A 71,488-nucleotide genomic window follows, 5' to 3' on the forward strand; every position below is an offset into this window, starting at 1 on the left:
GCAAGTACTCAATAAATATATGCTGAAGGAAAGGACAAAAAAACAGTAGCATTAAGAAGGGCTGAGATTTGTGGTGGCAGAAACCACGTGAAGGGGTGAGGTGACCTCACAGAGGTGGAAAGAGGTCAGTAAGCAAGGGAGTACATACGTGGAGTTGAGGGTACAGAAAGGTTGGATTCTAAAGGTGCCAACCAAGGCAGTCACTGTGATGCTTTCTGGCTTTCCACCATGTTCTCTTGGGTTCTCCTCTCTGCTAATTACATCTCTTAGCCAGAGTCAGCCTCAGAAAAACCAAGTGCTACCACATTCAGCTTCTTCCCTCCTGCACCTCCAGCTCCCGGATGATTTGGCCCAGCCCATCAGAATGACGTTCTGCCTTGGTCCTCCCCTTGAGTGCTAATGCTTTCCCTTGTCTTAATCCCTAACCCAGGGTCTGGGGTTCTTGTACCCTGCCTTGCTCTTCCAAATCTTCCTCACTAAAACCAAAGACTCGCTCCACTTTCTTGACAGGTCCCTAAGGTGTTGCCACCAAGATCAGGCTTCCAAAATGATGATGTGGTAATAAAAACAGTAATGACAATATCTAACATTTATTGGACATGTATAATGGTCAGCTCCTGGGCAAAGCTTTTTTACTTTTGTAAAGGGCTCACCATAACCCCATGAACTGAGTGTTATTATTTTGGCATGGACGGTTAGTAGCCTTCCCAACGTTCACTCTCCCATTCACAAAGGTTAAAGACTACACATCACACACTGCCTTGTAGCTAGGAGTGACCAGTGAAATATACACGGAAGTTGCAAGGTGAGCTTCTGAGAAAGCTCTTTAAAGCGGGTAGGGTGCCTTTTATTGCCCTGATCTTTTTCTCTTTAGTCTTGGCTGAAATGTGGCCCATGGCACCTAGAGGGTCCCTTGTAACTATGAAGTGACTTTCGGATGAAGATAGAAGGTGCCTATGCTCCTGATGACTGTGGAGCTGCCCCACCTCTTCAGGCTTCTTTTATAATAGAGGAGATAAACCTCTAACTTTTTAAAGCCGCTGTTATTTGGCTGTTTTATTTCATGCAGCAGAGCGTAATCCTGATTGATTAAATATTTTAATTAAACATTAAAATATAGTGGGGCAGACAAATCTATAGTGCTCCCCAAATATCTCTATGCCCCTCCACATTTCTCAGTCTCCCTTGCAGTTAGGCTGGGACTGTGTCTTATTTTGCACCATGGGCTCTGAGCAGAAATTACATATGTCACTTCTTTACTAAGGCACTTCAGAGCCGGTGTGCCTTCTCCAGCTCTCTCTTCCCTGCTGTAGTAACACTGGAAGCTGCATGATGAGAGGGTAGTGTCACAAGATAGAAGGAAATGGGATCCCTGAGTCCCGCGGTGGAGAAGGGCTCCAGCTAACCTGCCTTTGGGTGGGTGAGAAATTCACTTCTGTTTTGCTAGGCCACTGAGAGTTCAGAGTTGATACATGACCATAGCATAAGTTAACCTATTCTGACTAATATGCCTTATTTTATAAACAAAGAGATTGAGTCTTTCAGCAATTAAGTAACTTGCCTCAATCAAAGGGGCTACTTAGTAACCGAGTCTATCTGACCACAATAGCCAAGCTCTGTGGTCTCCAATTCCCTCCTTAGTTATTGGCCTTATTGGCATTCCTGATTCTGTTGGCCTCCCATTATTTGCTTCCATCCAGGTCATTCTTCTTTCCTGCAGCATCTCTCTCTCTGGCCTGCGTAGACTAGAATGCTGCATGCCCAAATCTTAACCGATGACACTAAGATCATAGAATTATGTCTAATATTGCAATTCTGTGTTGGAATTTATTTAGAATCATGGCTGGGTGAGTTGGCCAATACTGAAAATGGCTGCCTAGCATCTGGCTCCTATTTGGTCTTTGGCTAAAACAAAAGATTCAAAGTTGATTTTCAGCACCGGGTTTGTAGTATTTTCTGTTTTCTTTCCTGAGCACAATGAAGAAAAAGAAAGTGAGATGTGGCCATAATTCTGTATCTGAATCATTTAGCTTGGTAGGTTGGAACAACTTGCTCACAAGAAAAGCTCATGTATTCAGACAGATGTTATGTTTCGGGGGCCCTGATAGATTCTGGGAATACAAGGAGGATTTTACCGCACAGCCCTTATTTAAAGGAGTGCCCAATCTCAGAACCTGCATAAGTAAATAAAATGCAAAATAGTGTGATAAGCCCAGAGAATCAGACTGTGTATCAGACACAGTGGTGACACAAATGAGAGGTTGTCTTTTCTGATTGTCCCCATTCCCATAGGGAGGGGTTTTAGTGCCCCAGCTGGAAGAGTTTTTCAGAGATTGCTGAATGTTGAGTGCTGTGCTAAGCATTTTCTATAAATCAAATTTTGTCTCTCATTTACAACTATTGCATCTATTCCAGGGATGAGTCAACTGTTGCTCAGAAAGAAAGAGAATCGGTCAAGGTCACACATGTAGGATCTTAACCCGGTTCTGGCCAACTCTGGCACTTCCTATTTCCTCCAGCGTACCCAGGTGGTCCCTCTGCGAAGGCCGGTGGGTTTATTCCGACAACATAAGGCTCCATCGTCTTATCCAGTGAGTTTCCTGAGCCCAGCCCTCCACAGTTCCATCTCGGCGTGGGCTTCTGGGAAATTTGGTTCTTCTCAAGGCTTCCCTACCTGCTGAGCCTTATTCTTCATTCTGAAATAAGAGCTGCCCTGTACTGTAAACAGTATCTGGCGCTCACTTCCCGGCCTCCGGCTGGTAGAGCAAGAACATTTCCAGCGCATATGCTTCCCTATTCTGTAAAAAATGTGTTTATACTTGGTCCCCTCTGAAGGAGGACGACGCCCATGCTTTCCTCCCAGCCGAATTTATTGGCTGGGTTTTTTCGAATACACCCTGAGAAGCCGGGAGCGCCGGGTCTGCCCTTTGGCGCCATCTACCGGCACTGCTCCAGCCTCTGACAGAGCCCCAATTAATTGGATGAATCTTGCCACACCATTAGCTGATGTGTGTGTGTGTGTGTGTGTGTGTGTGTGTTTGGTCTTCAAAGACTAGAGGGTGACCAATTAGTAAAGAAAATAGATAGCAAATCTATCATACTTTAAAGAGACAAGAGCCTCCTTTCTCTCACTTTTCCTACCCCACCAGTTGTGACATTCCTTCATCTTCAATTCTTTCTTCCTTTTAAAAATATTTATTTTGTTCTTATATAGAGATCAGGGCATGGGGCACACAGCCACACACCTGAGCAAACAGAGGGGCTGACTGATTTGCTGGCGTAATGAAAAACATTAGTTTTGAGCTCATTACTGTGATTCCACAATGGGCACCAAATCCCACTTAAGACCCACGGAGGAAGTCTTCAAAGGAACACTGTTCCAGGTCTGTGCCTGGCGAGTGAGCTGCCTCTCTGAGTCTTTGCAAAGGACTAACCCACAGTTGGAGACCCAGGCCTGTCAGATCAAAACCAGGCTTGGCCTCCAGACCCTGAAACAAGTTGCAACAGTGAGCCTTACTCATTCATTTTCAAAATACAGCCTGTTCTCTACAAAATGGAGCAAAACCTCTTAGATTGGCTCTAGCTTCTCTATTTGATATATTAAAGGAGAATCTTGACTCTTTCTAGGTTTCTGCCAGTCTGTTTTAAATCCAAATGGTTTGGCTGAGAGTGGTTTTTGGTTATTTTTTCATTTGAAATGGAATTCAAAATAGCAGGGGCATACAGCGCACATATGGATGGGAGAGAAAATTAAAAGGTCCCTGGAGCTCCCCCCATTCACCTTTCACGTTAAGGAAAAGGAAATAGCGTTTCTTGTAAACCTACTGTCTGCTGAAGTAACCCTTGGGGAGAGCCGTTGAAATTCTCAAGATTTCTAAAGATTTGGATTTCTTCAGAGGCAACTTGATGGAATGATCAAGAGCTTGACTTTAGAGCCAAACCCTGCTCCTGACTCGTACAGTCATGAGGACGCAGCCATTTTCTGGGACCAGTCTGGGTCCAGCTTCCTGGTGGGGGAGTAAGCCTGTGATAGCTTGCTGATAGGCCTGTTGTGAGGTTCAAACAGGTAACACAGAAGGCATTTCCCCCCCGGGGTCTGGGCACATCTCAAGAGCTTCACAAAGAGCTAATGTCAGGATAAGTCTCTTGGAGCCAGGAATCAGAGCTTCTGCCCTATGCATGAAATGTGTGACTTTTAGAAAATGCCTGGGTTCTCTTTGCTCACTGTCATCTAACCTCTCAGGTTGTTTGAGACTTGAGGGTCGAGATACTATATTTGGACATGCCGCATTAAACTGCACACCATCTGGATCCACCTGCCCCGTGGCCTCCTCCTCTTCCCATCCCCTCCCTTGATTCCCCTGGAGGGAACCTTACATTCTAACCACACTGGTCTTCTGGCTACTTCTAATGCATGCTTTTGCCCAAGACAGGAATGCTCTCTCCACCCACTCCCATATGCCTGACTAATTCCTTCAGGTCTCCGTTTAAAGGTCACTTCCTTGGAGAGGCCTTCCCTAATGACCAGACTGAGTCAAGCTCCTCCCCACCCTTCCACGGAAGGCTCTGGGAGTGCACCCTTCACAGTATCTGCAGTAATACTACTTGCACATCTTTGCAGCCCTTTGCAAAGTGCTGGGTTTGATAAGTAATTGTGATCATCTTTTCAATAACCTGTTAAATGTCTCTTTTCCTTACCTGACAGTAAGTAGGCAGAAACTCCATCCATTTTTGTCCATGAATAGTTGATGATTGACTGAAGGGCCCTGAGTCCTACCTTACTCCTTGATGTCCCCTCTCCCTGGAACACTATCACCCCATTTTTCTGTCAAACTTCCCCTCATCTCTTTTAAGATACAATTCCAAGTCAGCTTCTCAGTGAAGCCATTGCTCACTCCCTTAGGTGGGATATTGTTTCCAAGGTACATTGTTATTTACCTCTGTTACAGCAATTAATATATTGGATGCCATCAGCTTTTTTTTTTTTTAAGATTAATTAATTTATTTAAGAGAGAGAGAGAGAGTGAGCAAGCATGAGCAGGGGGAGGGGCAGAAGGAGAGAGAGAGAATCCTGAAGCAGACGCCTCACTGAGCACAGAGCCTGACATGCGGCTTAGTCCCAGAACCCTGAGATCATGACCTGAGCTGAAATCAAAAGCCAGCTGCTTAACCACCTAAGCCACCCAGATGCCCCACCATCAGCTTTTGGTAGTAGGATTGATGTCTTACGTAGCTTCTCACTTCCAGTGCTTAGTGGGTGCCTGGCAGAGAGGAGGCATATCATAAACATTGGGTGAGTAAACATGGTAACACTACCTTCTGAGAGAGTAATGATCATTCAATTCCATGTTAGTATCCTAAGGTGGAAAGATTTTGACTATTAATGCCAAGAATTGGTCACCATATTACCTCCTAGAAATGTCTTAAACCACACAGTAGACTCATCAACCTTTCTTGGTGTGTCGTACTTGCAACACTGGATTTATCATTCATTTCTTATGCTAATAGCCAGTTCTAGAAATTTTCAGATATTTTTCATGTAAAGATCTTTGATGTTGGGGCACCTGGGTGGCTCAGTCATTAAGTGTCTGCCTTCAGCTCAGGTCATTATCCCAGGGTCCTGGGATTGAGCCCCGCATCAGGCTCCTTGCTCAGTGGGAAGCCTGCTTCTCCCTCTCCCACTCCCCCTGCTAGTGTTCCCTCTCTGGCTGTCTCTCTCTCTGTCGAATAAATAAATATAATCTTTTTTTATAAAAAAGATCTTTGATGTGTTGTGAGGAGAAAAAAAGAATATTTCATTGTACTGGATTCTCCTTCTTAGAATTCAATCATGATGACAGTCTACTTCATTTTTTTTCTGAATTTTACTACTTCAACAGTTGAATTGTGGAAATACTAGTGTAGATATTGATACTGATACAGTTCGGCGAGCAGGAGAGTAGAGAAAAATACAGACCAGAATAGATTAGTGGGCTTCCTGACATTTCAGTCTTGCCTGGAGTATATTTGACTCTATTTCAATTGGCCTGGATGAATAAATCTTTTACAATAAACATCACAAAAGCAACTAATAATAGTAAGTAACTATTTTTTTACAGAGTATTTTTACATGTTATATTGTTTAATACAATCCTCTTGAACATTTTCCATCCAGAGAAATATGTTTTGATCATTTATACCTGGAGCCCCCAACTTGTTATAAGAGATTGAAGAATGGATCATGAATCTTGACCCAGCTTTTGAAGGAGCCTAGATGCCTCTCTACCCTGGCCTGTAAAATTTGATAATAGTAACAATAATCACAAAATAGATGGAACAGCATCTACTCCTTTGTAGGTCCTGACATTGCTTTGATGATCTTCTCTTCCCCCTCTCTCTTCTCTGGCCGTGTGGTTTGATGGGACTCCCAAACCCTAGTATTGAAGGTTGACCTATACACGAAGCCAATCGGTGTGCCACGTGCCATCCCTCAGTCATGGTGATTGGTTCAGGGATAGATATGAGACCCAATCAGATCAATAAGACACCATCCTGGGAGGAGGGGAGGAGCTGCTGTCTCCATCTTACTTATTCTTATGAACAGAGAGTGGGGTCTGCGGGATACTATCATATGGAGCCTGAGCATGAAACTAACACTTCCCATAGCAAGCTGAGTGATGGAGAGAAATCAAAGCCTGATGATTCCATTTGAGCCCTGCCTACAGCCAGGTCTAGGCTACTTCTACTGATGGCTTTTCAATGATTTATTCCAATAAAATTGCTTTTTATTTAAATTGAATTTTCTGTCACTTGCAACCATAGAATTCTAACCGATACGTTTCTGATTTGCCAGCACTAAGCTAAGCCCTTGTACCTATATTAGCTTCTTTAATCTTTAATGTTCTAATTGGTATTAGGGTTCATGAAGGTCTCAGTCACTGTACTGTTCCCGGACATGGCAGGAGAATGGCAATGTGTTCCTTCTCAGGGGTCCACATGTCGTCAAGATGCCATCCATTTCTCTCTCTCCCCTCCCCAGCACTCCTAACCTATTCGTTTTTCTCTCCTCCCCCTCTCCTTCATTCCCTTCCCCAAACTTGAGTTCAAGTCTCCAGGGAGGTAAACATTAGCCCCTTGACCCAGCAAGCTCTGGGAGTCTGGACTTAGTCATCTTGCTGCCCAAGCCAGGGGGCTGACTGAGATGAACCCTGCGTAGCCCTTCCGGCTGCTTTGCTCTGGGAGTTATGGCCCTTCTCTGGGTGCCAGAGATTGCTTCTTCCTTTTCTGGCCCAGAGCCATCCTCAGAGGTTTCTTGGACAGCACCCAGGGCGACCCAGGCTGATAGGCACCCTGCCTAGATAAGGCATGTCATTGCCTGGGCATTTGTGTGCAGATGGCTCTGTTTGAAATCCTGCCTCTCTCTGACTTCACTTCCTGAATGTGCTGACAGGCCTCTGAGCCAAGTCAAACAGGTTCCCAATGCCGTGCCTGCAGAGCATTCCCCTCTGAGTGCAGCTGGGGAAACAAAACTTTTCTCCAGCCTGTAGAGAGGACCTGCCAGCCCTTATATGACCAAGAAGCAGGCCCTGTGAGACCTTGTTGAATCTTAGTGGGAAATGTTTGCATTTCAGCGAGGGTGGTTTGTGTGTGCACGCATGCACACTGGCTTGGGGCATGGGGTGGGGGATTCCTGATTCTTTCTTCTTAAATGAACAAGTCTGCAGTGAAAAATGACTAATTCTTGCTTATCTGCTCCATACAAGGGCTTTACATATATGATCCTCCTGAAAACCTTCTGAGGGAGCCATGGCTGGCCTCATTTTTACAAAGGAAGGGATTGAGGCTTAGCAAAATTAAGGTACTTGCCCCATGCTCCCCCAAGTACAACTGCAGAGCCCAGATTTAACCTCTAGACACTTGGTTCCAAAATCCATGTGCCTCCTCTAATTTGTAATACCTTGATTCTTCACGGAGTCAGAAGGATAGGGAGGAAGAGTGGAAAGGGAGAGGCTCTGGTGTCTTCCCAGACCTGTGAAGTGTAGAATGACAACAGGGTCTGTGGCAGGAAAGTTGTGAGGCTCAACTGAGATATAAATTCATGTGGCAGTACTACTCAGGAATAAGGACATATGTGTACAGTGCAAGCTCTTTGGTGTCAGAAAGACCTGGACTCAACTTGGGCTTCTACCAGCCACTTATTCCATGAGCCCAAACAAGACCTGAACCTCCATTTTCTCATGTATAAAATACAGCCTTATCATTTACTTGTGAGACCCAGCACAGTGCCTGCTTCATAGTAGAAACTTGGTAAATAGGATCTATTATGAATATTATACAGGTGTTTTTATTATACTTGTGAAAGATACGGTTGGTTTCTACTGGAGTTGGGAAAGGCTAGGTAATGCTACAGAAATAAGCAGCTCTTAAATCTCTGTGTCCTAAAACAATAAAGGTTAAATGTCTCCTGTAGATATGCTGGACCTGGGAAGGGACTCTGATCTACATCATCATTATTTAAAGACCCAGGCTAACGGACACTCCATCTCTATGTTTCCATAGTTGCCAAAGCTGGGAAAAGGAAGCATATTGAATCTCACTTGCTCTTAGGCTTCCACCTGGATGTGACAGATGTCACCCCTGTTCACATTTCATTGGCTGACACAAGTCCATGTCTTCTTACCCACCTTCAAGGAGGTAGGAGATGGGAAAGTACTGCCCTACCTTGTACCCAAGAGCAGAGCTGGAAATACTTGGCTTAGAGCATGCTCACTAGCATCCACCAACCCAAAAGCCATCCTCCCTCTCACTTCTTTCTTGCTATCAGAGCCCTGACTTTTTACTTATTTAAAAAATAACTTTCTATGTTCACTTTCCTATGTGCTTAGAAAGAGGTGATCCCAAAGGGCGAAGCATGACTGTCGGCCAATTATGGAGGTCTCATTCCCTGTTTGGGTATATGTATGGGACCAACTCCTGACCAACAGGACCCGAGGGGAAGTCAACTGGGGTGGAGGTGGGGAGCTTCTAGAAGAGGTTTCTCTTGCTAATAAAAAGAGAAAAATTAAAGTAAAAATCCTTGCATTGCATTTACCTATGATGGCAGGAACTGCCAAAGCTATCTTGAGGCCACACGAGGAAGTTCCTTGACATACTAAGAATGGTGACGTGGAAAGATAGGAAGCCCCAGACCCATGATGATGTCAATGAACGAGGTCACTGAGCCCTGGACTTGGTTCATGTCTGGACTTCTTTAAATTGTGTCTTCTGTTACTGGCCTCTGTAAGCATCCTAACTGTTAGTGTGGTCAATTATATAACAGCCCAGGTTCCTGCCCACCTTTTTCCAGGACTTGGGATAAGGCCAGGGAAAATTCCTCCCACAGAGCATGAACCTAGATGAATCAACGCTCTGGAAGAGATTAGCTAGCAGCAGAAGCTGACGGACTGACAGTCCTGAGGAGATCTGGGAAATACACAAATTCTGTACAGGTAGCCAGTGAGTAGCAGTAACCCAAGAAAGCAGTAACATAGTGATCTGGGGATCCAATTTTCTGAAGCAACAAAGAGGCAACGATCAGGCACTGTTTTTCAGTGGCTATACACGGGAGAAGTCTGTATGGCAAGAAAGTGTCAGGGCTTCTTGGTACTAAGTATTCTGGTCTGTCCGGAGAGGAGGAGTTTGCAGCAGGGCAAGGAAAGTACACTACTCACTGCTGGGGCAGGGATGACATATCCCAGGAGACTATCTAATTACCTTTGCTCAGATGGTGTGCACATCAAAGAACCTTCTGATGACTACTTCAGTTCCTTGGGGTCCTTGATGTGGAATCGGGGATGTGCCCTGGGTAAGGAACCCAGGATCACCAGGGCGTCTGGTTCCTGGAACAACATAGGAGAAGAATTGGGTTCTTGAAGCCTAATTGTGGCCCCACCAGCCAGTGGATGAGGAACCTTGACAAAACTCTTAAGACTCACTGGGAGCATCAGTTGCTGTGTCTGTGAGACATAGCCAGGGGAGTGGTGCCAATGGAAGGAGACAGAAGAGAGAAGAGCACTTTGGAAATGGCGGGAGAGTGAACAGGTGAGGACAAATTGCATTGCTCATCATGCTTTCTTTGCTCACTCCACTCCAGGAAAGCAGGCCATCTCTCAACCCCTAGGGTGCCCAGAACTCTTTCCCAAGCTTTCCCTCATGTGGCCCTTGCAGCTGCTGCCCCTTCTCTTCTGCTCTTCACCTGATGAACTCAAGTCATGGAGGAAGTCTCCTTTCAGGTGTTTTTTGCAGAAAGGCCTTTTTTCCCCCTTGGCCCTATTTAGATGGTTTTTCTCTTTCATAGTGCCCAGTTTTTCTTCACTGTCCTCGTGTAGGTGTAGAATCATACATTAATCTGTGTGTTTTCTATTTGCTGTGTCTCTTACCAGAATAAAAACTCCACGAGGGAGACATCCTGTGGATTTCACTCTCCATTGCCTTCTGAGTGCCTAGCACAAAATAGGAATTCAATGTTGCTTGAGGAATCAAATGAGTGTCATATGGATGCGAGGTGTTATTATTCAATTCCCCCCCAATATAAGTAAAAACATTGGTCTCTTCACTTGCATCGAAAGGTTTGTATAGTTTGGGTCAATTAGTCCCACTGAGCTTAGTCAATTCTGGGGGAATGACATAAAATGAGGTTTGGGTCCTGCAGTGGTGAGGTCACAAGCCTTTTCCTTTTACATCTGTTTATTTGAGCATCCTGACACGGAGCAGGTGGACTCTGCACCATAAGATGACTTTCCTTCAGATGTCAAGTTGACACAGGAAAACTGAAGTTCAGGACAAGGAGCCGAGGTGAAGCGTGAACTTGCTGATATCCCTCCTTAGGCCCAGCTTGCCAGGGAGTTGCGCAGGAAGAAATGTGGGAGATGGGGCTCAGCCTAAGCAATCTGCTCCCCATTTCTCCCCCAACTCCAGGACAGCTTTAAAGACCACAGGCGTTCCAAATTAAACTAAATCCTGCCTTTGGTATTACTCTTCTTACCTGGCGTCGTCCCCACCAGTCCATCACCCAAACTGTTACCAGCACGAATCTCTCTCAAGTTGAGAGAGTCCATTTCCCTGCTCTGTGTCCTTGTACATTTCCCTATCACCTGCAGGATAACTACCAAACTCTTAGCATGGGACAGATACTACTTCACAACCTGACACCTAAACTTTCCTGCTTCATCTCCTTTCATTTCTCTTCTCATATCTTTGTTCCCAGCCTCTCCAAGCAGCTTACCAATCTCTGAATGCACCACATTCTCCTATGCCACCATGCCCTCACATAAAGTTCCTCTTTCAACTTTCCCTTCCTGGTGAGTCCCACCGGCTCAGCTCACATGTCACCTCTCCCATGAAGTCTCTCCTGATAATGGTCCCTCCTCCCCAGACCTGGCACCTCTTTGTGCTTTATCTCTATACTCCTCCCCACTAGACTGTGAGTCCCTTGAGAATAGGGATTGTGTCTTGCTCATCACTGAATCCCCATGCTTAGCATAGGGCCTCAATGAGACCCAGGCCCATGGTCATGCCCTTCTCTGGGATGTCAGAAGTCCAAAACCAAATAAATGGGGCCAGCTTCCAGAGTTAGGAAGGAGTAATTTCACTTTCTGGGGCCATCCAATATTCTAACCTTTTCACATCTTCCATGACCTTCTACTTGACCCATATGGAAGACCCATGGAGGCAAGGGTAGGGCAGAGTAAAAGGCATTGTCTTTTTTGGTTAGTTCCACCAATGCACATCCTCTCTAACAATAAAAGGACATGGGGAATAGTTACTTTAGCACGATCCTTATCTCTATCCAGCAGATACTGAGCACTAACTTCTAGACCCCTGAGATACATTAACTTTATAAACAGAAAGTCCTCTCTGCGATTACCAATGAAGTAGTTGTTTTTAATACAGCCACATCTGGAACTATTTTTTATGCTTGCCTAATGGTCACACATTATCCTTGCCCATCCCCACCTCCAAGCCTAATGTTTCAGGGAGACCCAATTTATATAAGGAGATACCCACTTGCATTAGCATAGTGGGGAAGGGACACTGTGTGGTTGGAAGAATGTGCTGACAGCTTAGTTATTTTAAGAACATTCATTGTGAAAATCGGGCTTTAGAACACTCATTGAAAATTGGCTGGACTTGAATTTTCTTGAGGTCCTCAATCCATCTGGACTTGTATACCTGGAAATGGATGAGGTATATTTCACTAGAAGAAATTAAGACCTGGAATTATTTTGGAGGAGGGTTTTAGTTCAATTGCTTGCTCAGTCATCACACATTTATTTTATAAACATCTACTAGTGCCAGGCACTGTACTAGGAATCTGGGGTCCATAGATGGGTAGGATAGGGCTCTAGCCAAGAGTCACAGAGGTTCACAATGATAATACTTTGATAAGTGCTATCATAGAAGTTTTGATAAAATGTTATGAATGCTCAATGGCAATGTTCATTCCACCTGAAGATAAGAGTTAGCGAGGAAGGCTTCATAGAGAAGATGCTATGTATGCCACGCCTTGAAGAATGGGTAGGATTCATCCGCTGGACCAGAAGAAAAGGAATTCCAGGTAGATGGATGAGCATAGGCAGAGGCATAGAAGGGTAAAAAGGCATGAGATTCGGATTCACACAATGGTAAATTTCTCATAATGAGTGTGTAGCCATTAAGTTTAGGAATTATTAAGCATTTGAGTCATGGAACTCTGTGAAAACCAAATAAAAGCTAATGATTTCTTTCCCCAGGGGAGCGTGTATGTGCCCGTGTGTGCACGCACATACACATACATAAATTTTGTAGGCTTTTTCATTGAGTTCATGAACCCTCTGCCCCAGTGGACACAAAGGGTTAAGATTCTATGTGTGAAATATACATATATAAGACAAATTAGAAGCGAATTAATGGTTTTATGTGCCCCTAGCTTCATCTTCTCCAACTATTAGTGTTACCCAAATAACTCATTGAATGAGAAAATAAAATTAACTTGTGTGTGTCTACAAAATTAGCTGATTTTGTGTCCAAAGGTCATTGATTAATTGCCTCTACCACAGTGATTTTTCTATCCCTTTGGTTAGAAAGGTTAGAATTTCAGGGATATACATTTAGAATGTTACTCGAAACAAACAAGTGTGGGGATAGGCCCGAGTTTCAGGTTTTTTTTTTTGTTTTTTTTTTACTTAAACTTGGAGTCTAAATAAAGCTGGGGAGTGGTGTGGCTTTTCTGTTGTCTGGGCTTAGTCTACCTTTGCAGGTAATTAATTCCCCAGCCTGCTTATTTTTTCTAGTTGGCTCTTGTTTAGCTTCCATAGAGCCCCACCCCAAAGTGCTTTATTGTCCCTCTGCTGACTATTCCTACATATGGTCAAAATCAACTCACCTTCAGGGTTGCTGACATCGGCAAATTCACTGTTTGGCAAACCCTGCTCTGTTCCCAGTAACCCTTTGTTAAAGAAGTGTTATTACGACGGAGTGGATCTGATAGCTAACAACTCTGTCCAATCTCTTGCACTCCTAGATACACTCCCCTAAAGAGAAACTCTTTGTGTCTTTGGATTTACAGCCACAGGCAGGATATTAGCACTCACAGACCTGTTGGGTACTAGAGCACTGTTAATGAGCAAACAGCCCTGCCTCAATTAGTGGTTTGTGAAAATATTCCTGGATATCAAATTGCTTTTGCTGTTTGATAATCATACTGGCTCTTGGGATGAAAAGCAACCAAGCAAAAATTGTTCCCTTGTTGCATACAGCCTTGTTGATCTTCCAAGTTGTATCTGCAGACAGAATTTAAGTTTGCCATTTCCCCAGAGCTAAGGTTTGATTTACACATGTGATCATTGTGTTGGTGTTCATGGTTTCTCATATCTCTTCCATGGCATATAGATTACCATCTTTTAAGGCTATTTCTGTAATAATAACTTAAACAAGGTTGATTATTTTAGAAACAAATTAAGAAATAAACTACAAGAATCCCAAATGGTAAACTGCTATTGTGGTAATTTGTCTAAGTATAGGTGTTTATTTCAGAGAGAGAGAGAAAGAGAGAGAAGAGGGGAGTATTAATGAAAACTAGGAGAATGTTTCATCCAGATTGCAAATTCTGTGTTGACTCTTCCTAAATTCTTTGCTTCTTAATTACCCAGTAACTTCAGATGGCAGTAATGCTAACCCCAGCAACTGAAAAGCTTCAGTGTAGAGCTTGGGAAGAAAAAAAGTAGTAAAGGGAAAGGAATTCAAGATCTGTTATTGGTATTTGAATACGTTTATTGTGACAAGAATGCTGTTATAAGTATTCATAAGCAAAGACCATCTTTTTTATCTAGGGATTGTTAAAGATTCCAAATTGGAAGGATACATCTTTTGTAAAAATCTGCCACCATTCCTGATTTGAGAATAAGCAACTACTCTTAAATTTCTCCTAACATCATAAATGGTCACAGCACATGCCACTTGGTATAATCCAGACTTTAAATATTAGTTTGAGTTTTCAGGGCACTGTCTGTCCCTCTCCACCACAGCCTCCCTTCCCTCAGCCTTCTGAAGGGCCACACTATCCTTTGTATGCAACTCTATATAGATTGTTGGGGGAGGAAAGAGGATTAAGTTGACAAGAGCATCAGCTACAGTTATTCTCAGTCCAGTAAAGAGTAGTTTTGCTTGATAGTAAGAAGCACTGAGAGTGATTTTAGTTGACTCTTCACTCTTTCAACTTCACCTAAATAGGTAATTCATAGATAATGCAGAAAAGAGGTTGTGGGAGGGGTATTTTTCCAATATTTTATTGTATTTTCTTAAATATCCTTTCTGGAATTTTCAGGAACAAAACATAAAAAAATTATATACTTTATTACAAATGGTAAACTCAGAGTGCTCCAAATCTCTTATTTACAAACAACACTGGGCAGGACACCCAAACAAACAAACATGAAATAACTTACAAAGGCATGAAGCTGTTTATTGACAGTAATCAGCTTTCATCAAATTAAAAAATATATATATGTACATACACAGTTAAGGAAGGCAGGCCAGAAAGAGTTCATCTGCAGGCTCAGCCTCGCTCTCACAAACCTCCCTCCCGCCTCCCCTCCCCCAACCCCCCCCCTTTGTGTTCTTAAGGAGTACTACAGAAGCAATCTACAGTCTCTATTGCAGTTTGTAACCCCTCCCCCTCCCCCCTTTAATACTGAATGAGATCGAATGTTAGGTCCATGCAGTTCTTGGTCAATGTTAAAGAAAAGTCTAACGTTCTGTTCGCGCGGGGACAGCCCGTCCGCAAAGCGGGGCAGCCCGCAGGCAGCCGCTCCCTGGCCCGATGCCAAGGGAGGGCGCGCCAAGTCCTTCCCACTCGTGCACACTGGGGGCGCCGTCAGGACGCCGCCCAGTCCAACTTGGATACCCTTGGCTTTAGTCCTTGGACACTTCTTTTCTCTCTCTCTCTCTCTCTCTCTCGCAACTTGTCAAGTTCTCAAGTCTGTCTCTCTGTGTGATTTTTTTTTTCTCTGCTGCCCCTCAGCCCCCGACAGTCTCTCCTCAAAACGTTTGCAACTGCTGCGTTAGCATGAGTTGGCACCCACTGTTAACGTGGTTCATGACTTTCTGTTTAAGCTGTGCCACCTGTTCCCTGAGCATGTTGGCCGTGGACGCCAGCTCCGAGTTCTGCGCTTTCAAGGTTTTCACTTTTTCCTCCAGCCGGGCGATCCTCTCCAGCTTCCTTTTCCGGCACTTGGAGGCAGCTATGCGGTTCCTCATGCGCTTCCTCTCGGCCTTGATCCTCTCCTGCGACTCCATGTCGATGGGGGACAGGGGCGGCGTTTCCCCGGGCATCTCGGGCACCGTCTGCGGCTCCTCCTTCAAGGCCTGCAGCCGCGGGTGCTGCACGGGGAGCTGCTGGGGCAGGTGGTGCGGCGGCTGCGGGGGCTGCTGCTGCGGCTGCTGGGGCTGCGCGGGAAAGGCCAGGCCGGCCGCGCCGTACGAGGGCGCCCCGCCGCCGCTGCTCAGCGCGCCCGGGTTGAAGTTGCTGAGGTTGGCGTAGACCGGCGGCTCGCTGTGCAGGCTGGCGCTGAAGCCGCCGCCGCCGCTGCCGCCCGCCGCGGAAGCTACGGCCGGAGCCACCATGCCCGCCCCGCTGACCGGCTGCGCCGCCGACGTGACGCTGGGCAGCGTGTTCTGGCTGTGCAGTTCGGCCAGGGCGCGCACGAAACCCTCGGCGAAGCCCTCCTGCTCGTCTGTCACGTTCTTGGGGCACAGGAACTGCGTCGGGGTCGGCGTGGTGGTGATGTGCCCGTTGCTGGACTGGATTATCAGGCGCTCCAGCTCGGGCGAGGCCAGCTTGAGCAGCCCCACGTCGGGCGAGGTGAGGAGGTCCGAGTTCTTGGCCCGGAGGTGCGGCTTCAGGCTGCCCACCGGGTCGGCCAGGTTCAGGGTCATGCTCTGTTTCAGGATCTTGGGGTTACTGTAGCCGTAGGCGCCGCTCTCGGACTGGAGGAACGAGGCGTTGAGGGCATCGTCGTAGAAGGTCGTTTCCATCTTTGCAGTCATAGAACAGTCCGTCACTTCACGTGGGGTTAGTTTGGGCTGCGCGCAGAAGTTTCGGGGCCGCAACAGCGCGCTGGCGAGCGGGGGACACCCGCGCCTCCCGGGGCCCTGGGCAGGGAAAGTTTCTCGAGGGGCGCGCGCACCCGCCGGCTGTCCTCCCCCCGGCGCCCCGCTCACCAGCTCGCTCCCCCGGCGCTCAGGGTTTCAGGTGCCGCCCGCACTCTTACTTGTCAGCTTGCGCGCGCTGCCCGGTTTTGAAAAGTCGCGGTCACTCACGGAGCGCTCTCCCGCGCAGCGGTTCCTGGGAGCCCGCGGACGAACACGCTTCCCGGCGACAGCGGCCTTCCCGGCGGCGGCAGTCAGCGCCGATCCCGCTGTGGCCGGCCGGCGGCGGTTGTCCGCCGCCCCGACTCCGACGACTGTCCCCTCCTCCGCTGCGAGGGGGAGGGGGCGCCGGGCAGCCGCGGCTCGCGCTCGCCCAAGTTCAGCAACCCGTGCGAGAGAAGCTGAGCGCACGTCCCTCCTCGGTCTCCTCTCTCCGCCGCCTTCTTGTCTTCGCCGCCGCCGCCACAGCTTCAGGCGCAGCAAAGCTTTGCAAAAGTTCGCTCCGGGACCCGGGCCACTTGTCCCCTGTCCTCCTGGCCAGGAAAGTTCTTAGCCGCTGCAGCCGCTCTCCGGACTTCCCCGGACGGACTGTCGCCGCTCTCCGCGCTGTCAGCAGCTCCCGGGCAGCGGGGCTCTCCTGCTGGGGGCGGCTGGAGAAGGGGTTCTCCGGACGCTCCCCCAAACACCAGCCCGGGAGCCACAGGCGCTAGCTCTGGGCAGTTGGTGAGAAAATGGAAGAGAAAATAAGATTTGCAGCTCGGACTCCACTGCCGTCTTGCCTGCCTGTGTCTGTCTGTCTCCCTGAATCCGCGCACCTCCACTCCTGCCTCGCTGCTTCAGCCACACTCAGTGCAACTCTGAGCCCTTATGCAGCCCGAGCTCAACACTTATCTGCTACCAGTCAACCCCTAAAAATAGCCCATGATGTCACCCCAAGGCCTTCCCATTGGCTCGCGTCGCTCTCAAGGGGGCGGGCCCGCCCGTCGCCATGGAGACCCCACCCTAGAAGATTCTTCTCTGGACCCGCGGAGGCTCACGGGATGAGGTAATGCTCCGCTGCCCTCCTACAGTTGGGCCCTTCTTTCTCCTCCTCTCCCCCTCCCCCTCCCGCGCGATTCGCGCCGGGCTCTTTCCCCTCCCCTCCCCGGCGCGTCTTTCCCGGCCCGCCCGGTGCATTGTGGGCTGACGTCTTGGGGTTTGACTGTCTAGTGACCGTGGCTACCGCGAGTCGGGCGAACGCGGGCTCTCGGAGCCTCTGACCCAGGCGGGCTTAAGTCCAGGGCTCGGGCGGGAATGCAGGGGATGCAGGCACCCGGAAGGCTCGGAAACCGGGCCAGGTGTCTGGGGCCGAGAGCGTGGGATGGGTGGTATTTCCCCACTTGGGGTGCTCGATGTCATCCACGGACACTTCGCTGCCTTACGGGGCTGGAGGCAGATCGCCCGGGTCTGTGCCCCCCCCCGCACTTCCGGGGGGCGGGAGCACCGCCCTTAAGGTGGCTCTGTTAAGTCCCCTGTGGGGGCGAGTGAAAGTGGGCTTAAGTTTAGGGGCGGTCTCGCGAGAGCTGGACCCCCACGTTGAGGACGCTGCGAAGTTTGTCTCCTGGTCAAGTTCACGAGCGATCGTCCGCGCTGCTGTCTGGCTGCGCCTAAAAGCCAAGTGATTTGCATTGCTTGAAACTGGGTGCTTAGCTAAGTCGGCGTTGCATCCCCACTGCACCCTTCAGACCATGGGAAAAAGCGTGCGAGTGTTCACAGTTTTGCCTCGACGGGGAAGTTTTTCTATAGGGGATAGAATTGGGCAACTCAACTTCCAGTTGTGAATGAGCGTTTAGGGAATCCGAAACTTGGGGAACCCCGGTGATCGTGTGCTACCCGCCCCCGCACAACATGCAACCGCACTTCACATACACACGCACCCCCCCCCCCCAACACACACACCCCACACACCTCCCGTCCTGATTTGTTTACAGGAAAACAAGTCCGAGAGCGTCGGATACTCTGAAAAAAGTCATGCAGCGAGTCGGGTAGAACCAGGATTTAAAAGGTGGGCCCATATCCCGGGTAGCCTCTAGGAAGCGCTAGACACATGTAAGTGATTCCTTTTCTGCGGTTGTTATTTTATCCTCCCCTTACCCCGCACCCCTTAGGGACAAAAGTTATGGCGGAAAGAATACCGAAGTGGGGAATCGTGGGTTCTCTCGTGGCCCGCGCTGCCACGGTATGAAGTGAACAAATCACTGAACTTCTTTGAGTTCCTTCAGGTCTGCAAGTGGGGCCGGTGAGACCCTCCTCACTGGGTGGGCCGAGTTCGTGTAGCATCGTCGCCTCCAGGGCCAGGGGCTGGTCGCCTAACAGCCCCCTTCTCTACCTTCCCTCGGAGTTTCCCAGAGCCTCGATGGAATGACAGGATATGAGTGTGACTTGGCAGGACCAGGTGTCCTTACCCCTGTGAAGAGCAGTGAGGGGAGGAAGGTGAGGGAGGAAAGGTCAGAAGTCAGCACTTTCCCGGGCCTCCTGTTGAGGACTGGGGTTTGAAAGTCGGACCTGCAGCAATTTGTGTTCTTAGATTCTAATTCTGGCTTTTCAGCTTCTGAACTTAGGGGAATTCAGCCTTGGGTTTATAGCCCAGAGCTTTAAGGTATTTGTGGCTTTGAAGAGTTCAGATTCAATGGCCCAACGGCAGCTGGTGTCAGAAATCTTGACAACTTTTCTTCACCCCACGCACTCACCTCTCTTTCCCTCCAGTAGCAGAGGAAAATTGAGTGGCTCCTGTGAGCCAGGCACTGAGCTGCGGTGGGGGGGGGATACAGTGATGACAAGATCCAGTTACTTTCCTCGAGGAGGGAACATTCTCTATTCTGTTGCCCTGAATCATTTTCTTTTGTAATCAGTGAGCTGACGTTCTTAATAATTTTTTATGTTAATGGTAATAAAAATAAATTTCATGTATTAAACACCTACCACCAGCCAGGCATTCATCTGAGCCATTTAAATATGCTGTTTCTCCCCACAACCATCTCGAGCTGCGTGTGTTATTATTTGGATTTAATATATGAGGAACTAGGCTCAGAGAGGTTAAGAATCTTGCTCAGGTCACACAGACAGCTGGAAATTGACTTCAGGTCTTTGTTACGTTCCCTTGTATCTGCTCTGCTCTGGAAGACTTTATCTTGTAAACTATTAGATGTCTGTAGGGAAATGGCACTTGGATAGTGGGGTAGAACAAATTACCATGCCTGATCTTCTGGAACTCCTTTCAGAACCTTCTTTCAGAGCTCCTGTATTTAGAAACTTCAAGACTTAGGACTTTGTGTGTTTCTAAGGGTTCTGTGTGTTTCTCTCTGCCTTATGTGGTTTAGTAGGCTTATTTTCTCCTTATGTTGAGAAATAGCATATTTTATCCAAAAAATAGCAGATCTGTTCATGTTAACACCCCTGCTTGGAAGCTTTCATGGCTTCCACTTATGACCAGGAGAGAGTTCGGAAACCTTTGCCCGAGAGAACCTTTCATACTCCCACTCCTGCTCTCCTGCCTCCTCTCTCACTTCCAGGATCAGTCAGGAAAGGCTGGGCTATGCTGCTCTAACAAACAAGCTGGACATCTCAGTGGCTTACCCCAGGGAAGTTTATTTCCTGCTCATGCTACAATGCCCCCGCTCAGGGTCTGCAGGGGAGTTTTGCTCACCGTGGACACTTGAGGACTTGGGCTGAAGAAGGCTTCGTCTTGACACGTGCTTCTAATTACTATCTTGGCTGGAGGAGAGAAGGCAGCAAATCATTCACTGGCTCTCCAAGCATCCACCTGGAAGTGACACACTGCACTTCTGCTCAGGTATCATTGGCCAAAGCAAGTCATGTGACAACACCTAATTTTAAATCTCTGTAATCCTGCCGAGTATCTTGAAGGGAGAGAGCCAGGACTATTTGGAGAACAACACTAATGACTCTAGCAGTCTCCTTTCTGTTCACCAAATGTTTGGCTTACTATCTTCCCACAGGCAGAATTTCCTCATTCTTTCCTCAGGGGGGACAGTCCTAAAGATTCATCTAGTCACAGTGTGTCAAGCTCACTTTCCAGGTTCTGGGAGATTCGTAGTAGACCCTGTATCAGCTCCAGATGTGCCTTTTTTTCTAAATGTGAGATGTCTCTCCTGTGCACCCTCAAGATGTAAAGTGGGACAGAGACAGGCTAGCTGTAGTGGGCACACCGTTTAGAAAGTGAAGGAATGGGAAGCCACAGTAGATGCCAGTCCACTGAGCAGACAGGTTGAGGACCACCCCCCACCATTCAAAACCCCGATTGGACCCTGATTCTACCCCCTTTGTGCAGCTGCCCTATCCATTGCTTTCCATGACCTCTGGCTTTGCTCTCTGAGAAAGTCTTCCTTTTTTATATTTGAAGAGGGCATGAGGAAATATGTTTTAAAATAAGCTTTTATAAAAATTGGGGGAGGTGCAGAGTGATATTAAGTCTTGAATATGGTCTCCTTTAATCCCAGGCTGATGTGCTTTTGGCTGGACAACTCTCACAAAAATGTAGGCTTCTTATCTGTTTGATTCCAGGCGTTCCATGAGCTCATAGCCACAGCCAACTCTTTCCCAGACATACTTCCATGTTTTGCTGTATTTCTTTGCTTTCTTGTTCTCTTGCCTGCTGGTATCACTCTCTCTCTCATTCATTGTCCCTCCCTTCTCCTCTCTCTCCTGACTTGGTTTTGTGTGCTGTGGGTTTTCTGGGCTGTGGTGGGAGAGTGATACTTCTCCTCCCTTTTCCAAAGCCATTCTGTCCAATTGCAAGCATATGCTGGGTAATATCTTAATGTATCCAGAAGTTATAACAATAGGTTTGAGGCCATACCCTTGACTTGATACATACTTCAAGGTTGATTTTAATTGGCCTTTTTTTTTTTTTTTTTTTTGCTGAAAACCTGTCATAATTTTATATTTTACTGGTTGAGACTGAGAAACAGTAGCCTCTTCTAACCCTACAAATCTCTGAATTTATAGATTGTCCCTACTTTAATTTCTGCTTACAAACTGGGCAAATCTTCTCTGAGCTCATCTCTTTTTTGTAATAAGTTTCCAAATGTATCTAACAGCCATCAACACAGGCTACTAACATTTTGTTTTACAATCTCTTGCTTTTTAGTTCATTGGGTTCCTGATATGCCTTCTGTATTATCACAGGTGATATATTCACCAAATAAATCACCATCTTTTTATCTTCTATAAGTGTTCTTAGTTATTGCCTTCTAAACGAATGTTTACTTTTATTTGTTGTTGTTATATTACTGTGTATCTAGGTTCTTTTTTTTTTTTTAAAGATTTTATTTATTTATTTGACAGAGAGACACAGAGAGAGCAGGAACACAAGCAGGGGGAGTGGGAGAGGGAGAAATAGGCCTCCTGCGGAGCAGGGAGCCCGATGTGGGGCTCGATCCCAGGACCCCGGGATCATGACCTGAGCCGAAGGCAGACGCTCAATGACTGAGCCACCCAGAATTAGGTTCTAATTTTTGTATCAGTCAGGATGGGCTAGGTTTGCCACCATGTTGAACAATTCTAAAATCTCAGTGGCTTGGAGTGCCTGGGTGGCTCAGTCAGTTAAGCCTCCAACCCTTGATTTCACCTCAAGTCATGATCTCAGGGTTGTGAGATCAAGACCCTGTGAGATTGAGCCCCGTGTTGAGCCCGGTGTGAAGCCCCATGTGGAGTCTCATGTTGAGCCCCATGTTGGGCTCCATGGTCAACAGGGAGTCTGCTTCTCTCCCTCTCTCTCTCTCTCCCTCTACCCTTCCCCCTCCCCCGATTTTGTGCACGCTCTCACTCTCTCTCTCTCTCAAATAAATAAATAAAATCTTTAAAATCTCAGTGGCGGGCGCCTGGGTGGCTCAGTTGGTTAAGCAACTGCCTTCGGCTCAGGTCATGATCCCGGAGTCCTGGGATCAAGTCCCACATCGGGCTCCCGGCTCAGCGGGGAGCCTGCTTCTCCCTCTGACCCTATCCCCTCTCATGCTGTTTCTCTCTCTCTCTCTCTCTCAAATAAATAAAATCTTTAAAAATAAAATCTCTGGCTTAAAAAAAAAACTATTTCTTGCTCATACTACATGTTCAAGGTCAGAGGAGCTCTGCTCAATGTACTCATTCAGAGACTGAGTCTGAAGAAGGCTTCCTCTTGATAAATGCTTCCATAATCATCCCAATACCTCAACAGGGGAAAGAAAGCATGATGAATTCACATTGGCAATGAAGGTCCCTCCCAGAAATGACACACATTACTTGCATATCCATTCTATTGGTCAAAAACAAGTCACATGATCCTGTTTTACTTAAAGGTTGCAGGAAAATGCAATCCTACTATGTGTCTGGAAGTCAAGAGCTGGAAATGTGCACCTGTGTATAGCCTAGGTTACACTATGGTAGCAATCCAAAAATCTTACTGGATGACAACCAAAGAATTATTTTTCATTCATACTGCATGCCCATTATGGGTTGGCTGTGTCTCTGTTTCATACAATATCATCATTTCTCTAGGAACCTTTCTGAAACATTGCTGATTGTCATGGCAAGGAGAAAAGAGCATGGTACTTAAAGCTTCGGCTGAGAGCAGTTCGCATTGTCAAGCCTGACATCAGTGGGTCTGGGCAGCAATTGTTTGCGAAGAGTAATTCAGTCTACCATACCCTGAACTACACAGGGTCTCAGCTACCCTAAACATTTTTAATTCTTCTAACGTTTTTCTGTCTTTCCATTTCATTTTATCCTTAATCTAAATGCCACCTGGCAAACTCTGACTTCCCCCTCAAGACCCTGCTAGAATAATTTCTCCCCCTGAAACTTTCTGTTACCCCCTCTCCCGCCCTACACTCAGATAGTTATTTTCTTTGGCTCTCACCATACTGGGTAAACACCTGAAGCAGAGAATGTTTATCATGTAGATGTCTTCTTACATCCCTGACTCCAAATCTAGGAACTGTGTCTAATTCTTTTTTAAAAATATTTTTATTATTATTATTTTTCTAATTCATTTTTATAGCTCTGATGCTTAATGCAGTGCCTGGCACATGGGAGGTTAGAAAGTGTTCAATAAATGCTTGTTGATGAATTTTTAAAAAATAGCCTTTTCTATAGTGGAATTAAGGGGGTATTTTAATAGTCAAATAGTAATAGCACTTTGTTTTAATATGTAAAAATTGGGACATATCAAACTTCCCTGCTGAAACCTCCTTAAGTGCATCCTATTGGATTTGGGATAAAACCCAAATTCTTTACCTTGCCTATAAGATCTCACATTATCTGGGCTATATTACCTCTCCAACTATTTTGTAGCCATACTGGGTGTGACTGTATCAGTCAGGAGAGCCTGGGTTATACTACAGTAAAAAACAAACAAACAAACAAAAATCTTGGTGACTTAAGACAAAAAAAATTATTTCTTATTCCTACTCCATATCCATCAAGGGTTGGCAGGGACTCTGATCACATTGCCTTCTCTGGGACCCAGCCTAATGTAGCACCTACTTTCAGGAACATTACAGATCTCGTGGTAGACAGAAAGCAAACTTTGAAGGGTCTTGGCCAGGCAGTTAAGTACATTTGCCGGAGAATGTACCATGTCACTTCTCACAATCCATTGGTTAAAACTAGTCTCATGCCCACTCTCCCATCAGCCCTACCCCCTGCACCCCCAGCCACAAGGAGACCAGGAAGTGCAATCCTATTTGCCTGGAAGGCAGAGAGCTACACATATTTGGTGACTAGCCCTAATGGCTGTCACACTGGACTTCTTTAGTACCTCAAGCAAGATAAACTATTTCTTGCCTAAGAACCTTCATAATAGCCCTCCCACTTCTTCCCTCTTCTTTGGTCAATTTCTGTTTCCTTTGGATGTTGGCTTTAATAACACTTGAAGAGGCCTTCTTTCATACTGCACCCTTCCCCCATTTAAATTAGATTCCCCTCTTATACTTTCTCATAAATCTGTTTTTTCTTTATAGCAGTTGGGAACTCAGCAATGTAATAAATAACACTCCTTCCTTTCCCTCTTGAGCTCAGAACCAGCTGCAAGTTAGACACAGGAGTCAGATGAATGGAGATCACAGTGTTATTCTGATAAAGGAGAGATTGCAGCGCATGGCAGACACAATGGGTTTCCCAATGCTTTACCTGGAATTAAACTTACCTATTGGTCCCTGGCAAAGGTGGGCACTTGCAAGCCACTTCCAAATAGACAGTGAGTGTGTACATCCTGTGGACAAATTGATTCTGAAAAGACAGAGCAATGGCTGGGGTGGGCATGCTGGGTCTTTCTTCTGACTTCAGCAATCAGATAACCCAAACCTTTCTCATGGGAAGGAAGTAAGGGATGGAGAAAATGGACAAGAAATTACTCTAGCAAATATTGCCTCATGGAAAGCTGAAGCCAGGGACCTAGAGATTTCTTTGTAACAAGAAAATTTACCTAAATTTGTTATTCCATATTTTTTTGTGTAAGTCTCATTTTAAGATCCGTTTTGCCCACCAGAGGCAGGATAGGCATCCTTTAGTCTTCACTGTATCCACAGCATTTAGTATGGTGCTTGGCACATAGAGGGTGCTCATTAAGTCTCTGTTATATGTCAGAGCCCCTATGGAAGTCCTTCTTTTGAATCAGCTCTCCACAAAATTTGTTCTTATGTGCTTGAGATTGGTTTCCAATTTTGGAATGTTTCATTCTCTCCCTCACCCTCCACCTGTTTTTTCTTTTTTTTCCCAGATTGTCAGCTTGGATATATGCATTCACATCACAATTGGAGTAAAGAGGCAGAAATGAAGAAAACTGAAATACAAGTGAGTGAACTGAGTCATTGTAGAGTATGCACAGACTAGGTTTTGATCAAGGAGGAATGTGTAATGGTTGTGCACACCATCATCCTTCTGGTGATTTCTTCTCAGCATTCAGAACTTCCACAAAACTTCTGGGATCATAAAGTGGAAGGTCATCTTCAAGTCCTGCCCCTTTCCCAGTGCAGGAATCCATTTGGCAGCATCTTCACTTACTTATATACTTCTAGTGATACTCGGGGCTGGGCAGTGCTAATTCTGCTGAATGCTGTGATTAGACCTCATTGGGAGCATCGTGGGCATGAAACAGTGGAACGCAATTTTGGCCAATCAGATCTCAGAGAGGGTCAGTCAAATGGTGAGAAGCCCAAAACTATGTCCCATGGAGAAGAGTTGAAGGAATGGGGCATATTTATTTACCCAGGGGGAAGAATAAGTGAAGTCTTCAAGTAGTTGTGCAAATGTCACATGGGAGAGTTGACCTAGTCTGTAGGTTTGTAGGTCAGAATGAGGGTAATGTTTAGAGGTTAGAGAGGAAAACTCAGCAATATTTAAGGAAGAAATTTATGAAGTCACAGTTACTTATCAATGGGATAGTTGCCTTAAAAGTGGAATTGAAGGCCATCCATTCAATACATATTTGTCGTCTACCCTGTGCCAGACACTATGCTGGCTTAGTTTATGACAAATTCCCAGTGAGCTCGTAGTAGCTTGTAGTAATCATCACTTTATTTTCAAAGTTGATAAAAATCATCTTTAAATATTCTCCTTTAGAATTTGGCCAGGGGTTGGTGACCAACATTAGTGGTTTATCAATTCTGGAATTGACCCTTTATTACTCTCAAAATTTGAAAATCTGAGATGATGTTTTCTTATGTCCAGTGTTAGTTAGATGGACATTCTTGCGTGAAGACAAGAGTTTTTGGTATTCATAAACAAGTTACCTGCACTTGGGATCACTTAAGATAACTGTACTCTGATGTATGACAAATATTTGTGGCAGGAAAACTGCAAAGTGTTCACCAACTCCTTTTCCTGCTGTGCACATAGCTACACTACATTTCCTGGCCTCCTTTGTAATTAGGTGTGGCCATGTGGCTGAGTTTTAGCCAATGCAGAGAGGGTGAAGCTAATGTATGCTAGGTACAGGCCTGGCTCCTAAAACCGTCTCTCCCCATCTCCTGGTCAAGTGTAAGGGACATAGAGAAGGACAGAGCCACAGACAGACGGAGCCTGGGTGTCTGAATGACCACATGGAAAATTGCCCACTGACCAGGAGTGTTTGCATTAGAGTTGACCTGAACGGGGAATCAACTGTATTGTGTTGAACCACAGAGATTTGAGAGTATATATGTTAAAGTTGCTAATGTCTTCTTATTCCAACTGGTGCTGCAGGATCCGCTCAGTGAGAGAATAAACAGGGAACTGAAGTTAGGGATTTTGTTCTGCCCTTTCCTGTTTGAAGAGAATTAGTGGAGGAAGCAGAAGTAAAGGACATAGCACTTAATTACATACTGATGCTTCCTGTTGGTAATATTTTCTTCCTGTAGAATTTATAAACTTCTTGAGATGTGTGACCATTTCCTTCATCTTCTTCTATATTTAATCTTTCACTGGATATTTATTGAGAAATGCCAGGTAGCTTGGGGATTTCAGAAGAAATATAGGTAGCACATTTTGTTAGCTGTGTTGTTCATTTATTCAACAAGTTTTGAGCATTTACCATGGGCTGATCACTGCTAAACGTTGGTAAACAAAAGCTACAGTACCTGCCCTTAAGTTGGGGCATAGCAAGGGAAGTAGACAATATGGGGGCAAGACTAGTCGAGTATGATGATGCTATGAGAAAGGGGGGCAGGATGTTCTGGATTCACACAGAAGAGACATCTGACAAAGGTAGTGGCTAGAGAATTGTCCTCTAAGGAGGTGATGAATAAATTGAAACCTAAAGGTTGAGGAAGAGTAGCTAGAAGAGGAGTCAGTGGAGAGAGAAAGAGCATTGTAGGATGAGGGAATGCATGAACAAAGGTCTGACTATGGGGCATGACAATGGGACATGTTTGGAGGGACCAAAAGGTAAACTGGAAAGTAAGAATGGAGAGGATGAGCACGAGAGGAGGAACTTGTAATAAATGTATGCACACACTTAATAAATGCATACAGAAGGCCTTGTACTCTATGTGTATACATTTACCTAGAAGGAAATACGGCTGATTAACCAACAAGATATCAACAATTGTGATATTTGGGTAATTTTCATTTTCCTCCTTCTGTTGCTCTTTTTGTTTTAAAACTTTCTACGATAAACATGTATTACCTGTGTAATAAAAAAATTTAAAAAATAAATGTTTTCTCTTATTAGTTGTAATTGCACCTGCTGTCCCTCACTGGATCCTCACGGTAGTTCTCTGAGCAGATGGAAGTCCAGAGTTGATACCCAGGGAAGCTGAAATTAGCTTTCCTAAGGTCCCGTTCAGTCTACTTTCTCTCCTTTGCACCTGCCTTCCCTGCAGTTTTCTAGGTAGTGATGATGGCTTTTCTTGGAACTGCTCACATGAGTGCCGTGTTGCGTGTTTGTGTGTACGTAGTTTGCAACCTGGTGAAAATGGGTCAACGTTCTTATGATCCTGACCTACCTAAGAGCCTTCCCACATACAGAGGATGTCCTCAACCTACTGGACTACATCATTAGACTTGTTTCTTTCTGTGATACCATCATGTTCTTTGCCTAGTGATTTGGCAGTAGGGGAGAAAGCTATTGATAATTTTTAAAAATGAAGTTAGGGAGGAGATCATTTCCCATTATTCTGTCAACCCACATCTTGATTGATGGGCATGTTGATGCTTGGCCAAACCAGTGGATGATGAATATTTACAATGAACTTCCAAACACTTGAAAGTCTTAAAATACTGTATTAACATTCTCTAAATTATGTTGTGGTAACAAATCACCTCCCAAATCTCAGAGTCTTCGAACAAATGAATTTATTTCATGTGCATGTTACGTCTCCATCATGATTTTAGGCCTTAGCTCTCTCTGAAACTCAGGCTGAAGTGGCAGCCCCCTGTCTGAAATATTGCTGCTGTGTGTCACGGGACGAGAGAGAGGTAACACCATGAGGTAGCTCTTAAAGTTTTGCTCACCTGTCGCTTCCACTCACCTCTGATTGGCCAGAGTGTGTCCCAGGACTTGACAGGGAGGAACAGCAAATATTTTGACAGCTCTCTGAATGTCAGTTTCTTGATCTACAAAATGGAAATAGGTAAAATATATTATGATATATTTGAACCCTGGAATATCATGTAGCTAATTTAAAAAGTGAGTTAAAAAGATGAGTTGACCTAAAGACAAACCCATGATACCACGTTACACGAAGAAAGCAAGTTGCAGAGCAATGTGTATAATATGGTCTCATTTTTGCATACATTAAAAAACCCTTATACCTGAGATACTTGTTTGCATGAGAATATAATAAGAACAGCTAATGTTTAATGAGTGGCTACGTTATATGCCCATCACTGTGCTAAGTGCTTTTTACATGCATTTGCTCATTTAATCTTTGGAGAGTCCAGAGAAAGGAGTAGAAAGTTACCTATCAAATGGTGATTGTCAGCTACTTTCCCTGGGGGTGGGATAAAGAGATGGTACTTTTTAAAAGCATATGATTTCTGTAAATTTTTCCTGGTCACAATAGGTGGATTAATCAGCTTTTGTCATGAAACAAACCACCACAAAATCGGAGTGCTATCTAAGGTTAAGTACTATTTTTCCTGCTTATGGGTCTGCAGGTTAGCTGAGGTGGCTTACACTTCTTAAGGTCCTGGTGGGTGGTCTCTTCTCTCCACCGCACGGGGCTCCCTGGCAGTTTTCAGAGTAGTGATGCTGGTTTCTCCTGGAACTGCTGACTCGAGTGCCATATTGCATGTGTTCATGGGCACCCTGAAGAGATAGGGTTGAGGGTCCAGTGCAGGTCTGCTTGATATGTCTCATTCTGGAACTCATCCTAGAGAGGCAGGATCTACCAGGGATCTGTTCTTCTCATGGCAGGGTTTGGGGCAAATGGAAACGTGGGAAGCTTTTTAAGACCGAGGCTTGGAACTGGTATACTGTCATTTTTGCCCACTTTCTATAGTTGAAGCAAGCCACATGGCCAAGTACAATATCAGTGAAGCTTGGAGGTCATGGAGGATATGGAAGGAGATAGTGAATATTTGCTGTATAGTCATCTACTATAATCCACATTCACTGCTTTGTTAGTTATAAAAATAGCAATAAAGTGAGGAAAAGAGAATACTTAGCCAGCATAGTTTAAATTGTGTTCAATATATTACAAAGTTGCATTAAGCATTTCTTAAAAATACAAACTCCATATTTACAATTATAATGAGCTTAGTGATAGCCACATGGGCATTTAATTAATCAGAGTCCTCATTGCCTGGAAGGGCAGGTAGGCGTTTATACCAGCTTGGCTTATGTGGCTTGTGATGTGACCTTCTAAGCATAATTCAGAGACTTTAATGGCCCTCTATATGCATCCCTGCTAATTGTCTGGCCATCTGTAGCACAAGGAGCTTAAATCATGAAATCAGAGATTCTTAGAGCAGGAAGGGCTCTGGTGCCCATGGTAGGCAGGCGCCTTCTAACTTACATGGACAGCTGCTTTTGCCAATTATAGTTATTCTTGATTGGGTGTGTCTCACATTGCTGGAAAGTGGTTATGGAAATCAAAATTCCTTCATTCAGCCAGTGGGGACAGTGGACCTCCCAGCTGTCACTTACCTGAGTGACACATTAAATTAGTAGCTAAGATAGGATTGAAACCCAGGTGTCTAGAGTGAGCCCAGGGCTTTTCACTTTTCTCTCTGCATAACACAAACATCAAGTGTATGGATCATTTGGGAATAGTCACTAGGCCCTGAAACTTCCATTACTCTCTTTAAAATATATATTGTCTTCTTTCTCTACTGCTTCCTCTGTCTTGCGAGAACCCAAGCACTTCTTAGACCTACTACGTCTGAGTCCTGGGACAAAAACACCAATTGGCACAGACGCTGAAATAAAGAGTGCCATGTTAAATTCCTGAAGACACTGGCCAGGGAATCATGCCTATTTTAATTTCCTTTCTATTCGAGCTAATTTAGACGATATCTGCTGATCTAGCTCATGGGAATCAACTGCATAAAGAAAATGTTTTATTAAGGGCTTTGTAAGGATTAAGAGTTGTGTTCCTCAAGTTTCAGTGATTTACACACTGCTTTCTCCATTTTGCTATGTTCACTTACAGATCTAAAATTAATTTTCTTGGTATTTTTCTTTAAAGAGATTTACTTTCTTAAAACTTAAAGCTATTTTTTATAGGAGATGATATCTTACAATTTTAAGTTGATAACAAATATTACTTGCCAGAAACATTTAGACCACTGTAAAAATAAATACACAGTCATTCAAATAAATAGATTTGTCCTTGTACCACCGAAAGTATTCTCTTATTCTATAGGAGGTAGGCATTCTCCACTGATACAGTGGAAAAGTATGGGCTTTGGAATCAGGAAGACTTGGGTTCAAATCTCAATGCATTCCCTTCCCAGTAGTATGATCTTGGGCAGTTTCCTTAAACTGTTGAACATCAGTTTCTTGTCTATAAAATGGAATGACAACAGCTATCTCACAGCGTGTGTGTGTGTGTGTGTGTGTGTGTGTTCAAAAAGCATCAAATGTCATTCTTGGCTCATAGTAGAAGTTCAAAAAATTTAGCTACCTTCTTTCCCTCATTTTCTCCCCCAAATGGCATTCATGGACCCTATTGTTGGATAAAGGAATGATCTGTGGGCAGAATTAATTGTTCCCTGAATATCTTACTGATCAATTGCTTACCATATCACTAGGAAATGTGCTAAATGTTGTGGGTACAGTGAAAATTGGGTAAATGGACTTGAAGACTTGGATTCAAGTACTGTTTCATCGCCTTTGGATGAGTCACTAAACATCTCTGAGCCTCAGTTCCCTCATCTGAAAATGAGGGTGGTAATTGCCACTTCCCCCTACTTCATAGAACTTGGGTAAGGAATGCCATAGGAGCAGGTAGAAAATGCTACAGGCATTTCTGCTACAACGTGACATGGAAGTTCCTGCAAAGCTTGGTGTTCTGCAGAGTTGTACGTTAAAAAATAATAGGCCTTTTTGCAAAAATAAGGTTGAGGCAGACCACTGAAAACCTGTGCAGTATTGTAACCACAATGCTAAGATAAAACTCTCAGTATCCTAAAAAGACCTGTTAAATTTTGACAGAATAAATAAATAAATACACACACACACACACACACACTATAGCAAATATAGGACTCAACCTTAAAACTGGCAAAGGTTGCTTGATGGAAGGCATAAGGGAGAGAGGAGGCTGCCCAGTTATGGTGGTGAGGGCAGGTGCTTGAAGATGGGGGCACACCATGCAATAAACCCTTTTAAGAAAGGCAAAGTGGGCAAATAGCTCAGCAGGAGGATGGAGGGTGAAAGGGCACTATGCCCAGTCCCCCTAGTTCTGTATGCCTCTGAGGCAATCACATTCCCCTGTGCAGGACAGTCTCTGTTCCCCTGCTGTTCCTCAGTGGAAAAAAAATGCTAACATCCTGGGAAAAATCAGTGTGAAAGAAGGCAGCTCTCATTCCTCTAGTGATCAGTCTTAGCTTGCCTTCAAGTCTCATGTGTCACAGTATCGTGTTGTAGAGCACGGCGGCTGCATATGCTGATGTGGAGGCCGAGGGGTGCAGTTCTCGACCAAGAGCCTGCCCCAGTCCCGGGCTTCATGAGCTGCCCAAGCAGAGACTCCCAGAGGCAGAATACATTCAGAGACTTCCCTCCCTTCCCTGTCTGATTGGTCCACACCGCCCTCCCCTCCTTGGTTGCAGGGCTCTTCTTCCTCACTAGCCTGTGACTCCTGGAGAGAGGGCTCTGTCATATTCACTGATGTGCTCTGAGGGCCCCCATAAGGGCCCTGGAGCAGAATGGTTGCATTAGAGCTGAACCCCCTTTCCTAGGCAGCGAAGGGCCCTGGGCTTTCCTGAGAGCATTGGAACCAGTGGACCCCCCTGAGATGCGGATGCAGGCACTCTTCCAGGACAGGGACACTGTCTCATTCAACTCTATCTCCAGTGGGTCCCAGCCCTACTTTACCTATGCAAGGGCATGAAGGGGCTAGTGGCATATCTTCCTCCTCAGTGCTCCTCCTTCCCTCCTTCCCTCCCTCCCTCCCCCCTTGCTGCTGACTTTTCATTCTTTTGACAAATACTGATTGAGGATCTATCCCATACCACACATTACAAGGTCCTGGGAATGAAGTGGTGGGCAAAAAAGACAAGGAATCTGCCCTCATGGTGCTTCTATGTCACACAAACATCAGAGATGTTTGTCTCTGATGTCTGGCTCTGTCCTTGACACACTATATGCACTTGGTCAAACTCCTCTCTCTGAATCTGTCTCCTCATCTGTAAAATAAGGTTAACAATAGAATCTATTTCAGAGGGTTGTTATGGATGTTAAATGAATGATGAGTACCTAACCCGGGAAGTGCCCAGTAAATGTCAACTGTGATCACTGGTATTATAGTTGCTATATATAGGTAATAAATAAATTAATATGAAATCACAGTAAGCAGCAAGTGTTAGGAGTGAAAAAAGCCAGGTGGGGATTGCCTGTGATCTGGAACTATGTTTTCCCTGCGGTGTAGCTAGCAGGATATTGAATATTACCTGATGGGGGAGTTGGGAGACAGTTGAGCTACTGACCTAGAAGATCTCCAAACACTTCTGGCTTTAAGGAAATAAAATGGAGGATCTTCTTAAAGGGGATGATCTGAAAGGGCCTCTCTAAAGAGGGGCTACAACACAAAGGATATAAATGCTGAGCTTGGGAGAGGAGAGTCGTTTGGGAAGGGCATTCGGGGCAGAGGAAAAGGCAGGGAAGAGCCATCACCAGTGATCAGCTGTTGAGGACTGTTTCTACGGGCTCTGCACTAGGTCAATTCTGTTAAAAGATCTTCCATTTTCCACTGGTCAGTTAAAGTGTCTACTGTATGGGGGGCTCTCAGTTGTGGCTTTTAAGTGCTGGAGATTGGACACTGGAGAGTGGGGGGAGAGGGTCAGAGCAAGAGGGAGAGAAAGAGAACCTCAGGCAGACTCCCTGCTGAGCGGGGAGCCTGACACAGGACTCGATCCCACGACCCTGAGATCATGATCTGAGCTGAAACCAAAGAGTCGGTTGCATAACTGACTGAGCCACCCAGGCAGCCCTGGTATCATCCATATTTTGAAGATTCTAGAACTCCACGTCTTTTCGGGCTATTACTGTGGCTCACTCTATGCTGCCATGTCTGTGGGGAAGTGGTTTCATTTCCCAGGCTACCGTTGAGCAAAATAAAGAAAGGAAATACAATGAACATGCATTTCTAGGTACCACATTCCAAATTCACCCCCAGCGTTCGCTTCGGCAGCACATATACTAAAATTGGAACAATACAGAGGAGATTAGCTTGGCCCCTGCACAAGGATGACATGCAAATTTGTGAAGCGTTCCATATACTAAACAAACAAACAAACAAACAAATAGACTCCCAGTCCCAAAGTTTTAAACCGTACGTGTTACTAGCCACATACAGTTTGGGTAGCCTTGGTCATGTCATCTCATTTGCCTATTCATTCACGAATTCTCATTCAGCAGATACGGATTGAGCAAGAAGTATATGCTAGCATGACAGGCTAGATGGGTCACTTGGGGCCTCAGCTTCTCCACCAATAGCGTGAAGGCCTGGGCCAGATCACTGGTTCTCCACTGTAGTGCTGACTCCCAACCTCCATTTTATTAAACACATTAGAGTGGATTCAAAAAGTTATCCCTTTAATAGCTTCAGCTTACACCCAGGGATACTGAAAAGCTTTCTCTGGTGGGAGAGAAAACTGGATTGACAGCTAGCAGCTGGAAATGTTTATTATTATTACCCCATGAATTGTTTTCTCTGCCTAGACTGTTAGGCTATGTGAGTCTCACCTGTCCAAGACGCCACGGAAAGGGTTGAGAACTGCTGAACTGGGTGTTCTCTGAGGCCCAACTGCCAGATTGCCGCGGTGCTTTTGTTTTACGTAAGTGGTGGTATTGCCGATAATATTAGTGGTAATTATTTATAACATTATCTTAAATGATCAAATCAAGGGGTACTTTCTCTCCCTTTTTATTCTAGGTATCAATATGCTTTACATTCCAAACTCCAATAGTTTCCCTAAAGCCGGTCAGATCAGTGCTGCCTGCTCTGACTTTAGCCAGAGAAGAATGGGGCTGCTCCCGCGCGAGGTATTAGCAATGTTTATGTCCACCCTTTTGCCAGTTCAACACCAGCCCGGTTTGGGGTTTTCCAGGATGATGAGATGATGATGGTAGAGGTAATTATAACCCTGTGAAAATACTATTAGCCCCATATTCTGGATAAGGAGACGAAGACTCAGAGAGGGGACACAGCTTGCCTTCAGACACACGGCTAGGAATTAGCAAAGACAGGATTGACTTCTGGTTCCATCTGACTCCAAGCCTGTCTCTTTCCACTAAACCGTACTACACCACTCCCCGAGTGGACGTTCAAGGTCAGGAGCCCCAGGGGACCAACAGGTCTGTCAAGTTCTGCAGGACCAAGCTGTTTATCATTGCAGAGGACACTCATCACTGCACTAATTACATTAATTGCTGCCCACTCTGGGGCTAGGTGGGTGGCTTAACACTACCTAGCAACATGGTAATGATGCCTGGGCCTGCCTTTCTGCGTGAAAACATCTGACAGCCTTTTTTCCCCCCCCTCTTTTAAACTCCTTCCCATGGTGGCCAGAGATAGTAATTATAGGTTCTACTGGTTGGAAGTTAGTGACTCTGTGCCTTGTAGGGAAAAGGTCAAGACTCTGAACTTTGCCCTCCATCAACATCAGCTGTGTGCTTGACACTTTATTTAAGGGATCTTTATAATCCTCGTGATAGCGCAGAAGGAGGTATTATATTATCCTTGTTTTGTTTATAGGGGAACCCAGTCACCTCTTTGGGATCACATAGCCAGGAAGGGCTGGAAACTGGCTTAGAACTCAGGGCTGTCGGAGGACAAAGTGAGTTTCCACTCATTTCCCTAGACCACAGTACCTCTCAACAGGAGTCTTTTTCCTCCTGATGCTCCAAACTGAATTACCAGAATAGTTGAGTCTGCATTTCCGGAGAAGAAGCAGGGCACTGGGAATCGGTGTTTTTAGGAGCCCTCTATTGCCGAGGGATGAATATTTGACATTTCAACTGTCCAACTACTACCCCTTCCTTGAGCTTCTCAAGGAAATGGTAACAGAATGTTCCAGTTGACTTTTTAAGAAGTAATCTGAAGGGCGCCTGGGTGGCTCAGATGGTTGGGCGTCTGCCTTCGGCTCAGGTCATGATTCCGGGGTCCTGGATCGAGTCCCGCATCGGGCTCCCTGCTGGGTGGGGAGCCTGCTTCTCCCTCTGCCTCTGCCTCTCTCTCTCTCTCTCTGACTCTCATGAATAAATAAATAAAAAACATTTAAAAAAAAAAAGAAGTAATCTGAAGACCGCCTACTTCCTGGGAATAGACAAGATGGCTTTGGCAGTCCATCATGATTGGGCAAATGACTTAACTTCCCCAGAGACCCAGATAACAGAGATTAATTTAGGAAGTAATTGACTTTGGAATGTTGTGTATGCATGCACTTTATGGGTGTGTCCATATCCATATGTGTATGTATACATGTCAATAAATGTGTGTGTGTGCCCGTGTGTGCATGTGTGTTCTTCAAGAGGTCTTAGAGAACTGGTCGGCATAGATGACTTGGTTCTCTTCTTACCTACCACCTATCTGTAAATGAAGTTTAAAAATATATTTTACTAAAGGTCGAAACAATGGCGTTATGTAATGACACAGAGTCGTGGTTAAGATACGAGGAGGTAGACCAGCACTGAATCTTGGCTCTGCCACCTACCAGCTATTGTGACTTGGGCAAGTCACTTAACCTCTCTGGGCATCCGTTTTCTCATTTCTAAAAAATAGAGACAATAACAGTTCTGACCTCATGGGGCTGTTGTAAGTCAGGGGAGTTTTTGAGGGCAGGGACTATGTCGATAATCTTCTCTGCACCCAGCCAGAATGAGGCTTGGAAGGAACAGGCTTTGGACTTAGACAATCTCTCGACTCTGATTCCAGCATTCCCATATTGGCTGTGTGACCTTAGAGAAATTACTTAACTTCTCTGGGCCTCAGATTCCTCATGTGAATAGAGGCTCATGATTCCTACCTCAAACGATCGTTATATGATGAGGTGGGACATATGAAGATCTAGTACAGAGGCTGGCACCTGGGAGGTATCCATTTCCCTTTTGCCGGTCCCAGAGTCTGACATGCAGTAATTAACGACGGAGTTCTTGTTTCTGTGTAAAACAGTCTTTTCTCTCACACTTCATTTGTATTTTCTCCTTTCCACCCTTTTTCTTTCTTCCCCTCACCTTCCTTTCCCTTCCTTTTCTTCGTCCTTTTCAGTCTGCTCCAATCCACTGTGACTCAAGGCCTCCATCCAGGACTCTCCATCCCCCGGAATCTGACAGCAGCCTTCTCCCTGGCCTCCTTGCCTCCAGCCTGCCCTCTGTTGTTTATCCTTCCAGAACCTGCACCAGACCTCCCCCCACCCCTAGTGGCTTCTCATCACACCCAGAGCAGCCCAAGGTCCTCACTGTGGCTAGCAGACCCTGTGTGGACAGTGTCCTGGCAAATTCTCAGACTGGCTTCCTCCTGCCCTATCTCAGCTCCCTCTGCTCCAGCCTCGAAGGTCTCCTGGACATTATTGGAACTTTTCAAGCACATTCTACCTTCGGATCGTTTATACTTGCCGTTCCTTCCCCCTCCAAGTATCCACAGACTTCACTCTCACCTCCTCAGGCCTCTGCTCTCCTGTCACCTTATCAGGAAGGCCCTCCTGGATGACCTGCATAACATGGCACCCCCAGTCTCTCCCAGTCCCCCATTTGATTTTCCTTCTCACTTCTCGGTGAAATAGTATATATTTATGTATTTACTTTTTATTGTCTCTCTCCTCCCCCGCCCCAGTAGAATGTAAGCTTTATAGGAATAGATTGTGTTCCCCCCCTTTTCCTATTTATTTTTATTGAGTGATAGCTGACATACAATGTTATATTAGTATCAGGTGTAGAACCTAGCGAATCCACAGTTACATATATTATGAAATGTTCACCAGGATAAGTGTAGTTGCCATCTGTCACCGTACAATGTTATTACCATATGATTGCTTTCTGCCGACATACGGTTGGTGCTCCGTAAATAGTTGCCGAGCGCATGAAAGCGTGTGACCTCTCTCCGAAGTGCCAGGGACGAGCCCGCGTCGATGCTGCAGGTGACTGCAGGCCTGGGTGGCTCACTGACCAGCATGTATGTTACTCAGACCAAGGCGATGGGCAGCGAGGAGGCGGATTAGGGGCCCACCCCCTTCACACACGCGCCCCCGGGGACCCGTGCGTGCTCTTGCGTCTGTGGCAGTGACATGCCCGCTCTCACGCTTGTGCTTCCTGCCGTCGTTGTGGGGTTGCCTGGAGTTCCCATGGCGGCTTTACAGTATGATTGATTTTGCATATACAGAGGCATACCGATCATAGATAAGGATCACTCAAGGTTTATATTTGGCACCAGCACAACACACGGAAAGTTAGAAGTATGATACCTAACTGTTCCCAGCCTATGAAAGCAAAAACACAAAGTCTGCTAGCTGAACCCCTCTCCTCCACTGGTCTCTCCCCCGCTCTTCCTTCTCCCTGTCCTGATTCTGTTCCTGTCACAAAGCCTAGTAGCTCAGCCAAGGGAAGGACAGCCCTGGGAGCCCAGGGCTCCAGACCCAACACCCACAGTGGGAGCACTGTGAGATCTCAAGCCGGTGGCCCCACCCCCCTGAGCCTCTGTTCCCTCTTCTCGAAGATGGGCCTTGAGAACATACTCAAGAATACGTCTTGAGCGGAAGTTGACCGAATGGGACACCAGTGTGGCGTGGCTGGCGGGCAGTGAGCACCCGCCGATGCTAGTGCTTTCCACGCTGACTGACTGACCTGACCATGGGGTTGGGAGAACCTTGCGTTGGCTTCAGTCAACCTTGAGAATAGGCAACCCAGCTGAAAATGCAGACAAGGCCTTTGGGGCTCAGCACCTCATAAGATCTTTCACGGAGGCCCTACTGTTTGCATGGTGAGGTTTCTGAAGATGCTGGGGCAGCTGGGTGGCTGGGATATCACAGCCATGAGGGGCACAGTTGCGGCTAATCCTGGTTTCCTAGGGCCGCGGGAACAAATGCCACAAGCTTGGTGGCTTCAAACAACAGAAATTTATTTTCACGCAGGTCTGGAGGCCCAAAACCCTGTGCTCCCATGGAAGGCTCGAAGGGAGAAGCCACTCTTTGCCTCCCCTAGCTTATGGCAGCATCACTCCGACCCCTGCCTCCCTCTTCGCGTGGCTGACTTAGGGCCCACCCTAAATCCAAAATGATCTCATTCTGAGATCCTTTATTATGTCTGCAAAGACCCTATCTCCAAATAGGGTCACATTTGCAAGTACCGTGGGTTGGATATATCTTTTTGGAGGACACAATTCAACCCAACCCACTACAGAACCCCTCCCGTGCGCCAACACCCCCCCCCCCGCCCACCCCAGAATTTCAGATTAGGCAAAGGGACAGAGCACGCAGCTGAAAAAGCAGAGTTTCAAGTCAAGAGGGAAACAAACCCTACTGGAAGGTGGGCAGGGAGTTGATTCATTCGTTCTTTGATCCAGAAACACCTGCGGGGCCTCTCTGCTGAGCAGGCGGCTGGGAAGCAGGAATTACAGAGCATAGGCCCTGCCTGCCTTCAAGGAGTTCACGGACTGGTGGCGGCAGACAGAGAAACAGGCGTTTCCAGCTCAGAACGGCAGGGCTGTGCAGGAAGTGGGCCCTGGTGCCGGGAGGCTTAGCAGGTCTGGGTCCCAACTCTGGAGGAGTGGTGGTCAGAGAAGACTCCTGGAGGCAGGATTGTCTCACCTGAGGCCGGAGGGATGAGGCAGTGGGAACCAACCTGCCCAAGGAGGGAAGAGTTCTGGAAAGAAAGGAACAGAGGCAGGAGAGCCTGGCCTCTGTGGGTCCTGCACAAAGTGGGGGGTGGTGGGCTGGAGAGACAGGCAGGGGGCCCCATTATATAGGGTGCTTTTACAAATAAAATTAGAAAAAGCCTTTAGTGGAAGGTGATATTCCAGTAGATTTTAAAATTATATTTGTTTGCTGTGTCTTTTTAAAAGAACTAGATCATGTACACAGAAAAGTGCACAAATCCTGAGTGCAGCTTGGTGAATCAGTGAGTAGCTTCACATGCACCCCACTGAGGTCGCTTGGGTGTCTGGATTGTCAGTGGCAGGGGCCAGGAGATAGAGGAGAGTCTGGGATGGGCCCAGGACTCAGAAGTTCTTTTTTGTCCTGTGGATAAATGACCCCCCATAATAGGAAGAACCTAGGACCTAGAGAAGGCAAACTCAGGTATGAGCCCCATATCTGGTATTTCCTTGCTGTGTGATTCTCAGGCAAGTGACGATGCTTCTTTTAGTCTCAGTTTTACCATCTATAGAATGGGCCAACAGCATCTGCTTCACCAAGACGTTGTGAAGGTTGAAATGAGACAAAGCTGGGGAAAGCATTATGCAAAATAGTTGCCAATAGGATTCTCAAATTCTAACCTGTCTCAGGTCTGGACTGCTTCATTTGACCTTCTTCCTTTTCCATCTGACAGTTTTTCAGATAAAAGAGGAGGAGAGGAGGGAGATAATTTCTCTTTTTGCAGTGCTTTTTAGTTTGGTTCTCATTCCAAAATAATCTACCCCGGATCTGGATCCGGATCCATATCCAGAGTGTCACTCCTATGCCCTTCTTTGTCCCTGCCCTTCCTGCTCACTGCTGGCCCTCCCATCCAAACAGGCTCCATTGAGGCAGAGGAAGGAGGGAGGGAGTTGGGGAAGAGGTTTGAGGCTGAAGATGATTTCGATTCTCCTTTCCCAGCCTCCCTCCGAGGACCTGCTGTCCCCAGCTCTGCACTGGGCATTGGGAATTGGTGGTGGTGGGTGGAGGGAGATGTAGGGGGGAAATGTGGCATTCCCACTCAGATGGTAGGCTGGCTCATTTATTGAGGCAAAACAAAAAGAGGTCCAGAACAGAGCAAAGCCAGCTAGGGTCCAAGTCTTACTGTTAAGAGGCAAAAAGCCCCAAAGGAGTTGAGAAACAGATGAGGCCACTTTATTGGGTAAAACACTATAAAAAAGGTGAGCTCAGCACTGGACTCCCCTCTCTCCTCCCGTTTCAGATTCTTGGCATTTCTGCAATAACTCTCTTTAAGTGTTCTAGACCATTCTTTTACAGACATTGTCTTATATGATCCTCACAATGAGACCCCAAAACTAAGTATTGTAATTACCATCTTTTCAGACTGACACTTCCAGTGACTTGCCCCAGATCACACCACTCACTGTTGAAGGAAACAGCTTTGGGCCCCCATTCATCTGGCTGCGAAGTTCCTGCCCTCTCCACGCAGCTCTACGGTTTTGTTGAAGGTCTGGGGAAGGGAGCCACTTGTTTTATCAAGCTGCATCACATTGTGTGCATTTTTAGTATGTGTAGGCACATGTCAGCCAGCATGTTGCTGTGCCTGCTGGGTGAGTCGTAGTGATTGCATTTTGAGTGGCTAACTGCATTTTTGCTGGCAAGGCCCAGCTCAAGGAGAACAGGAAAGGAAGCGTACTAGCCCTCTGTGTGGGAAGCCAGTCACACGGGAGAGGGCTGGTCCTTGAACAAACGATTGGGAAATGGCTCTGTTTAGCCCTGGTGGAACTTTACTTCACTGGGGGCCCCTGGGTTTTTCCATGACTATTCTATTTCCGAAGCACAATTCATTCCCTATTCTTAAAAAGAAAAAAGGGGGAACTAATATTTGTTTAGCACCCACTCTGTGCCATCATGGTGCTGGGTGCTTTACGACAATTAATCCCCGCAAACCCTGCCCAGGGGGCACCATGAGCATCCCTGCTCAGCCCCTGAGACAGATGTAGGAAGGTGGGGCCATTTGTTCGAGATCCCTCTGCTGGTGTGGAGCAGGGCCAGGGCTCCTGCCCAGTGCTGGCCGAACAGCAGGCCACACTGGCATCTTCAAGTCATTGGTGAGACATCTTATTTTTCAGTTACGTTGTAAATTGCCTCTAATTCAGGACCCAGGATGCTGGTGAACGGACTCTGCCCCTGCTCTTTTACAAAAAGAAATGCTTTATCTTTTCATTCCTGAGTAACTGCAGTGTTTTGTCCCAGAGATAAAAATCTTCGCTTCAGGTCACTTGAGTGTGATGTTAGGGTAGTGTGTTTGACTTTTTTTCTTGGTGTTTTCCCTAAGGCATCTGGCCTTCTTTGAAGACCTTTCTCTGCTGTAACGGGCAGTTCTTCGCTGCTGAGGTGGTACCAGCCATGACAGTGAAGGCTAGACCAGGGGTGTGGATGAGCCTATTGTCAGGAAAGCCAGCTGGCTGTGCTCAGCGTCCAGAAGGACCTCTAAGATTGGAGATGGGCCCTAACAGTCTCCTAAAGACCCTGGGTCCCCACTTACACAGTGCCACCATAACAAGGAGAAGTCCTTAGCACCATCTGAGACCATTTGGCCTCTGAGACAAGCATTTGGGCCACCAGCCCCTTTAAGAGATGACAATTTTGCATACCTGGATGGTCTTAGTTTTTGCACTGGGCAGACAGATTGACCAAACCTTCCAGAAGTGGCGTGAATAATGAAGATGAAGGTCTTTGCAACTTTAGGGCCTGTTCTTTTCAAATCTCTTTTAAGGCTCACAAAAGCTGGGAGCAACAGGCAGAGAGACTGGGGGAGAATGAGCTCTTAGCATGGCTGTGGCAGAGAAAGCCCCAGACTCGGGCTGTGTGACCTTGGGTACCCTCCACTTCGCCTCTGAGCCCCAGTGTTTTCTTGTAGTATTTGACAGTGGTACTGCTCTTTCTTCCTTACTCCTGTCCCCACATGGTGGCTGTGACAATTAAATGGGAATATGTTTATGCCTTCGGAGCAGGGTCCCAACACAGAGAAGGGACTGAGGCAAAAGTCAGGAGGCTTGGGTTGTACTTCAGATTCTTCCTGGAACTCGGTATCTCCTTTCTCTGGGTCTCCCTTCCTGTAAAATGAGGGGATTAAAGTAGGTAATTTTTTCCTTTAGGGTCTCTTTTGACTCAATATGCTCTGATCCTATCTCTAAGTGGAGCACTAGAAGCAAATTTTAAGAGATGAATGGATTTTTTTAATAGTTATTCAGCCATTCAACAAATACTTACTAAGGGCTTATCATGTGTCAGGTGATGGAGGTAGCACCTGCCCTCATGGACCTTCTAGTCTAGTACAGATGCTTTAGGGGCACCCCCTCATCTCAGAGAGTTGAAAAAGTGCCAGGGCTCCATGGGGAGCACTGTTCACTGAAAGAGCTATGTCAGGCATGTAATAGATGCTCAAATATTCATTGAGCAAATAAATCAATGCAAACACCTTAAGGAAGCTCTTGGGGTGACCCTAGAGTTGGGGAACAGTTCCTAGGAGTCAGGAAAGGTTGTGGGAGCTCTGGCCAAGGGTGTGTGTAATTGCTAAAGAGTTTGTTTATTGAGACATCTGAGATAGAGAGGATCTGCCCCTACCTGCCTGGTTCTCAAGGGGGCCATTTACTAGAACAAGGAACAATGACTGCTTCCCATGCCTGTCTTTTCCCCGGAGGTGGAGCCAGGGCAGATGCCGGAACCCAAAGGGAGAAGAGAAGGGTGGCCAGAGGAAAATGCCAGCGTTAGTATGACACTTGAGCCAAGCCCAGAAGACCATGAATAATCACGGAGTCTCATCTGTATCCCATCGAGAGAGAAGAGGGGCCCTGTTGGAGCACAAGGGCCATATGAGAGTTGGCCTCAGGGTCATGGTCAGGAGGCTGCCTGGGGAGGTGGAAAGAACTTGGACTCCGGAGTTGGAGACTGACTTGGGTTTGAAGGCCATGGAAACTTGGGCAAATCACTTAACCTCTGTGATCCAGCTTCCTAATCTGTTAGACATCACAATGTTGACCTCTCTAAGATGTTATGAGGTATAATATGTCTCAGGCACCTACTGTCGGTACCTGGGACTAAATATAGATTTAATGACTAGTGTTTATAATTATTACATCACATATTAACAGGACCCGGGTCCTGTTTCTGTGCAATATTGAAAACCAGTGGTAGGAGCAACTTTGATGAGAAATCTTAGAAGCAGGTTGTATTATCTTTTTTTTTTTTTTTTTAAGATTTAATTATTTATTTTAGAGAGGGAGAGGAGAGAGAGAGAGCTCGTGAGAGGGCACACTCGAGCAGCAGGGAGGGGCAGAGGGAGACAGAAAGGGAGAGAGAATCTCCAGCAAACTCTGTGCTGAGCCCAGAGCCCAACACGGGGCTCAATCTCAAGACCTTGAGATCATGACCTGAGCTGAAACCAAGAATCAGAGGCTTAACTGACTGAGCCACCCCAGTGCCCCTGTATTATCATTAATATAAGTGAAATGGTGATTCAAGACTGAGTGAATTTATAGGGATTTAGCTTTAGCTTAACTCACCCACTAACCGGCTGTCTGACCTTAGATAGGCATTTTTGCCCTCTTTTGAGACTTGGCTTTCTCCTCTGTTAAATGGGAATAATTTTCATGCTCAACCTTTTCTCATCCACCCATTCAACATTTATTGAATGCATTTAATAAGCCACACTATGCTTGGTGCTGAGGACACAGGAACAAAGCATAGTCCCTGTTCCTAAGGAGCTCACCATCTAGTGGGACAGACCATTAAACAAATACTTACAATACAGTAGAGACAGGCCTCACCCTGTCTGAATGGACAAGAAGGCTTCTTGGAGGAGGTGCCCTCTAAAGCTGAGAGCTGAAGGATGAATCGTTTTTAACCAAGTAAAAGTAGGAAAGGAAGTGAGAAGCTAGGAAGAACATTCCAGGAAGAAGGAATTCCATGTGCGGAGGCTAAAAGATAAATGGGCAGAGCAGATGTGATAATGTGGCTGGCTGAGTACGCCTTTCGGCAGCGTGGACTTTGTGTAAAGGCAGTGGGCGACCACTGAGAGATCTGAAGCGAGGGAGTTGGAAAAACATCACTGCAGTTGCATTTTTAGAAAGAACACTCAGGGTTATATGTGCATATGTCAAGTTATATTATAGAGAGCAGTGGGGGTAAGTCGTTTCTTACCTCCTCCTCTTCTTGATCCCCTTCCTCCTCCTTTCCCAGCCCACAGAAAGTAAAATAACCCGCGGGAGCATGCCTGGTATAGTGTCTGGCACATAGTAGGTGTCCAATGAGCATCTATCATTCCCCTTTTTGAAGTAGTCCTTGAAAGAGAAATCCCCTGGCATGGAGTGCCTGTTGGGGCAAAAGTGCTGAGGGTGGGGCTCTTTGTATTTCTGGCTGCTATTCGGGGATAGCTGACAGGATTTAGGTCAAAGGAAGTTCCCCAGACAGTTCAGTCTCAACCAGTCATCTGGGGTTTCAGGGAGGGCAGGTGGAGGTCAAAATATCTCTCCGATTCCAGGAGGCCATTCCTCCCCGGGATCCTGGTCTTGAAAGCTTACCAGACATGGGCAATCCTGCTGATTTGTTCAAGTTAGCTTCCTCATCTGTAAAATGGGTATGAAGTTACCTGTGCTGTAGGGCATTGTCAAGAGGATCAGAAGAAGCATGTGAACGACAACAAAGTAATACAATAGATTCCATTCAGTGATGCCTACCTTAGGCCAGGCCTTATTCTTATGAAGCCGTATTATCACTAGCCTTATTTTACAGATAAAGAAACTGAGGTTCAGAGAAATTATGCAAATCACCCAGGGCAAAGTAAGTGGCTGTAGCCAGACCCCTGGCGTCTTAACCCCTATACCATGACATCCATGACCTGCTGTCCCTTGAAAACTACCAACTGCTCCCTGAGCTCTTAGCATGATTCAGGTAATCCAGAAATGCATGCAGAAACGTGGAAGAAGGAAGAAAAGGGCAGTGTTTGTAATCTGAGAAAGCCTTTCCCAATGCCTCCCACCCTCTCCTCCTAGCCAATTTAGGGTTTCTCCCAGATGCACTCTGGGAAACGGTTCCCCACCCCGAATTAAAGTGACCTGTTACTTGCCTGATGCCTCACTAGTCTGGGACAGGGTGAAGGCAGGAACTGTGTCTGTGTCCTGGTGGTATCCCCAGGGCCTAGTACAGTGCCTAGCACTCAATGAATTATTTGTGAGTCAATTCCTTCTGTCACTTGACTGCCTTTTCTGCTCAAGCCTTCCTCTTGGCCAAGAGGTCTAAAGCAAAGGAACTGAGGCTTCAGGGGAAGTCCTTGGAGATCCTTGGCTATTTGCTGATGGAGGGCCACCAAGAGGTGAGTGAGCTAGCCTTGGGCCAAGCCTCACACCAGCCTCCCGCCACTTCCGGACAGCTGGGTGGACCCAGAGGGCTAGGACAGCCTATGGCATCCTGCCCACCTTCTCCATGGGACTTGACTCTGGAGGGCCATGCATAGAGCACAGGGCCCAGGTGTCACATGAGGAACCCTAAGGGCTTGCTGGGTGGACCTGGATGTGCAAGCCTCTGCACCTGCTGGGTGCCTTGAGCTGCACCCCTCCCTCTCCGCCCCCCATGGTCGGTCGACAAATCGCAAGAGAACCAGAACAATCCTCAGGCACATTGAGCAACCCGCTTCCATTCCTCGCCCCCGGCAGGAGAGCTGGGCCAGGGAAAGTGAAGAAAGCTGTTCCGGGCCTCGGCGGGTGGGCGTGGGCGGGGCCCTGTCAGGAAAGGGGCTGCTGGACCAGTTTCAATTGCTCCCAGACCGGATGCAGCCTGGTGACTCGGGCGGAGACAGGAGAAATGCGCGCCCTGGGCGCACCTGTGTGTCTTCTAGGGACATTAGCTTTGGCAATGATACGACTAGGGGCTCTGGGTCAGCGGTCACCGGGAGTGCGACTTCCGGCTGCTAAATCAAGCGAGCGGGTGGGGCAGCAGCGAATCAGCTGACAGGTACAACTGGAGGAGGCTTTAAACATCCAGTTTGCCTGAGAAGGAAAACGAGGGAAGGGGCGGCTCCCCGAAACAGCCGGGTGATCGCGCGGCTCCTCTGACGTCGCAACCGCGCATTTTGAGCTTTACCCTGGGGCCTCCCCCGCAGCACGTTTGGGTGGGACGAGCCTGGGACAGAGTTGTGTTTGAATCCCAGCTGTTCCACCTACAGGCTTTTGTGTTCTTAGGCAAGTGACATCGCTTTTCTGAGCCAAAGTTTCCCCAGATGAAAAATGGGAATACCTAGCTCAAAGCGTGGTGTGTGAGGTCAATGAAATAACATAGGAACGGTGCCTAGCGAGTCGTTGGTGCTCATAAAGCTGAGGGGGTGGGGAACTTTCTCTCCTTGGCTTAGGATCTAGATCTCACTCCCTGCCCGACCTGAAGTCGCGCCACACAGGAGACTCGAGGACAGTGGGGTCTGGGTGGTAGGAGGTCTGGCCTGGCAATAACTCGCTAATCATTTGAGCCTCTGTCGGCCAAACTATCAAATGGGACGGGGCGTGTGGGCTGATCCCGAAGGCCGCCTTTGGGTCGTGTTTCTGTGATCCGTTTCAACGCATTCTTTCTTCCGCGTGTTGATTTATTCAGATTCCTATCAGGAGAAGGCCTCCCCCGGGGATGATGCCGGCCCACCAGCGTTTCGTCCATACATGGCCAGCCTCCGCCGGCTGCTTTCTGTGTAAATAAAGCCACGGCCTTCCGCCTGCAGGTCGCCGCGGGTCCCGCGGGCAGAGTGGGCGGGCGGGAGGAGGAGGCGGCACTGAGAGCCTGGCACTGGGAGAGCTTGGGAGCAGGCGCGCCCAGCGCAGGCGGTGGGCGGGGTCCTGGGGGCAGCAAGGAGCCCTTAGACCCTTGAGAGTCCCCACCCATTAGCAGCCCCATCCTTTGACCACCCAGCAAGCCCTTGATAAACACCAACCCTGCCGGGAGTATTGTCCCCATTTTAAAGACGCGAGAATGAGGCTCAGCAAGTTTAATTGGCTTGATGAGGGTCCAAAGGCAAAAAGAAAATGGCAGAACAAGAAATTCTAACCGAACATATCTGGTTGCAAAACGCAGTCTTTTCCCCACCCCACCTGTCATCAGTGAGCTCGTAAAGGTCTTAACGGTCCACAACGAATCAGATTAACAGCGGGAGTTGGAAGGGCCTTCCAGAGCTAACTTGGGTATCTCAAACAGGGGGATGGGAACCACAGGATAAACCAAAGATTATTTTTCCTGGATGACAATTTTACTCCTTTTCAAATTAAAAAGTTTAGATTCGTAGTAAAACAAGTAATGGTGGATAAGAATCTAAAACTCTTATAATCATTTTAGCTGAAAAGAGGGGACTTCAAAGAAATTTCAGGCTGTTTCCACATCGTTCACCTTTCGATCTATTGGGCAGAAGCACTGTCGACACCATTTACACAACAGATGGGCAAACTGAGGCCTGAACCTAGTCGCACCGAGAGCAAGAAGCAGAGCGGGGGCGGGGAGAACCGCGATTTCCGGACTCTTGGCCCAGGGGTGCTTTCTGCTGGGGGCGGGAGCCCTGTTTGCAGATAGGTTTCCTCGGACAACTACTGCTGATCTTTGTCACTCAGCCAGCCAAGTGGGGGCGATTCTGAGTAATCGCAGGCTACCGGAGCGGCTGGGGCTAAAAGCGAAAGGGACACGCGGGCGACGGGCTGGGAGGGCGGCGCGTGGATAGCCCAGGCGCCGGCGCAGGCGGGGCTACTGCCCCGTCCCCGCAGTGGGAGCGCACCGGATGCTTCCTGCCTTAGCTCCTGTATGCCGTCCCCTGCGGGGCGGGGGCCGGAGGACCGGAGCGCCAGGACAAAGCCCTGCTACAGGCCCCCTAGAACTATCCCCTGCCGAGGAGCCGCCATCCAGACCCCTAGTCCCAGCAGGGGCTAGGAAGACACCCCAACGCTTACCCCAGGCAGCTGGGACCAGAGGCCCTCTCCTTGTGTTGGGACATGTGTCAGTCCTGGGCTTAATCTGATCCTGATATTTGCAAACCATCAGGCCCTGAGAAAATTACTTAAGCTCTCACTCTCAGTTTCTGTATCTGTAAAATGGGGGTAAGCAACCCTTACGTCATGTAATTGCTATGAGAAGTAAATGCATTCCTATCTGTGAAGGCCTAGAATATTAAAAAAAAAAAAAAAACAATTAAATGCTATGTTTTGCCCTTAATGTTAGGCGGGCCTGGGTAGGAATTTAAGTTAGGCCAATTAGGAACTGGCTGACCTGGCAGGTGTACTTTCTTCAGTTACCCCACCTGGAAAAGGAAGCTTTATTACACTTTACATCACAGGGTGGGGGTGAGGACAGATGAGCTCCCCAGTGTCTGGCAAGTCCACAAGTGTTTATGCTTGCAACTTTTTTTGTTTGCCAGCAATGTCTTAAGCACTTTGCACTTATTAGCTTATTTAATGCTACAATTACAGTATGAGGGAGGTATCACTGTTATCCCATTTTACAAGTAGGAAACCAAGGCACAGAGAGGTTGAGTTACTTATTGAAGGTCACACAGCTACTAAGTAGAATTTGCATCCACAAAATCTGGCTCCACCTTCCATGTTCCTGACTCCTACTTGGATGTACCAGGCATTATGCTAGGCCATGGGGATGCATCCAGGAAGAACAACGAACAGTCACCTCCTTAACAAAGGGCAGGGAGTCCTTTCCGAGTTTACTGGCCTTCCTTACACATGCTTAAGCACGGCACACACTTCATTATATTTTATGTGCACATTGTGTGCTCCTGGTACACAGGAAGTACTCAGCGTTGTTTGTTTCCCTCTTCCTGTATGTTTGGGGGTCCACCTACAAAGAAGCTTACATGGGGGAGTGTGGACATTAGGTGTTTTAGGTGATGGAGTCCTCGGTGTCCGTAGGTGCTTCACACACCTGAGTCCCTCCTTATCTGTACTTAGTGATCTTCCAGTTAAATAGACTGAAACAGCACACCCTTAAGGTTTAGACCTTTTAATAATAATTGCTTCTGCATCTGAGAATTACTGTCTGCGCTGTGGGGTTCCCAGAACTGAGGGTGAATTTACTGTATTTATCACTTAATCATTTCCCAGCTAGCATATGACTGCAACACCTTTGGTCAAAGCTGCAGAATTCTCCCTTTCCTCTCCTCCCTCTGTGGGGTCCCTGTGATAACTCTTGCTGTAAATGGCTAAAGCTATTAAATAGAGAATGTAGATCTTCCTGCGATGCAAGTGTAAGCTGTCATTACATTAATCGCTTAAATGTTATGATCACTTCAAGCTTGGCTTTTGCATTTGAAGCCTTGAGTTAAATGTGGAAAGTAGGGGGGGGGGGGAACATAACGGTTAGAAATAAGAGCATGCAGTGGGTAGGTTTCCAGAGTAATAAAAAACAGCTTTAAATTTAAGAAAGATTTTAAGCCTGGGTTGATTCCAGGCAGCATACCCTAAGTTGCCATCATTTGTTGTGGGCGCATTCTAAAGGGTCAAAACCAACTTTAGACAATTCAGGGAACTCGACTGATGACATAGTATTAAATCTTGAGTTTCTCCTTGTAGATGAGATGGGGCATTCAGGGCATGGTAGGCACTTAAGGGGATTCTGTTTAAATTGAGGACTGGGATGCAGTTAAAGACTTTACCCTCAGCTGACATTTATTGCACACCTACTATGTGCCAGTTGCTTGGAATTCCATTGTTTTAAATAAATCTCACACTAAGCCTGTGAGGAAAATATGCCGTGGAAGAAGTTGACACTTCAACAAGTTCATTCCCTTGCCTATCTCACCAGAGAATAAGGGGCAGAGTCTGGGTTGGAATTTGGGTCTGACTCCAAGTTCAGTGTCTGAGTCATGGCACCACTCTGCTTTTTCCTGTGTGCCTAGCTGTTGGTCATCTTAGGACTGGAGGCTAGAGACAGAGGGGTCTTTAAGATCAGCCCGGCCAGGGTTTCTCTGCCTCTTTTATGACCCAGGTCACCCTTGATAAACACAACATGCTCACATCCTCTTAATGAGTTTCAGATTCAAAATAATTTAAATATCACGATTCAAAACAAATCAAAGCAAAAGGACGAAGTTTTCAGCATTTTGTTTTTAAGCAAAATAAGCCTCCTTGGAGCTTCTGGTTCCAGCTCCTCACCTCTGTTTCCAGTGGAGAGCTGCTGATCTGACCCCCACCCCCAGCTCATTTACTTCCCAGGAACTTGAGCCCAGAGGGGAGTGACTCGCTCATGACACAGCCAGCACTTGAACTCAGAGGTCTGTCTGACTCCAAGTGCCATGTCTTTTGTCTGAACACCCTGCTTACTACCTCTCAGTTGTGTCTGTCACCATGACCTATCTCAGGGTCCAAACTGCCGGCCAACTTTGTTAACTGTAGTTCCAGAATGTATCATCCTTCCAGGCCTTTGCTCAGACTGTTCCTCTGCCTGAAAGCCCTCACTCCCCATCCTCTCCCGTTTGCTGGGTGAGCTCCTATTCATTAAGATGCAGCTGAAATGCAGCTCTCTCAAGGAAGTCTTTTGGCTCCCACCTATATCCAAATAAAGGGAATTGCCTCCTTTTCCCTGCCTGCCTATGTAGAAGTATCCTGGTATTTGTTAACACTTGAGTGTTGTTTGCAAGCCTCTCTCTCTCTTTTTCTCTCTCTCTGGCTCTCACTCTCTCTTATCACTTTTGGTCTCCCTGGACATCCACCAAAACTACTATCAAAATTATGCTTATGGTGGTTGGGGTGGAACCACATCTTTATATTTCTTTCAGCAGAATGCCTGGCATACAGCAAGCATTTAGTAAATGGATATGAATAAATATACACACATATACGCACAGGTCACTATCAGGTTATTTTACTGGAATAGTCTTCAAACTTCACCCAGGCTATAAGCTCTTATGGACAACTGTCCTCTGTTGAAGCAATAGGGAGCCATTGCAGGTTTTTGAGGTAGAGTGTTCCTTGATCCACAAGTAACAGAGACTTGAAGCTCTAGATCTCCCAGTTTCCAGGCTTTTCCTTTGGTATTCTTATGCTGGGAAGGTTTTATTTGTAAACAAGAGGCTAGGGAGAAAAAGGTGGGGTTATTTTTTTCATTAATTCTTTGTTTATTCCAAAAATATTGGTTCCTGTCCCCCAGGTGCTAGTTGGACATCATGGATATAGCAGTGACCAAGGTAGACAAAAGATCTCCTCTCAGGACATTTACATTCTCCTGGGGGAGAAAGATAGTAAATAAGTAAATAATAAATATATCAGTTCAACTGGTAATAAATATTATGAAGAAAGAACAAGACCATAAAAGATGGATGGAGTGGGGGATGGGCAGGTGATTTTTTTAGATGGTGAGGTCAAGAGAAGCTCTTTGAAGAAGCAGCATTTCATAGAACCCAGAATGTCGTGAGGGAGGGAGCCAGGTAAAGATTTGTGGGAAGTTCATTTCAAGCAGCGTGGTACAGCAAGTGCAAAGGCCCTGAGGCAGAAACAACTGGGCACATTGAGGAACAAGGCCATGGATGAACTGACAGTATCTGGGGTAGGTCTTGGGTTGTTTTCAAAGGCAGCTGCTGGGGTCAGATGATCATTTGGTAGGTGAGATAAGATTAGCCATGGCAGCGTGTTCTGAGTTCAACCTCACTGTGGGTGAGTGAATGAGTGAATGAATGGAATGTGGCTGATCAGCCAGGAAACTGGACTGAACACCTTGGTCATATTTTGACAGCTTTTAGTCAGCAACAAATGGAGGTTTGTGGAGCAAAATATAAGAACAATATGATTTTTAAAATGAGTTTAATCAAAATAGAACAAAGAATGAATTTCTGAGTGTAAAATAGGTGGCATTTTAGTGTTTGTTCTTTATAAAAGAATCTGTCTAATCCATCCCACAGTTGTTTTAACTGAAATCTAAGTTCCTGTCACTGTAAGTTTGGGGATGGCACTGAGATGCCCCCTGCAGAGGTAGGTAGCTTCAGCTTGACTCTCCGGGGGGTCTCTGGAGTGTGGGTTACACCCCGGAGTTAGCCCCACCCCAGGCCAGGGAGCTATAGCACCTGATGGCTTTCCCAAGAGTAGCTGCTGACACTGGCCATTGGAGGTATGCAGAGATGGGGCACGCCACCCCCACCCCGGGGAACAATTCAAACCAATCCCAAGGGAATGTGGTTGGAACAGTGACATTAGCTGATACAATAAGGCAGAATAAAAGAGGATGATCTGGAAGCTCTTTTGTCTCAGGGCTGCCTCACACATGTAGCATTTATACTATAGGGATTTTAGGATCCAGGACAGTTAAGGGAGAACCGGGGACCCAGGTCGCCCAGGCTCAGTTTGCAATCTTCACCTTTGCTTTTACTCAGTCTGGAGGGCAGATAAATACACACTCTCCTCCAAAAGGCCAGGGAAACAATGTAAAGGCAGAAGGACTTGGATTCAGAGTCCATCTTCATTTTCAACTGTGTGGAGTGCTGGGTGACCTTCAGCATGTTAATTAACCTCTCTGAGCCTTGATTTTTCGCTTTTAGTACATTTAATCATTCCCAGGTCCAGACTTTTACCACCACCTTGCCTTGTCTTTGTGGGTCCCTGACTGTGTCTTCGATGTCTCTGAAAGCACCAACACGCTAACTCCTGTTTTTCAGGAACCAAATGAATTCTGGCTTAAGATAGTGCATAATGGATATTCTTGCTTTGTAAATCTTTCAGCCTTTACTTTTCTTGCTTTATTTCTTGTAATTATAGGATCTTAGTCAAGAAACCTTGAAATGTGTTTGCAGAGGAGCAATTTTATACCTTTCTTTAGAACCCAAAGAGAACTTTTTAAAAGGGCAGGTCTGAGAGAATTGCCTTTAAAAAATTTTTTTTTTCTTTTAGAGAGAGAGCACAAGTCAGTGCATGGGGAGGAAGGGGGGCGAGAGAGAATCTTTTAAGCAGACTCCACGCCTAGCACAGAGACCTATGGAGGGCTCCATCTCATGACCCTGTGATCATGACTTGAGCTGAAATCAAGAGTCAGATGCTTATTCCAGTGAGCCACCCAGGCTCCCCAAGAATTGTCTTTTAGGGTCAAAACTTGGAGGTGGCACCAGTGGGGGATCTAAGAGCTATTAGAGGGAGGGGGAACCTGGTTGTCCAATATGCTAGTGGGGCTTCTTAGGGACAGGCCCACTCCCAAGTCACTGGCAACCCTGCTTAAATTTGGTGCTAAAAGAATAAGTAAATGGTCTGTTCCTTGGGGGATTATAGGAAAAGTGTGTGCTTCTCTAAGGGCTGGTGCTCTAGCCCCAGTTCCACCTCTTGGGTATGTCCCTCACCCTCTCTGAATTCTACTTCTTCGTCTGTAAAGCGGGGAGGCTCAGACTTGCCTAACTTACCTCCTTGGGTTGTTTCAAGTGTCAGATATAATGCAAAAGTACCTGTTTGTGAATGCCATAATGCACGGAACAAGTGTGATAAAGTCCCTCTATACTCTTTCTGCAACGAACTAGTGTCACCTCAGGAAAATCCTATAGCGGGTGCCTCCTGGGTGGCTCAGTTGGTTAAGCATCTGCCTTCGGCTCAGGTAATGATCCCAGGGTCCTGGGATCGAGTCCTGCATCAGGCTCCCCGCTCGGTGGGGAGTCTGCTTCTCCCCCTGCCCCTCCCCCCCCCTCATGCTCTCTCTCTCTCTCTCAAAAATAAATAAAATCTTTAAAAAAGGGAAAATCATATAGCTTTACTAAAGCCTCCATTTTTTTCAACTGTGAAATGGAGGTAACACCTGTCTTGCCAAATCCATAAGGATTCAATGAGACAGTGAGTGAGAAAGCATCTTATAAACGGTAGAGTCCCCAAAGAAAACGAACAGACTGTTATTTCCTCTCCCTCATCCTTTTTGTCATTATTATATTGCCTCCTCCCTGAGAAGACCTCGAGTGTGGTCCCCCCTCACTCCTTCATCAGGGTGCTGCTATGCCCAGAGCAAGGTTCTGAGTCAGAGAGCCTTCTGCTTCAATCTGGGCCCTACCAGCTAATAGCTGGTGTGTGACCCTGGATTAGGCACTTAACCTCTCTGAGCATCTTCAAAGAACTCAGGACAACAAGACCTACCTCAGAGGTGTTTGTGCTAAGATTTGAGCGGGAGAGCATGTGTGTGCATCCAGAAGAGCATCTGGTAGAAGTTCGATCAGTGCTAATTCTCCGGCCAACCCTCTTCCTCCTCTTGGATCTTGAGATGTAAATCGACAATGAGGTGGCCACAGTGGGGGGTTGGTCTGGCTTGTTCCTAAAGCTATTTGTCACATGCTAAGCTGAATTATGATGAGTTGCATGAGTTCCTTTCTCCATTAGGCTGTGAAGTCCCCAAGAAGAGGACTTGTGGCTTGCAGTTCTAGCCCCTGGTGTGGGATGCGTATGCACAGATGAGAGAGGCACAGATGAGAGAGCATGGATGTCAGGCTACACAGATCTGGTTGGAATTTCTCTCTCCTACTTCCTTGTGGTAGAACCCTGGACAAATCACTTAAGTGCTTTGAGCCTCAGTTTCTTCAACTGACAAACAACCAAATATGGGTGCATATATTTTGGGGTCATTGGGAAGATTGGATAAAATACATGTAAAGTGGTACCTGGCACAAAGTAGGACTTAATGAGTAACTGCTGACTGACTAAAGGCTCTGACCCACATCGCATTCTATCACTGACAGCAGGTTCTTTTTGGGGAGAGCAGGAATTGGAAAGTCTTCACGGGAGTGATAGACCAAGGGGTGTACCCCTTGCTGCATACCTTTTGCCCAGAGAGGAGGAGCATTTTATCTCTGACATAGTTCAGAATTGCCTGCACATGGTGACAATTAGAACAGCTGACTTCTTAAAAATAGTTTTAAAAATTATTTACTTGTTAAAGTTTGCTACAGATAATGTACTCCCTTATTACCTGCACCCAGGGTGGACTGCTCCTATCTCCCGTCTTTGGTCCATCACTGGCTCACAAAATTGAGAGAAAGATGGGGTAGGAGTGATTAGGGGAGAAGATGTGCTATAATTGCAGGGCAGTGGGATGCCTGCCCATAGAGGTGGGTCCATGGCTCTGTACGAGCACTGAGGTCAAAGCCATCCACCCACCCACCCACCCACTGACCCTGGGGTAGGGACCAAGATTTGGGGGATGTTGCCAGGGAAGGCTGATGGAGGAGGAGTGTTTAGGCTGGCCTCATCTAAAGGGAAGAGGAGGAAGGCCTGTCGGTGTAAGTGACAGCGCCTGCCAAGGCACAAACTTTTCACACTGCATGTGGTATTCTGGGAACTTCAAGTAGGAGGGTTTGGTTGGGGCAGAACCAACAGGACATATTACTTATATTTAAAAGTCTCCTAGGGAATGACTTCGAAGTCCCACTTTCTTGTAGGTGCTGAAGAAGATTCCAGCCTGTTGCTCTATTGTTCTCTGAATGCAGCACTTGGTGGAACCCTTTCTTGGCCCCGAGCCATTAGGATATTTCTCAGGGAAAGCCCTTGGACCAAGAAGTCTATTTTTTCTTTTCTTTGGAAACTATGGTGCTCTTTGTGAAAACAAAGGAATTTGGATTCTGTTCAGGAAAAATATAACCTACAAACAAATAGCCTTGGAAAATCTGGGCCTCACCCTCAGTGCCTGGGTCAGGCGCAGGGAGAGCCCCACCCTCCACTGCTTTCTAGCTGGAAACCACCTCCTTTTCCTCTTCTACATGTTGTCTCTGGCTGCCCAAAGGGCAATGCCTCCTTTCCTTGCCTCTCCCTTCCCTCTGCTCGGGGCCCAAGTCTTTGCAAATGCTCTTGCTCTGTCTGGAATGTTCCTCCCCTCCCTGTCTGCAAGTCCTCAGTTGTTCTTGAAGACTCCGCTCCAACATCTCCCCCTCGGTTCCGATTTCCCCAGATGGCTAGTTGCCCCTTTACTGTGTTGCTCTGGATAATTTAAAATTTAAATATTCTTCCCCCGCTTTTTTTCAGATAACAACCCCTGATTTTATTTTTTAAAAACTACAGTAAAGATAATGGTTGCTGATTTAAACTCTTGTTACACACCGGGCAATATGGTACATGATGTTACTCACCCCAGATACAATGTGCTTAGGACAGAAACTGGCACATAAGTTCTCAATAAATGTGACTTATTATCATACTTATTATTTATTTTAATTCTCTTGGCACTTGTGGCAAATATAATTTGTCATGCCCATTATAATAATCGGGTTACTTTTCTGTGAGCTCCTTCGGGGTAGAGACTGTGTCTTCTTCATGTGTATCTCCAAGCATGTGGAAACGCAAAGGATGTTTGGTGAGTGACTATCTAGCCATTGAAACTGATGACTGAGTGTGGAGATTTCTATCATGAGTACCCAAATCAGTTTAGAGTAGCTGTAGCCTAAAAAAATTAGGATGGAGAATGAGAAACTTTGGGCTTAATTCTGTTCCAACTATCTACTAGCTTTTTGACTTTGGGTAAATTAGCCAACGTCTTCTGAACCCTAAACCCCTATTTTCCAAAATGGGGATAATAGTCCCTAATTTGCTTTCTTCACAGATCTGCCTTGACCATCAAGAGAACTCACACATGGGAGAGTTTTGTGAATTGTAAAGTATTTTACACATGTGACACATTATTGTTAGAATAATTTTGGACCCCATTGCCTTCACCACCATACGTCGGAGAACATAAGCCCAAGGTAGCTCTAGTTGCACAAGTATCAATATGACACTTTTGGTTTTTGCAGTGTCTAAAAATGTAATCCCTTGATGCTGAGGATACCACTATTTCTTCTGTTCAAAGATGCATCTGAGGTATTAGCCTCAACCTTTTTAAAGGTTTTTAAAAGGCCCCAGATTTGGGGGCACCTGGGTGGTTCAGTCGTTAAGCATCTGCCTTCGGCTCGGGTCATGATCCCGGGGTCCTGGGATCGAGCCTCACATCGGGCTCCCTGCTCGGCGGGAAGCCTGCTTCTCCCTCTCCCACTCCCCCTGCTTGTGTTCCCTCTCTCGCTGTGTCTCTCTCTGTCAAATAAATAAAATCTTAAAAAAAAAAAAGCCCTAGATTTTACCATGTGACTACTTTAAAATCTGTGACCTAAATTTCACAGTTACGTTCCCTTTCAAGAAATGTTCTGCAAGAATTATAATCAAACAATTCTGCTATTTATTGGTGCTGGATGCTAGGGAGTATAAGGAGAGATGGAAAAAAGGCATAAGAAATGGTCTTACACTCAAGGAGCTTACAGTCTCATTTGGGAGTCAAGATTGAGTCCTAGACTCAGCAAAGTATGTGACCTGAGTGCAGGTAGTTTGTGAAACTTTCAAGGAGACATTAGGCTGTGTGTTAAGCATAAAGAAAGGTTAATGTTTAGACTGCAATCCTGGGAACATAATTCATAAGCTAAGTTCAGGGCCATTGACTAGTGTTGCTAACACTTTCCTTTTCCTCAGCAGGATTTTTGATTTCTTTAGTTCTTGGTGGATTTGGAGGGAGATATGAGAACATTTCAGAAAGGTACTCCACTGACAAATGTCTGAATCCGAAGAGCTGCTAATATTTTGTGGCTGATGCTTTCATGACGAGAAAATAAAAACTCCCTACTAAAAAAAATTTCAGTCATGATGTACATGTCTAAAAGGTGTCAGAGAGAAAACTGTTTACAGAATATTGTAATACCCTAGCTTCAACATAGTGATGACAATGCCATGTCCTCCTGGATCAGGGAGGCCATTGCACATTGTTGAGTATAATAGCAAAAGTAACTCAAAGATGAAATATTTAGGGGCGTCTGGGTGGCTCAGTCGTTAAGTGTCTGCCTTTGGCTCAGGTCATGATCCCGGAGTCCTGGGATCAAGCCCCGCATCGGGCTCCCTGCTTGGATGGAAGCCTGCTTCTCCCTCCTCTACTCCCCCTGCTTGTGTTCCCTCTCTCGCTGTCTCTCTCTCTTTCAAATAAATAAATAAAATCTTTTTTTTTTAAAGATTTTATTTATTTGACAGAGAGAGAGAGAGCACAAGTAGGCAGAACAGCAGGGAGAGGGAGAGGAAGAAGCAAGCTCTCCACTGAGCAGGGAGCCTGACGTGGGGCTCCATCCCAGGACCCTGGGATCATGACCTGAGCTGAAGGCAGCCACTTAACCGACTGAGCCACCCAGGCGCCCCAATAAATAAAATCTTTAAAAAAAAATTGAAACATTAAAAAAATACACAATTGTAAGCAACTTAGAGAAAAAAAAAGAAAGTGAGAATACTAGATATGAAAATGTATGTAGTGCAGCCAAAGCCATAATCAGAGATAAATTTGTAGCTTTCATGCTTTCATTTAAAAATAAGAATAAATGAAAAGAAAGCAACAACATGTCTAACCTAAGAATTTTTAAAAAATGGGCAGCAAAACAAAACCAAGAAAAACAGGACAATTTAAAAAAGATAAGGATAATAAGTACATTTGAAAATCAACAGAATAGTAGAATTCATAAATATATTCATGAGCTGGTTCTTTGGGGGAAAAGTAAAATGGCAAATCTGAGGAAAAATCTACTTAAGAAAAAAAAAAAGGGGAAAAAAATAACTGATATCTGAAAAGTTTCTATAGTTTGTAAAGCACTCTCCTATTCTTTATCACTCTTTGTCCCTAAACTCATTCTGCATGCTGTATATTTGTGTCCCTATTTTGCTAGTGATAAAACTGAGTATCAAAGAAGTGAGATTACTTTTTAGGATCACACAACTAGGGAGTGATAAAACCATGATTTGAACACTCTCCTAACTTTGTTGAATATTCTTCCAATACTCTCATTGCATCCTCTCAGGCTGAATATAGGAAAGGAAGAGTGAAACATTTAATATGTCTGTATTTGGTTCCTGCAGCTGCTATAACAAATCGCCACAAACTGGGTGGTTTACAACAGCAAAAATTTATTCCGTCAGTTCTGGAGGCTAGAGATATGAAATCAAGGTGTCAGCAGGGTCACACTTTTTCTGAAGGTTCTAAGGGGTTATCATCCGCTGTCTCTTCCTAGCTTCCGGCAGTGGCTGGCATTCCTTGACTTGCCGCTGCAGTCCTCCAATCTCTTCCTACATCTTCCTGTGGTGTTCTTCCTGAGTGTCTTCACATTGTCTCCCCTCTGTGTATATGTCTTCTGTTTTCTTATAAGATGTAGGAGTTTGTTTTTCAAGTATATAATTTTCCTTTTGGTATGATCTCATCTTAACTTGTTTAATTTTATCTGCAATGACCCTATTTCCAAATAAAATCACATTCTGAGGTTCTAGGTAGACATGAATTTTGGGAGGACACTATACAACCCAGTAAAATGTCCTTATTTCTTATGATTGTGCTTTCAAGAATCTTTATCATGCTCCACCCACATAACGAATCTGTGCATGCAGGCATCCGGGCAGCCAGTGATAATTTACTGAATGCCTGAAATGTGCCAGGTACCTAAGTAGATGGCCCTTAACGCACATGCACAAAAGGCATTTGAGACCTTACACTGCATTATTAGGAGTTTACTAAGCTAGGGGCAGGTGGGAATGATCGTCCTATTCTAGTCAGACCCATTAGAGAACTGTTCGGATTTAGGCACTTTATGAAGGAGGAAAAGTGGGACAAATTTAGAGGACTCTGACCTGGATCCAGTTGGAGGAACTGTAAGAATGGCTAAGAAAATCTCAGGTGTGTGTACCAGTGGGGGTTGGGGGGGAGGAAGGAAAAAACATGAAATGCATTGCTTCTACATGAAGGGCTACCGGCTATAGGAGTCTGGGATTGTTTTTATGTCTTGGGCTAGAAGGACCATAACCAATGGATGGAAGGTACAGAGATTTCTATTTCAAGTCAGTTTACAGCAAACTAGAACCCTCTGAAAACATATCTGGGACTGGATGACGCTGATACCTGTATAGGAGGGGCTGGATGGAGAGTAGGAGAGGAGGGGCTTCTTAATGGATCTTATCACTTGCCGAGTGTTCCAGCCAAGCTAATACATAGAGATCTCTGTTTAAAAATTGTAGAAACACATACTTCAAGATTGTTTTGCACAAATGTACACTGTTTCTCAATATAAACACAGTGGTTTGCATAAAATTAAGTTACTTTTATGTGCCAGACACTGTGCTGGGGACCAGCAATGCAAGGGTGAAAAAGACATGGGCCCCAGCCCCCAGGGGCTCAGGTAGAGTGGGAGAAATACAACACAAAACAGAGACAACCAGTTATAATAATACAAGAATCAGTCTCAATGAATATTTGAAGAATGAACGATTGAGCAATTTTCTTCAAAGACCCTTTCCTGTTGTTGTCATAGCATTGACTTTATAGCAGGGTGAGCAACTGTCCCAATTTGTTGGGACCTGAGAGTTTTCTTGCAACATGGTACTTTCAGTGCTAAAACCAGAGAAGGCCCAAGCACACTGAGATGAGTGGGTCATGCTATTTGTAGACTTTTATTAAGAAAGGAAGGAAGACATCAAACCAGTTGCAGTAGGAGCAGCAACAACAGTTGTGGGAACAAAGAGAGGGGGTACTCATCATCTCTGAGGGGGAAACCAGGCAAGCCTCAAAGGTTCATTAGAACAGAGATGGTGTCTGTCTTGGTCACCACTATATTCCCAGCACCCAAAACAGTGTTTGGCACATACTTGGAATTCTATTGATATTAGTCAAATACATGAATTAATTAACACAAGTCAAAAGGCATTTAAGCTGAGCCTTGAAGGCTAATGTGGCATTTTGACCATAAGAGAATGGAGTGGGTGGTAGGAGATTCCCCCAAATAGAAATCTTGGGTATCGTAGTTGGTAAATATGATGTTTAATGAAATCCAGTCTTCCAATGGCTGTTAAGATAGTTCTTGGGGAAAGCCCTTGAAACAGTAAATCTATCATATTTCCTTTATTCTTTTTTTTTTTCCATCCTGCAGACCCTCCTCTGTCTTTCTTTGCTGCTTCCTTCCCTTTTCTCTGTTGGAAGAGGGGCTACTCTGCAGAAGGGACACCACTAGAAGCTTTTCCAGGGCAAGCCTCACTGGCAAATAAACCATCCAGGAAAACATTCTGTTTGGAAATACACTGAGGTGCAGGCAAGGTGGAGAGGATGAGATTTGGCCCACAGACAATCCGTCTGAAGGTTGGAATGGCATATGGGAGAAGGAAGAGCGGAAGGGGCATCATGACCATAGAAGGTGCTGGGGGCCACATGGGGAAAGGTCCGGTTGCAGAATCAGAGTGCACCATGTGCTACCCTGCCTTGGGTCACACAGGTGTTTCCTACGGGCTTGTTGCTTACAGAGGATAAAGTGTGAGCATTACTCCTACGAGGGTAAGAGAAACTGATTGAGCATCTACTATGTGCCAGACACGGTGGTGGGTGCATTTTATATGCATGATCCATATGTGTGCACTTTGAAAGAAGGAATTATTAGCCCCATTTTACAAATGAAGAGCCAGAGATTGAAAGAGATTCAGTGACTTACACAAAGTATTGACTAGAAGCCAGATTTGGACTCGGGTCTGTCTGGTTTTACAGCAGTGTTTCCAACTTCCCATGTTCTTCTTACATCTCAGTGAATGAAAGCAGACGTTTCACAGCCTCCTCTGTCTCACCTCCTGCCTCTTCTCAACACCAATGGACCCTTCCTCACCAAATGCATCCACTATCTCCTTCCACTGGGTTCTGAGCACCCTGTTCTCCTAAGAAACAAGTCAGGATCTTGGTATCTCTTTTCAACCTGGACAGACCTTAAGACTCTGTGATTGTCTTCAACTTTCATGACTTCTCAGGAATATTTTGAGCAAGTGTTTTTGTACTGTGAAAATATGCTTCTTAAAGGGGCATAATTACCCACAGTAAGAAGCTGTGGAAATCTTTTGGATCCAAGCAGCCAAATTCTCTCTCTCAGTGCTCATAGCCACGATTTATTAATAAAATGGAGAGAAAAATAAGAAAACCTAGACTCCTGTTGAGGCTCTGCCATTTACTAGCTGTGGGACTGAAGTTCCTTTACTTTTTTGGGTCTCAGTGATTTTATCTGTAAAATGGATGAATTATACTTGCTTTGCTTGTCTCACAAAGTTATATTGAGAAATTACTTTGAGTAAAGTAATCATATATCAGAAAATGTAAGACGAAGGAATGATGTTAGCTTTAAATTCTTTGTGGAACAATGTGGGCATAAATAAAATATGAAGTATTATTTTTATTTCTTGGTGGTTAGTCAGTTCAGGGAAAAGAAATCTGAACTCAGTCTAGCTTAAGCCAAAAAGGGGACTTTATTTGTTCAGATAAATCAAGGGCAGGGGTGGATCCAGCCTCAGGAATGGCTAGATCTGGGTGTCCTGTGCTGCCAGAACACCCCTCTGTCTTCTACCTCTCTGACTTATTGCCTACCTGTCTTATTCTCTCCTGCTGTTCATGAACTTCCAGCATGATCACCAAAGCTTCAGGCTTGTCTTCCAAGTTTTGTAAAGTCTTTTTAAATTTGTGAAATATGATATCTACAGAAAAATACATAATGATCTATGTACAGTTTAGCCGTCTAGTTTTTTCAGCTTGTTATCAGAGAGGGAAGAGAGTTTTTTCCTAGAGTGTGAGATAGAAAAATCCCATGGAAGCCCCATGATTGGCCTGATGTAGGTCATGTGTATGCCTTGGACAAATCACTGTGACCAAGTGTGAGCAGGTCTCGGCCTACCCCACATGGCCAAGGAGCGGAGAAAGCACAGACATGGCCACTCCCACTGGTGCTCAAACAGTTGGAATTTAAACAATAAAAGATGTGGCAAGGGGAGGGCGCCTGGGTGGCTCAGTTGGTTAAGCGACTGCTTTCGGCTCAGGTCATGATCCTGGAGTCCCGGGATCGAGTCCCACATCGGGCTCCCTGCTCAGCGGGGGGTCTGCTTCTCCCTCTGTCCTCTTCGCTCTCGTGCTCTCTGTCTCTCATTCTCTCTCTCTCAAATAAATAAATAAAATCTTTAAAAAAAAAAAAAGATGTGGCAAGGGGATACTTGTGCAGGCTTCTTGTTCCTCCAGGATGCTTCAGTTCTGGGACTGCAGCCTGCCTGGAGGTGTAAGGTAGAAATTTTGCACTGATGACACTCGGGATATCTTACCCCTCCTCATATGCTTATATATTAAGCATATAAGTCGGCTAGGTGTTGCTACAGAAAAGACACCTACTTACTTTGTCAAACTTAGTGTAGAGAATAGAGTGAAATGAACTGGCTCATGGATGAACTCTGACCTGTCCTTGTATGCATGCCAATGTAGCAGGGAAGGCAGACATTGAGTAAATATCTGTGCCACAAAAGAGAAATACAGAGTACCCAGCAGCACCTAAAAGAGACCAAAGGATGCACTGATATCAGCTTACTGGAGTGTCACGGGGGAGAGGAAGGCCTTCTGGGTAGAGGGACTAGCATGTGTCCTAGTCCTGGGGTTGGAAAGAGCACACAAGGGGAATTAAAAGAGGGCCAGAGTGCCTTGGTATCTAGAATGGCTCAAGATGAGGGAGATGGGGGCCAGATTAGGCATCTCGATAGATACTAAAGGCTAGGCCCACACGGAGTGCTTACGAGGCTCTCTCCCCATTTTTGGCCAGGGTTGGCCTCTGATCATTACAGGATGCCTGTGGCCCAACTCCCAAGCCCACCCCATCTGGGCATGGCATCTTCTTTAAGAGCAAAACGAGCAACGGAGGGATGCTCGGCAGCTGGGAAATAGTTGCAGGGCCGTTTCCCCCTTTCAAAAGAGCTAAGCTCTGCTGCTAATAATATTTATTGTTAATGCTAATCATCATATTTAACACCTCTGCTGCCACAGAGCATGCGGACCTTCAAAGCTCCCAGGAGCAGTAATTACACCTCCTAGTTCCCCGATGAAAGAGGTAAATCAGGGTCTGAGTACAGGATGAGGAGCCATAAAGTCCCGAAAATCAGACTTCTTCTCTATGGCCTGGAGCAGAAAAAGGAATAGGCCCCCAGTTGGCTCCCAACTGTAAAAAGGAAAGACAGACGGGGGCAGGGAAGGAATTGTGACCTCCCAGGTGTGCTGAGACTTTTAATTAGAAGGTGTGAGGTGTGCTTTCCTGAGGGAAAGGGCTGCTGAGCACAACTTTTCCAGACTCCAAATTCCTCTTTAGACAGAACATCCGGGTTTAGGCACCGGGGGCTGGGATGAAGGAAGGGAATGGGGACAGCCAACACTTCCCCTGAGATAGCACTTGTCTGGCTTAAAGAAAGCCAAGCGAGGCCAAACCACTTGGCTGTGTCTCGAGCCTGGGCCAAACCACTGGGCTGTTCTGAGGCAGGGAGGACTGAATCCTGATTTCATTCAGGTCTGTTCTCCTCCTGTGCTGAAATGCTCCAGGGGGCCAGGATCTGTCAGGTCTCTGGTGGCTCAGAAAAATCTCCCCAGGCTTTTGCTTGGGCTTAAATATGACTTCGGGTTTGGCCCTATGCCCCGCCCATTCTGGCCCTCCCTCAAATGCATCTCTCCAGCATTCACTGTGTCATGGGTCCTGCACTAGGCAGTAGGGACATGATGATGGAGAAACATGCCCCCGGCCTCACGGTTTGGGTGGGGAAATGGGAGCACACAGGGACAATTTGAACTTGGGATGAGGAGCCGGGAGAGGGAAGTGCATGCACCCAGGTCAGGGGGACTGGGTCAGCCTCCTGAGCTTATTCCGCAGAGCCCACATCTTCTATGGAGAAGAGGCCTTTCCCAGCTGCCCCAGCCCACGTGTCACCACGGCCCCTGCTCCTGGAACCCCACAGCTCTGACTACCTGCTCCGATCCTGTGGCACTTCTGACCGACTCCTGTTTTTGAGCATCGCTTTCGGTGAAGTTTTATGTTCTGAATGACAGAATGAAGAGCAATAGCTACAATCACGTGGGTTCGGCTAGAACTTGGCAGTTTCCTGAGCACGTTCACAGCCATCTCCTTGTTGCCTTCCTCCAGACAGTCCTGTTGCATAAGAGGGAACTCGGGCTCAGAGAGGTTAAGACATTGGTCTGGTAACCCAGCTCCTTGTCCCCACCCATCTGCCTCTCCGTCTTGTACTTTCTCGCAGATTGCTGCTGCAAACGGACAAGGAGAGTGCATTAGCATCTCGGGCATGCCTGCTATTGGCCTTCTAAACGCTTCGCGTGTGTGTGTGGCTCCATTTCATCTTCACACCTGTCCAGTGAGGGTGGTGTCACAGGATCCCCTTATAGAGGAGGAAACAGCAGCTTCAGGAGGTCAGGTCCCCAGCCAGGGTCCCACAGCTCATAGGGCATGGAGTTGGGATTTTTCCTGGCATGGGCCTCCCTCCCAGCCTCTTCACTTGGCTACACCATGCTACTTGCTATTGATCTTAGTACCCATCTCTCACCACCGGGCACATAGTAGGAGCTTCGTTAAGGTTCGGAGGTCTGATTCATCCATCTGTGTTCTTCTTTTTCTGCCCCACCTTCTTGTTCTCGGGGAAGGGGGGCATGCAGAGGCGAGGGGAGGGAGTTTTGTCCCTGGCACACTGGCCCCAGGAGTGCAAAAGCAAACACCAATCCCTGGCTGGGCACCTGTTTTATTTAGCTGCCTGGAATGTGTCCTGTGAGGACAGGATGTTAAGATGTCGGAACACTGACTGCCCCAGGTGGATGGTTCCTTCCTGTTCCCCTCCTCTCCAGGCCTGAGTGTCGCTGGGGGCAGTTTCCCAACAGCAGGGAGTCGCTCTGCCAACCAGAATATCCTCTCCCTTGGCCAGCGCTAGTTATTCACTGTCCAGGCCTTTCTCTAGGGCCCTGTTTCCCCAGACTCTTTGCAAACCGGCGCTCTTGGATCCATTTCATGACCTCCATGTCTCTTAGGAATCATGGCTTTCGTTTTTATTTGGGTTATCTTTTCAGACCAGGCATCCACAGGTCTCTGGGAGTGTAGAGTTGAACACAGCCTCTACTCTTGAGGTATTCCCAGGCTGGGGGGCCTGGAACACTCCACCCAGGGTTGAAAAGACGGTTGAAAGCAAGACTGGGGGGTTGCAGGCTCATGGAGCAGTAGCTCCTGAGTAGGCGAGGAGGACTTTGTGGGGGGGGATCGGTGCTCAGGCTTGGTCTGAAAAGATGCACACAGATTTTCCATGCAGAGCAATAGAAGAAAAGAATTCGATGAAGAGGGATTTTTATCTCTTCATGGGTCCTGGTGCCCCTGAGGGACCACAGATACATACATGGATTCTGCGAGATTGCCCCTAGACATGGGAAGAGCTTGCAGGCCCTGCTGTGTGAGTGGCTTGGCTCCCCATTCACGAGCATCTATCCTCCTCAACCAGTGTCATAGTTCCTAGTTCCCTTGACATCTTTGAGCGTTTGTCATGGACCTGTTCCCTTTTGACACTGTCCTTCTGAAGGTAGCAGCTGGTGTGGGGCTGAAGAGCACACTCTTTATGGTGACACTAGGCGTAATCGTGAACCCTGACATTGCCACTTATTAGCTGGGAGAGCTCAGGCAAGTTTCACTGAGTCTTAGTTTCCCTATATGTAAAACAAGAGGGTCGTGATGCCCCATCGGTCTGCTGGGGGCTTTACGTGGGATCATGAATGCCAAGAGCTGCCACGGAGCTGGACGCAAGACAAGTGCTCAGAACTGAAGACGAGTGGACCTGGGGGAGCGGAGCCAGGGCTGGATTGTTGCCTCCCACCTGACACTGGCCTATTCATGCTGCGAGGACTCACAGTGGCCCTTTCGGCAGGCGCAGCCCCTGCTGACTCACCCCAGGTCATCTGGTCCCTGGAAGGCTTAGGCCTCATTTTCAAGGGCTGTGCTGCTAAGTCACGTCCCTCCAACCATTTGCTGGAGCCGTTGGTATTTCGGAGTCTTGTCCAGGGCCTGACATTTAGCCTCGTGAAACTCTAGCATTGGTACATTTAGCCCATCCGTCAAGCCTTTCTGGAGCCTGGGTGCTGCCTTCTAACATTTGCCTGCCTGTTTCCTCACAGGATTTCCTCACTGCCCAATTCCTCCAACAGACCATGGCTAGAGGAGCTTCGGGAAAATGTTTTCCTGCCATTCCTCTCCTGGTCAAAATCCTTTAAGCTCTTTAGCCCAGCACACAAGACTCTTCGTGATTTCACACCAACCTACTTTGGGGACTATTTTATTCTACTTTTCTTGTCCAGATAGGGATGGGAATCATTTCTATATCATGGGATTTTTGTGAGGATTAAATGAGTTCATGCTGGGAAACACTTAGAACAGGGCTTTCAAGAATCAGGTGGGGTCTGGGGTCTCATACTATCTGCAAACTAATAGGTCAGCCTGGCACGATTCATGGCTGCTAGATCAGAGACAAAGATTGTATCTCTCACAGCAATAGCAGTAGCCAGAGTATCAGTGTTTTCTCATGCCCGTTCCCTAGCCCCAGTTCCCATGGGGTGACATGAGGAAGGCCAGGGGATACCTGACATCTGTGGGTTGCGTTAAGGAGGGGAGCCCTGAGCTCAAGGAACCTGAATCTTTTTTAATGGACTGCAAGGGAACCTGCTCTCTGGTGTAGAGAGGAACATTATATCTTCCAAGTCTGTTTCTGTAAAAGCATCCTGGAAAGATGGTCTGGAACAAAGGCAGTCAGTACCTCTGCTTGCAAGATGTGCAGAAATACAAGAGACCCATGGAGCATCATCTGCCAACAAGGGCCACATGTGTTGTAAGTGCAAGGTGTTAGCCATGATGAGGATGATGGTGGTGCTGGTGTGCATGCTTTGCTTCGGTATGTGGCTCTTCTCATTGACCCTTCAACGTGACTTCTGCCCTTGGTGCCCTTACGTATGCAGTTCCTCACACCTCCCCAGCCTCCACCCTGCCTAAATACTCTGCATCCTGCTCTACCTTCTCCAACACATCTCTTCTGACCCTCCCCCTCCCCCAATTCAAATGGAGCTCCCTTCTCTAAACTCTGATAGTGTCATTTGTCTCCTTCTCTCAGCACTTAGCAAAGACTGTGTCCCTCCAAAGACTTTAGCAAAGCTCTTCACTTCACGTGGAATTCCTGCTTATCTCTCTTAAAAACTCCACTTCATCCTTTGTTTATCAGCTTAGAGGAAGCTTCCTCCAGAAAGCTTTCCTGGTCACACCTGTACCCAGCCTGGATTAGGAGCTTCCATTTGCTTCTGTGGCATCAGTGGTGACCTCTAAGTGGATTTCTTATCTGGTTGCCCCTTGAGACTTGGAAATTCTGGAAGATCCTTGGGTGCCTAGCATCTGCCATGGTGCCTGGCACACAGAAGCACTTAATTAACATTTACAAATAAATGAATGGTTGAATGAATGTATGAATACCCATATCACATAGTTATGCAAATTTAACAAACAAGTCTAACCATGTCGGAAGCTCCTGGAAAGTGTCCAGTGGTTGCAGACACTTCAGTGCGTATTTAATATCTGTGGGTTGATTGATGAGATAGGCAATAGTAACTGTGCTCCCTTTCAGATGGGTGAATTTCACCTTGCTTTAAAGGATATCCATGAGGCCAAGTGGACCTTTATTTGAGAACATATACATTGTCAAAGAAATTATTCATCCTGACTTTATATAAGGGAAAATTCTAGCAAGCCTCCTCAAAGCAATTTAAAAACCATAAACTTCATGTGCCTTTAACTTAGTAAATATCAAACTCGTTTCATCCTTAATAGTCCACAAAATCAACACTAGTTTAAACTAATGGTCTGTTTATAGCATTCATGGCAAGTTTCAAATTGCAATGTATTTTTACCATGGCTTTTGAAGGTTGACATTGGAAAGAATGACAGAATAGTCACTGCGAAACCTGGGGCTGAGCTTGAGGCCAGCTCCCAGTTTTTCCATAATGTGATAAAGTTATAGCAAAGAATGGAAAACTTAGAAACTCAACCCCGGGGATATGAGCCCTCAGGACACTTTCAGAGGCAGAGATCACAGTGATTCAGACCAACCCCTCCGGGAGCAGAAGCACCTGCATTCAAATCCTGCTTCTCTTAATCACCTAGCTTCGGTTTCTTCACTTGCCAAGGCAGGAAAATATGACACACAGCAGAGGACTGGCATGAGATTTAAATGAGGTGATGCCTGTTTAAAAAAAAAAAAGAAAAAACCTTAGCTCAGTATGTGGCGCATAGTAAACTTATAACAAGTGGTAGCTGTTGGCACTATTACTAGTTTTATAGTGAGAAAAACCTGGGTTTGTATCCCAGCTCAGGCACGAGCAGCTATGTGCTGGGCATCTCAAGCCAAGGGCCGTGAGGAGTCACCCAGCTTCCCTGAGCCTCGGTTCCCTCATCTGTAAAGTGGAGACAGTAATAATACCAGGATCACAGGTGATGTGATAATAAATTAGCAGATGATATGGAATGTGCTTAAGGAAGGTAGGTGGGCACTCAGTAAACGTGAGGTAGCAAGAGTATGATAATAATAATTATTATTCCCTGAATGTTTTTCTCCCTCATTTGAAAATCTGGGAACGCTGCTATTGCTGCATGGCTTTAAGAATTGGAAATACTATTTACAAAGCACCTAACCCAATGGCAGGCACAGAGCAAGCGGGTACTCAAGAGACGGACGCTATTGTTTCTAGACCCTCTTGCTGCCTCGGCCTGGTTTCCAGCTCCGGATCAATGAATGCAGCAACTCGGTTTTCGGGGGGCCTCTCTGACAGCACAGGGTGGGGGCGAGGGGCAAGTGAGGGCTTCATCAACTGGAAACCGCAACCTGGAAGTGAACTTTCCTAATCAGTGCTGCAGGGATTCCAACAGCTGGTTCTACTTTGGAATCAGTTGGAGCCCCCTGGGCCCCTTGCTCTTTTCCTGCAAGGAGCAAATGCCATCCCAGAGCTAGGATTTAGAAATTTGCCACACCGTATCAGAAACAGATCCCGCCTCTGGCAAAGTCAGGCTTGCTCAGGCCCAGGCCCCTGCTCTGGAGCCCCCGAAGCCTGCCAGGTGGCCTTGGAGGCTGAGGCTCTGGCCCGGGCTCAAGGCTGCCCGCCGCCCGTTGGTACTGCCAACAAGCACCGTCCTGTCGCCTGCCCTTAGGAACAGCCACCCAAACCACCCAGATTTCCATTTCAAAGAGTGAGTCAGGCTCGGATGTGGAGAGCACGTTCAATAACAATTTTTAGGATATGAGTGTTAGCAGCATCAAGAATGCATTTGATTTGGAAAGGAACTGCTTTCTAAATGCCTGCCTTGTAATTCCTTCCAGCTGGCCCCATTCCGGTGGGCCCTTGAGGGTCTTTAGGGCCCCCAGAGTGGCCGGCGCGCCCCCGCCCCGGGGTGCTGCAGATACCAGAGGATGTTGACTGAGTGGCTGTTATCACCACTGCCTGAGGCTGGACATGTCATCCGGTGAAGGAGCCACAGGCTACGTGGAGTCCTAACTCTGAGTTTACTAGCTGTGTGACCTCAGGTAAATGCCTTGCCTTCTCTGAGCATCCCTTTCCTCATCCGAAGAATGAAGGCTAGGCTATATGCTCTTGACTCTCCCTTGCAGGGCTTTCATTTTCTGATCGCAAGTGACCACAGGTGCTGTGATTGCTCAGTGAATGAAAAATAGCAGCTGCCCTGAATTAAGCAGTCATGTTAAGTACTTGAATACATCAGTGGGTGAACTGAGTGAATGAGGTCTATTTTCTCTTGGAAAAGAGAATAAGAAGGGAGGTAAAGTGACGTTTTGCGAAGCTATTGTGTATTAGACACTGTCCTGGATGCCTTAATACCTCTTGTCGTCTTTTCAAACTGGTTGATATTATCACCACAATTTATAGATCCTTAAAGAGGTAAAGTACCTTGCCCCATAAGCAGTATATCCGAGGATTTCAACCCAGCTCTTCTACTTGGAAAGGGCATATA

The 71,488-nt window shown here is 46.3% G+C and overlaps 1 protein-coding gene and 1 non-coding gene across 4 annotated transcripts; one reads left to right on the plus strand and one right to left on the minus strand.

The window, feature by feature from the left end:
* Window positions 1–14,277: 14,277 nt before the first annotated feature.
* On the minus strand, window positions 14,278–17,510 carry JUN (Jun proto-oncogene, AP-1 transcription factor subunit). 3 transcript variants are annotated; one of them, XM_021683952.2, is made up of 2 exons: window positions 16,717–17,510; window positions 14,278–16,530 (listed from the first exon to the last, which is right to left on the minus strand). In XM_021683952.2, exon 2 carries the CDS (start codon window positions 16,528–16,530, stop codon window positions 15,535–15,537), a length of 996 nt encoding a protein of 331 aa, XP_021539627.1. In that variant the 5' UTR covers window positions 16,717–17,510; the 3' UTR covers window positions 14,278–15,534. The 3 variants fall into 3 exon arrangements, with proteins under 3 accessions (XP_021539627.1, XP_021539628.1, XP_021539626.1); XM_021683953.2 differs by having other exon boundaries at window positions 16,767–16,783; XM_021683951.2 differs by having other exon boundaries at window positions 14,278–17,510.
* Window positions 17,511–33,939: 16,429 nt separating this feature from the next.
* On the plus strand, window positions 33,940–34,044 carry LOC123324664. Its single transcript, XR_006539941.1, has one exon. It is a non-coding gene; the product is annotated as a U6 spliceosomal RNA (small nuclear RNA).
* Window positions 34,045–71,488: the final 37,444 nt, after the last annotated feature.

Source organism: Neomonachus schauinslandi, chromosome 4 (assembly GCF_002201575.2).
Source record: "Neomonachus schauinslandi chromosome 4, ASM220157v2, whole genome shotgun sequence".
NCBI classification, from domain to species: Eukaryota; Metazoa; Chordata; class Mammalia; order Carnivora; family Phocidae; genus Neomonachus; species Neomonachus schauinslandi.

Excerpts from the sequence above, each read along its gene's own strand:
- JUN (XM_021683951.2), bottom strand. The coding sequence starts at position 16,542 with ATGACTGCAAAGATGGAAACGACCTTCTACGACGATGCCCTCAACGCC.